The 72,089-nt window shown below is 41.5% G+C and overlaps 3 protein-coding genes across 3 annotated transcripts in view; 1 reads left to right on the top strand and 2 right to left on the bottom strand.

Annotated features, from left to right (window-relative positions):
• Positions 1-50,365: 50,365 nt before the first annotated feature.
• On the top strand, positions 50,366-53,722 carry cdkn2a/b (cyclin-dependent kinase inhibitor 2A/B (p15, inhibits CDK4)). The gene is made up of 2 exons (XM_084004852.1): positions 50,366-50,776; positions 51,923-53,722. The coding sequence occupies exons 1-2, from the start codon at positions 50,654-50,656 to the stop codon at positions 52,172-52,174; spliced, it is 375 nt and encodes a 124-aa protein (XP_083860978.1). The 5' UTR covers positions 50,366-50,653; the 3' UTR covers positions 52,175-53,722.
• Positions 53,723-54,215: 493 nt separating this feature from the next.
• Positions 54,216-70,223, bottom strand: LOC311011549 (uncharacterized protein). The gene is made up of 11 exons (XM_084006583.1): positions 70,071-70,223; positions 66,677-69,066; positions 65,423-65,474; positions 65,048-65,083; positions 62,678-62,764; positions 62,475-62,533; positions 62,092-62,259; positions 58,715-58,817; positions 58,015-58,254; positions 55,323-55,445; positions 54,216-54,720 (listed from the first exon to the last, which is right to left on the bottom strand). Exons 2-11 carry the CDS (start codon positions 69,061-69,063, stop codon positions 54,682-54,684), a joined length of 3,294 nt encoding a protein of 1,097 aa, XP_083862709.1. The 5' UTR covers positions 69,064-69,066; positions 70,071-70,223; the 3' UTR covers positions 54,216-54,681.
• Positions 70,224-71,126: 903 nt separating this feature from the next.
• The window catches only part of ndufb6 (NADH:ubiquinone oxidoreductase subunit B), a 1,838-nt gene continuing 875 nt past the window's right edge, over positions 71,127-72,089 (bottom strand). The window contains exons 2-4 of the mRNA XM_084005293.1: positions 71,944-72,036; positions 71,420-71,464; positions 71,127-71,258 (exon numbers count right to left, since the gene is read on the bottom strand). Of these exons, the coding sequence (XP_083861419.1) occupies positions 71,193-71,258; positions 71,420-71,464; positions 71,944-72,036 (204 nt within the window). The 3' untranslated portion in view covers positions 71,127-71,192. The remainder of the gene's footprint in view (positions 71,259-71,419; positions 71,465-71,943; positions 72,037-72,089) is intronic.

Genomic DNA, 72,089 nt, shown 5'->3' with positions numbered 1-72,089 from the left:
TTATTACCATACTGAGATGTGACCAGAACCCCCCCGTCAGCACCACCACTTCCCACCACCACCAACCCCCCCCCCACCCATGAAGCACACGTATAGACTTTCACACATCCCCACATGTACACAGTCTCACATTCACACTCGCATCGCCCTGATGAGCAAATAATCATGTCATTAGCCAATGTGCGTTCAAGGCAGCGGCTCATTTGCCAGCATCCAAGCTGTTACCTTTGCTCATGATTGGCCAGGAGATTAGCTGGAAATCATTTTTGTTTCCAGCGTTACTGCTTGATTAAGTCACCATTTCTCAACCGATAAAAACAGTCAACAGATACGACGATGGACGGTGGAGTGGAATAGCAATGAATTTATAATAATGTCATAATAAAGTAACTTTTTTTGGGGGGTACTTTTAGTCCTCTTCAAAATGCTTTGCCATTAGATGTCTGAGTGGCGCTGTGGTGTCACACAGCCAGTGCAGGGCATGTGAAATGTGACCCCAGAGAGGGTAACGTGAACCCGGGTCCACACAGACCGCACTCTCACTCTGCGCCGGTCACACTGAGGATTGTGTGCGTCACCCACCACCTCCTCCATGGCGCATTTCATTCAATTTCTTTCAGCAGGTGGGGTGACAGGAAGGTTGGTTTTTTTTCCACTGCACCGTCATCCAGGCAGATTGTCTCATGGCACTTATCTTGGTTTCCTGGGTGCATTTATTTACTTTTATTCACAGCTGCTGATGACCAGTAAATTAATTGGATAATATGGTGGCTGGCACGTATACTGGTTTGCAGCACCACCTCCACATAGAAACTACATGTTGCTATGTGGCCAACCTGTGCATACCACCTCAAGACCTGTAATTGTAAATGTCTCTTTTGGGTCAATGTAATTAATGTAATTTCAAAAATGGTAGAGTATGGCGGTGATATGTACACTACAGTATTATTTCTACACGGTCTGTCAAATTGACAGGGAGTCAATGGGTAGCATTAAGTTGCAGACCATAACTACGAAATCTAATAAAAGCAAAGTGCATTGACTAAATGCATTGAGAAATGGTGTGATGAAATAAAAAATAAAAAATACAAATACAAGAGTAATCTTGGTTTAATTGAGTTCGACAAGTGGGAGACACATTAGGTTAAGGCTATTAAATTATAGATTAGAAACACAAACATCCTCCAGCAAAATGTAAATACTCGTAACTTTAAAATTCAAGTGAGCTTGTATGTGTGCTGTAAATGGCCTTACCCTCTTTATCACTCAAAATCAAAATGGTCTTTCTGCTTTTGACTGACTGAGCGGTGAGATTTCTACGCTGCTGCACATTACTTCAGATAGGGGCTGCTGCAGGGGGGTGGGTGGGGGTAGGGAGGGATTTCTAGTACAAACAGTACAGAGATGGGGGGGTGTTTCATGTGAGCACAAGAAGCTGCAGCAAGGGCCAGCTTTCATAGTTCACGAGCAAGGCTTATACAGCAAGGCCCCCAAAGACCAGCACGGCAAAGATGAACATTTTGCCCTCCACACTGACGGCACCAAAAGCTCTGGGTACCAAAAGACCCGGTGAGAAGGGAAAGTCTTAATTGACAAAAAAAAACAAGAAGGCAATCTTACACAACACTGAAACCGCATTTCAAATACAAAATATTCTGGCATTTAAAGTCATGTCTTTACATATTTTTTTTTTTTTTTATGATAGTGATAGAGGCAGTCGTCATGGTTTAAAAAGAACATGTTGTATTATAAACCCTCCAATGAATCACCACCTTAATGTGGTGGAGGGATTTGTGTGCTCCAAGGACCCTGGGAGCTGTGTTGTGTGGTAGGGTCTGCCTGACCTAAACCTGAGTGGTGTTTTGCTGGACGCATAGGGAGGTTCATAAGTGTACTTGGTACCAGAACACTCTAGGCTAAAGATCGATCATTGACTTTGCACTGTTATCAGATCTGCAGCTGTATGTCTTGTAAAGAGAGGTACAGAGCTGTCAACTGTTCAACACCTGGTGCTGAGGTGGATCAGATAGCAGGGAGGCGGACACCAGCGCCGGAGGAGGTGGTCTTTCAGGCTTGGTTGGTCCAGGGGTCTGCCAAAACGGCACACAGGTACTGTTTGGTCAGAAGGGCTGCAGTAAAAACCTGGGTGTGAAGGTGTTCGGGAGATTATGAAGACGGATTATCAGATTGCCTCAAGGAACTTGGTAACCCTTTAGATGACTGGCTGAGGAGAACTGCGGACCTGCATTGGGGATTTTGAGTAAGGTCAAAAATGTGTCCAGTCGTCTTTTTTCCTGAAAAATCATCAATGCTTACTGGAATATGCTGAACACATTGGGAAAGATTAGAAAAAAATACAACGTTGAAATGTTAAAATGTCTCTGAAAATATATCTGGAAACGGCCAAAACTGCAAACACATCAAATACTGTATCACAAAAGTTCAAGGAGATGATGTAGGCCGTGCAGGACTTCTGATTGGTCGCAGTTGAAGTGGAAATGTATTTAAAGCAAATTGACGACCCTCCACTACCAGGCAATCAACACGCAGCTGGACATTTATTGTGCTCCAGTTTTTATTGGACCATAAGAAGAGAACACCAGGGCAAATGAGCAAATGCGCTGGGTTTAACAGATGTATGGTGCACGCAGGTCTCGATCTTTGAGCCGTCCCGTCTTTTAAAGATGATTTGCAGAGCTAGATTGCACAGCCAACTTCTCTCCCGTTACTTAAAGCAAAAGGCTCCTTCCTCAACCTGTCAACAGGTGTTGCTTCAGTGTTCAGGCTGTCCAGGGATGTTGTGGGAATATATGAGGCCTCATAGTGAGTGGGTGTGTGGACACAAAGGCACACTTGCAAAACAGTGTGGTGGGCTCTGCATAGTGTATGGGCTTCCGAAATGTAATCAATCATTTTCATCTAACCATTGGGAGAATTAGTCGAAGACATGATTCATTCTGTACAATAGGTAATTCAAAGAGATGCAGAATGTTTGAAAGTTTGTATGTCTTGTTTTTGGGCACCAAAATGTATTTTCCAACACACAGAACAACTTCTTTCAAAGTCCTTAATAGGTTTACATTTTGTAGTACAAAAGCAGTCAAAATTGTTTGATATTTTTTGAAGTAAATTTCATTATAGCTTTGTCAAAACGATTGCCAAAGGGCAATATGCCAGTACAATCGTTGTGTGCAGCCACCGTAAACACAAATAAATTAAAAGTATCATGCAAAGGCAATATCTAACTGGTAAAATAGGAAATTGCAAGAAGTCCTTACTCCTTCATGCATTTCAAATGTCTACTTTATCAAAAGTGGTGTCCATTATAGAGCAGCACCAAGTTTCTGGTTAAAATACTTTTCTTAATTTTATTAAATCAAAACCTTCACTGAAAAAGGTTACGTGGCCAGTGGCCCATAAACATGCAGGGATACTATCAATTGTATTCAAAGTAATCCATAATTCATCTTGAAAAGTAGTGTACAACCGATGGCCACTAACCAAGCATTATATACCATCATGCTTTGTGCTGAAAGAAAAGAAAAGGACAGATGGCTGAGGGTAGAGAGTGCAATTGAGACAAATCCATGACAAATCCATCCGTCATGGCGCGAAAATAATATTTTTAATGTGAGTAGAGCAGCGCATCATAACACAGATGATCACAGTGTACTTTTTATTTATTTATTAATTTGGGAAAATATGCTTATTAGCCCCCACATTGACAACAGCAGCGTATATCGCTCCTTTTGTTCATACTTTCTCTCGCCCTAAATATATATGTAGTGTCACTACTTACCAGGGGGAATTCAATTACAACAAATAAGCATACAATATGCATTTATTATATTTAGAAATAAAGCCGCCGTTCATCTGTTAACTGCGCGCCAGCAGTGACGTAATTAACGGCACAGAGAAAATGACCACAGTAGTGCCCTAAAGTGTTAACTTGGCCGCACCCCTTCATTTATTATTTTGAGCTCACTATATATATTCCTATAAATAGTCGTGAATGAGTGAATTATCATGCAACCAAAATTGGTTTAGCATATTAACATTTTCATAAGCACAGCAGAGGCTGATGGGAAAATCATTAATTTTGAAAGTACCGGATTGTGGTGCAACAGGAAGTCAAGGGATCTCTATTATAGTCCGTCCAGAATGTCTGTACCAAACGTCATGGCAATAAATCCCATGTAACTCCCCACAAAACCAAATTCAACCTGTTAATCAATTAGCTTTAGCGGTGCTGGTAGGCATATTTTTGAGTTTCCCCCTGCTTCGATTTAACCTAAGCTAAATGCCTTCTGGTTCTAAGTCCATACTCAACACACACTGTAGATGAAAATGTTAAGAATGTACCATCCACTCTCAGCAGCAGAGCTTATAAGTGTGAAAATCAAAATGTTGAAATATTTCTTTGAAGAAAAAAAAACATGCAGATTATAAACCACAAAATGAACCGCAGTTTTACTTTAAAGTCCCTGTAAAACCAAAGTTAGAGCGTATTTAGCTTCTCTACTGTGAGTATTCAGTGAAACAATAGTTGAGCATTGTACATAGGGTATTTAAATCAAATCCTTAGCATTTGATTGGACAGAAAAGTGGGCGGGACTAGAACGTAGCACAATACACCAACGACTGTGGCTGCACACTCCCTCGTTGCTAACAGTTACAGATTTAATGATGGATCGATGTCATATCATTGTTGAAATTGGTTGGTTCTACCTTACTTAACACGGTTTGTTTGTAAGAAAAGATTATTGGACTTTTTGTAAAATGTTTTGCTTATATTGTGTATTAGGTACACAATGTGACTGGGGATGTGATCTAAAAGAGTTCAATTTAATTTAACAAGAGGATATTTGCCGTTATGAAGAAAAACACGTACAGTGACATCACTGGCCATGTTTTAAAATTTGAACTCAAAGAGAGAAGTGCACATTATACCCTATATGATGATCAGAATATCCATGCCTTAGATCAAAAAGTGGTACAGTCGGTCACTTGAAATAGCAAACTGAGACACTGTGGCCGTGGTATGTCGTGGCAGACTGCGGGTTAATTTCATTGGCACCAGCTGAAAATCCTCATTAACATGATGGATCCCAAAGAGAAATGCCATCTTCAAACGAAAACAAAAAAAAACTGAAATATGGAATTCTTTTTTTACTCTTTTGTTTTCTTAGAGGACGGCTTTCTTCATGCATGGCTTCCGTTTGCTGCACTGTGTAAAACGTTGTTACCAGGCAACAGGCATAACAATGACACAGGTGCTCTTACTCTCTCTCTCTCTCTCTCTCTATTTTTTTCTCCGTCTCTCTCCCTCTCTCATCCAGTGTTCATGGGTTTTGCATCCCCTCCTCAATAATGTTAAATGCCACTTGTTTTGAGCAGCATTCATTTGTTACACTTACAAGGTTACACCTTGAACATTTACAACGTCTCGATACGTTGTCTCTTTTTCATATTTAGCTATGGGTTTGTGCGTGTGTCCCTATTTACAATAAAAAAATCTGTATGTAAAAAAATTCAAAGTAAACAAAATAGATAAATGCAGATCGCTGCACCGAAATGGAAAATTACACGTTATTCAAGAAACTTCTTGAAACGTTTATTTGGACTGAAAACTGTGAAATGAAATCATTGCACTTGCAGATTTTTTTTTTCACTTCAGAAAATAAGACTTGTGCCTAAATAAAAGACAGAAATACACTGACGAAATGTGAGAGGGAATAAGTGCATAATCAACAAGTTCTACAGCCACGGTGGTTTTACAGAAACCTAGAAGCCTACTGTATTTCTGAAAAGCAGATTTTCAAAGTTTCTTTCAATAGGCCGGGCGTAATCCGGGCTCACATTTTTCTAAACACCAAATCACAAACAAAGAGGCAGGAGAGGAAGAAAAGCAAGGGCAGAACTAACAGGCTGTTAACACAAGCCTGAGCCTGGCCCGATCTCCTCCATGTCTGTCTCCTTTCTTGCTTTTCAGAGAAGGCAGAGGCTTTGAGCTTCGTTAAATTGTCCCTCCTGCCCCTCCCCCACCTCTCCTTCTCCGTCACCTTTCTCTCGTTCCCTCTTTCTCCTCTCCCCGTCTCTCTCCCGTTCTCACTCACACTGTTCTCTGCATCTCTCCTCCTCCACCCCCACCTCCTAAGACGGCAGTCTTTTGCCCTTAATCAGAAGGCTGCGGCTCCCGACGCTCCTCTACCTCCTCCATCCTCCTCATCACCCCATCCCCCCTCCTTTCACCACCAGCCACCACTTCCCTCCCAGCACTCTCTCGCCTTTTCTCTGTCTTTACATTTTTTTCCTCTCTCCTCCCACCTCCCCCCCCCCCCCCCCCCCCCACGCCGCCTTTTACACCCCTGCAGTTAGCGTCTGCCAAAGGCCGCTTCTGTTCATCACTCACCCGTGCACTTAGCAACAAAAGATGTGTGGTAATTTCCCTGCGTGTGCGGCAGACCGCCGGCCTGGTCACACCCGGAGGGGAGGGGTGGGTGGGGGGGGTGAAAGGGTGCAGGTTGCGCTCGGCTCTTTGCGACGCCGCTGACCCTCATGTCACGCATGATCGACGTGGGGGAAGAGAGGTGAGCTGCGGCTGCGTGACTGGCAGGCCATGGAGACGAAGGTGGTGGAGCGGGGGTGGGTGAGAGCACTGTCAAAGTGATGGCGGATGTGTGAGTGTTAGGGTGTGTGTGTGTGTGTGGGGGGGGGGTGTAGGATCTGGCGGGGAAAAGAGCAGTGCTGATGGTTTCCAACGGCCACGGTTTGTTTGTTAAAATGACTTCCTCGTGCTCTCCTACTCCCCCAGCCTCCACAGCTTCATACCCCCCTTTATCTCTCTCTCTCTCTCTCTCACTATCAACCACAGTGCTCCCCGTTCACTTTCCAAAAACAACGCTTTGCAAATGACCGTAAAACTCTCAGTTCAGACAGACTCCAACGTAGCCGCACACTTTACGGTGGAAAAAGTGGCACCAAGAATCAAAACAACAGAAGGCATTTATGAACAAAGCCAAAGAGGTGAAACACACATTTGCACATGCCAAAATACAAACACGCATACAAATATGAGCCACACAGGGGAGAGGAATATTACTGTAATTCTCATAGTGCAAAGCCTTTTCCCAGCACTGAAAGAGTAAGGCAGCATGTGTGTGTGTGTGTGTGTGTGTGTGTGTGTGTGTGTGTGTGTGTGTGTGTGTGTGTGTGTGTTGGGGGGGGGGGGGAGGACACCTCCATCCAATCTGATCAATGGTGATATTAATCTGAGCACGAGTCAGCCCCGCCGCCCCGGCATTTGATTAAAACAGGGAAGAAATATGACGTAACCAATAAATCTGTTTGTCAAAATGGCACGTGGCTCGAGAGGGAAGGAAATACTGGCACCGATAAGGCGCTGGGGAGGAGGAGAGGAGAGGAGGTTGAATGACAGGGAGCGATGGAGGGGGAGTAGGGGGGGTGGAGTGGCTGGTGACTGACCTCCTCAGCATTTCCGCTGCAAGAGCGAAGCACTCAGGCTGAACCAAATCTTCACCTGCTTGCCTCCCACTGCCCTTCCACCAAACTACCATTCCCTCCCCTCCGACCCTCTCTTTCTGCTTCTTTCTCTCACCGTCTCCATCTCTCATCCTCTCCCACCAGCACCCATGGATAACAGAATAATCCTCCTATCCTGTACTGGGAGCTTGAACGTGTGTGTGTGTGTGTGTGTGTGTGTGTGTGTGTGTGTGTGTGTGTGTGTGTATGTGTGATTTTGGGGCCTCTGCAACACAGCGATGGAAATAGCTACAGAGAACAGAGAGCTGGCTGAAATATACATACTGTACAAACATGCAGACCTGCCAACACTGTGAAGAACATTTCACGCATCAACACATGGATACAGAATTATATTCAGACCACAAAAAGTTTCTTTTTTAAAAGCTGTATGTTAAATTTCACTGTAGAACATGGTATGGGATATGTTTCTGCTATTATGGGCAGCTGGCTAGCAGCTGATCCATCAATAGGATATCTGATGAAGCATTTCATTCATGAAAAAACTACAAATCCCACGAACATTTACAAACGGTGACAATGCTGGTAGTGAACTTTGTTTCTTCCATATCTATAACGTTTCCCAAAGCTCCTTTCTTAAGGAGTCAGGAACATGAAGGTCTTATGGGAAACGCTGTTCGTTAAAAACAACACACACAAAAATATATTTATCAACCTATATTAGATTGTTTTTCAAAAGCATCTAACAAAACATAAACTATTTAAACTGATTATTTGCGCAAGAACACACAATTGAAAGTATTTAGTAATAAATGACTATTTGTATTCAAAATGTTTAAATTAATCTTATTGTTAATTCTAATCTAAATCTTGATGATACATTATAAACTGCTTCAACTTAATATTAGTGTTGAGCAGTTAACAGGTCATAGAATAACATCTGAAAACATCATTATAGCATTATAGGTGACCTTCGCCCAATACTCATTTTTACTGAACAGAACTTGAACACATCGTGATGAATGCAATCCCTCCGTTAACGTTAGTGGTGTAGCGGATTATTTTGGATTTGTAGTTGTGGTGAATTGCAAGCTTTAGGCCTACGTCTTCTTCACGTGCGCTGTTCAACATCCAGACCGAGGACGTGTTGTGTGTGAGACTGTGGCGTTACTGTCTGTGCTGCTGTGTGCCGACCTTAACTATCAAGGTTTTGATCGGCTGCCAATCGATGGTCCATCTCTTTTTAACTATGGTAAAATGTGCATGCGAGTGTCGCAGTGAAGCTTTATATTTGTTTCTGGAAGCAAGAAAGAGAAGAAAAAAAAACAGCCGTGTGAGTAATGGAAAGTGAGTCCATTCATTAAATTCTTCCCTGCCCACTTTTGATGCAGTGGCATCTTAGCCCAGGGGTCAGATTTAGCTGCCACACCCTCCCTACTCTCTATGCAGAAAATATGGATTTAGTGAGATTTATTAAATCTGATTTGCCTATAAAGTCCCATGAAACTTTTCCATTTACACTTCTGTTGCTCTCCTACATTTTCCCTCCGAATGTTTTGCACTGACAGACCGGTTCAGCCTGCAGTACCAACACGAGTAGAAGCTTCCCTTGTGCTCCTTCTCGTGCTCTACCCAAGCCTATAGACAATAAGAGCTAAAATGCTATTGTTCTTTACAAATGCGTTTTCTCATTTAAGCAATTTTGAGGGTTTGCAGGTATGGAATGATTAATTTACACAACGTAACAAAAGCAGACAGCAGATACTCCACAAGATTTGCTTTCAGAGAGAGCAAAATGAGTGAGGGTAGTAAAAGCATCCGTGATTGTAAATGTTGTCTTTAAAGTCAAACTGAGATGGCTGCGTGAAAGCAACAACCGCCAATTACAGCCCTTTTATCATTTGAGGATTAACAGCTCCAATTTTGTTTCGGCCTGCCAAGAAATACACAAGGTAGCTCCGTAGTATGAATACTGTAAATGTAAAACTAGAAAGCACAGGAACAAATTGGATGAAAAAAAATCTTTGGGAGTGTCACTTTGTGTTTTGCACAAAAGAGTTGGAACATTATTAAGCACATATCATCTGATTTTCTCTCTCTCTAATATGAAAACAAGGTAATTACTTGGATTATTGTCTTGCATGTGGTTTGTAATCTTATTTTGGGGGGGAATTCGTCTTGAGGAAGAACATCTGTTGTTCCATAAAAAATACTACTGCATAACATCACTACACCGCTGCTTTTACTATTGATGCATCGGAAAAATATTACCCAGGTTTTTAAAACCGTTTTCTCTTGTCGGTGTTTCAAGTTCCCTGAAAACTCTAATAATCACACATTGCTTGTTACTTTGTTTGTTCAAACAAATCCAAATCATCACACGTTGCATATTTTGTATTTAACATGTGTCGCAAATAAAAACAAAAACAATAGCCTTACAGTTTGGAGGGATTTGCTAACAATCCAAAGGCCAATGCTCTGCCTTGATGATAGCACACACATCTCTACAAAGTCCCAACTTCAGTTGGCACACCCTTCAACGGCAAACAATTAGACGACTCCATCACGTTGGAACTACCAGGAGTCACATTTCTCCAGACCACTTCCTCACACCTCCAGCCCCCGTGTCAAGCCAAACCCGGACTAGTCTCCTTCCTGAACAGTAACCGAGCATTATTGGGAGAAGCACCTGCAATGCAATTATCCAATTTCAAATTGCAATCCCTTAAAACTTCTCCTGTACCAAGTTATGCGTAACCGTCCAACGCAATCCGTCATACATTATGCTGTTTTAATGCGATATCTAGAGCACATTTTGGACTAACGGTAGAGAAAAAATGTTGTTGTCTCGGTGAAATTGTTAATTAAGTTGAAGGTGGGATGACTCATATGCAATCCCCCTCTAAATGTCACTCCTTCAGTCCTGGCTTTGTGTTGTCACTGTGGACTCCGTCTGGACTGATGAAAGCAGCGAGAAGCAAACTTATTTTTATGCTTATTTATCATTTGTGTTGGTCCTAATGAATGTTGTAAAGCATATAATTAAAACATGTGAATGAATTGACATTTAAAAAGACCTGCCAGCTTTAACAAAAACAAGTTGTCCTTTGAAGATCTTTCGTGTCAAATGGCTGCAGTCACACAGCAGCGTTCATCACCACGTTGGGAGGCCGAATAAAGCTTTGTTTGCTTCCCTGACGAGCCATGGAGCCCCACCATCTGTGTGCACCCCTGCCATCAGCGGTCCCCTTCACCCGGATGGGAAGAGGAAGAGGGATGAAGGGATTAAGAAGGATGGAGAAGGATGACGGAGAGGTGGAAGAGATGAAGAGTGAAGCCACGCCGGATGGTGGGGGTGGCGGAGGAGCGCCGACCGAGTTGTCACGTGACCCCTACTTCAACTCACTGCAGGGGGAGCCGGGCGGACAAAAGAACCTGTCAGCGTGCACGTGAAAGAGCGTGCACGCACGCACGCACACAACACCACAACACTGCAGCCAGATAAAGCTGAGTGACAGAGGGTACGGATGAGGGAATGGATTTTTTATTTTTTTTTTAGGTCAAGCTAAACCTTCAAACATCAAGGTGCCTGGTATAAATAACGCATCTACCAAGAGGGATATCTGGCCAGCACTGAGGGGGGCGGTCAGGTCTTGACATCTACCTTCATCAATATCATACTGCTATGTGGTCAGGTGAGGAAGAGGGAAAGAAAAGTTGAGACATTCAGTGTGCACAAAAAAAAAATTACAAGAATATACAATTAGTTCTTCATTGCTCTGTCTTTGCTAAACAATCATGGCTAACTGCCGAGGCTAATTTAAAAACTAGTCTTCTGTTAATATCAGGTAGATTACTTTTGTTACATGATTTCTTCCTGCATAAAGTGAATTTCATCATGATAACATTCTAGTTTTTGTAAAATCCTGTTTCATAATGTTATAAAAGACATTGTAATGTTTCGCATATCATGAGCTTTTAAACTCATCACAACCTTTGGCTCAAACTGGACTTCCTGGAAGTAATTTAATCTTTCTGCTGGCATCAACACAATTAACCCATTAACGCACTTCTTCCTACATTTGCACTGAACTTTGACATTAGACATGAATCATCAAATATGAACAAAACTCCAAGGAACACAGTGACGGGGGCCGGTGTACAGTGGGAAGTCCAGATGTCATATCTGCACTTTGCCTCTCTGTGTGCCGTCTACAGTTGTGCGTCTATCATCTTCATGGCCTGTCTCTTAGCATGCAGGTTCAGTTCCAGTGCAGTGATGGGTGAGGAGACGAGAGCCATATCTGGGCCCTCTTGCTAATTGAGCACAGCAATGGACCCAAAGGTCTGCCTCGCTGACGCTTTCTTAATCCATGGCTGTTTAACGCTGGCTGTGCTTGAGTAATTAAGCAGATAATCTTCAATTAAACCAAGCTCGACCCCACAACCCCCTACCCCCATCCCGAGACAGATGGGCCTCAGAGCACACAGTGCCTCTTCCCCAAGATAAATGGTCCACTCCCCTGCCATGCAACCCGGGTGCTGCCATGCTTTATGGCAAGTGTGTGTGCCATTATCATTTTTTTTTACCACTGGATTTGAAAATTGCCACTGTAACACATATTTGACCTTGCTTGTTGTGTTTACTGTACGGCTGGAAATTATAGTAATCTCTTTGCAAATTTGCTGTGTGCATGTTTTCAAGATTGTGTTCATTTCTAAATGTTCCTAATGAACGTAGATCATGATTTTTTTTATTTGTGTATAAAATAAACGTTTTTTGGTCGGCGGCAGATACATTTGAATAATTTATTTATCTTTTTTTCAATTAGAAATCAATTAAGACATCTACAGTACTCCGAATATGTCAGTTTAATTGTGTATTTAAACATGTGTAAATAATATAGTACTTATGACAAAACCTGAAATTGCTTTGTGATCAGAATCCATATTTAATATCTGATCACTTTTGTGCTTCCAACTTAAGCCTGTAATGGGGCCATATTCTAAAGTCTTATCAGGGAGCGTATCTTGGGGCTTGACCCTCGTTCAAGGCAAATCATGCGATGCTCATTAAAAAGGTTCAACACATGCATGCAGATTTACACATCTGGGTGCCATTTTACTGTGTTGGTCTGTGAAGGGATATCTAAGTGTGTTTTTTATTTTCAATTATGCCCTTTCAGGTTACTACTAAAACACGTTAAAATGCATTGTGGCTGTGCTGCCATTCATTTGGAAGTCCACACAAAGGACGTTTCCAGTTGCACAGCAGAAAAAAGCATCTTCTCAACATGGCGACTACGTGCTCAGCATTGTTTGAGGTTGTGCCATAGCACCTGGGCAGATATTATGCAAATGTGTTACTTGGTGACATCACCACTTTGCAGAAGAAAAGGCGAGATTTCAATTGAGGCAATTCAAGAAGTTCAAGAGCAGTGAACACACAAAAGGGAAAAGCATAATAGGTCCTCTATAAAAGAGTCATTTTCTACTGTACAACAGGTATGAATTGTGGTTTTTCAGGAAATGTTACTCAAACGGTAGTAAATATCGCATATATTGGGAACTATTTTCAGTTGTGGATTTATATGTATTTGGTAGTATTTACAGAAGCAGTTTATGCGACCTCACGTAATCTACAGTGCACATGTTCATTATAAAAAAGCAACATGACATTCTATGTAACAGTTTGGCTTGATCATGTATTGTTAAGAGTATTTGGGCAACAATGGAGGTCTCTGGCAGAGAAATAACCCTTATTAGACAATAATGGTGTTAGTACCCTTGTGAGATTTTCTGACAATGAGAAAAATAAAGAAATCTATACATTCTTACCCAATGCTGAAATACAGAAAACCATTGAAATGACAGGCAGCAGGGTATCATTATAATATGATCACAAACCACACCACATACGTCCTTATTCAATGAGCCTAAATAGCCTAAGCCTCAAAATTCCCCTCAGCCAAAGCGCATACATTTAAGTTGCCCTATGGGACCTCGGTGCCATTTTAGTCACATGCTAACGGTCCTCACAAGGCTTATCAGCGCTGCTAACACTTGCACATAACCCTCTCTCCCTCTCTCTCTCTCTCTCTCGCCACTCCCGTTTCCACAGCGGTAATTAAGCCATCAAAGCGTGCAACCATGCCCATCCTCCGTCTCTAAGGTGAGAATATGGGCCCACATGTCAAGTGGAGCGCAGCCACCCGTGTGTCTCTTTAAAGGGGAAAGGCACACGGGACAGGCGAAGAGAGAGAGGTGGGGGTGAGTGTGTTGGGGAGGGGGGGCTATCACCACAGCAGCTGCAACGGCCTGGTAGACAACACAGTGTGACGTAGTGTGGATGTCTAGTACCTGCTGCCATACTGTGCTGGAGATCCACAGAGAACGGTTCGTATTCAGCTTGGTTTCTTTGACAAATTCTTTTGTTTTTTCTTAATAAGAGAAGATAAATTCACACACACACACACACACACCCCAATACACACACACACACACACACACACACACACACACGCACACGCCCCAATGTGCTCTTTCTGGCTCTTTCATTAAATTCCACCCACACATACTCTTGCACTACTGTGTATAATAAATCAGTGATGTTCAGTGCATCCCAGCAGTTATTTTATGTTTATTTCCTTGTTCCAAGAACCTTCCTCATCTATGTCTATTTTAGTAAATAATATCCTACATTTCCCAGAATGCCCTTGACATCCCCCCTGATGCCGTGCTGTTGGATTTAGTTTAAAAAAGTAAATTATGTCTATCTTTGGCCAGTTACCCTCATGCTTATACTGATGAGAGGAGCTAACCATGGTCACCATCTTACTTTGGTTGGGGACGGAGTTAGCTCTTAATCCATCCAAGTGAAACATTGGAGTCTCCCAAATATTGTAACAAGTGTTTATGTTGAGGTCAGCAGTTTATCACAATTTAGTTTCCGAGATATCGTGTCACTTCCTCCAGCTTCAAACAGATATATGCTTTAGAGAAACCCCAGTCTAAACTGCAGCTTCCACCAGAGGACCCCTACATGCAAGGCACAAATGCTGTCATCTTTCGGTCAGAAAAATAACACTAAATTAACATCCCTTTCTCACATACCAGACCTAAGCCACGGCCGTAGCTGCCAGTAGTTCAGGACACCGATTGGTCTGGACACAAACACATTACTCGAATCCTGACCAGATGGATTTTTGTGTAATCTCATGATCCCGCGATATCACCAAAGCATCCAGCTGACATGCAAGGTGACTGATCTCGACCTTTCGCCCGCAATTGGCAACACACGTTACACAATTTAAGCTCTTTGGTGAGACCTCCCCATCCAAAATGCCCCCTGAGAGTTGCAATTAGCGTCTTTACGTGCAGACTTGTATCTTTGACATTTTAAATAAAGAAGCAGGTAGCTTCTTACACCATACAAACTAATTAACCGGGAGTGTGATGTCCATCCAAGCGCTCTAACTGTGACTCACGTAACACTGTCTATGAATGAATGGAACATTTACTTCACCAGGAGTGGCTGGGACTCAATTAGCACTTAGCATTAAGTACAGCTAACGCTGATGGGAGTGTTATCAAGTTAAGTATTGTGCAAATTGAAATTTTGACTGGATAAAAAGTCAGGTGTGAACAGTCAGTAGGCCTCACCCACCAGAGACACATAACGACCATTCAAAATGGTGAGATATTTCAGCCTGGACCAAAGTGGTGAACCGACTGACGGACACTTGACCTAGTAAAATGACCTCAGCAAACAGTGAAGCGTACATTCTGCTCCATTTCTATCGTAACAACATAGTGTGATGGACATATTGACCAAGGACTCATTCTCTCCTCACTCACTCAGCACTATGTATTTGATATAAAGTTGGGGACTTGTTGTACAGCAGCAGTGCTTCCTGAAGGTTAGTAGAAGGTCTGTTTGATGATCAATAAATAAGGTGATTGTATTGTTTCCACTAACATAAAAATAGCAAGGTATATTGATTAGTAAAAGTCCAATGTTCCATCATAAAAGACCAATTTGTGGGGACTATATCCCAGGATGCATTCACAGTCTGGCAAAGAGTAGTCTCCTGTTTGAAAAATATTTACCCGTTTTAGGTTTCTTATTTTGACATACAGCACTGAGCCGCTGCCAAGTGTGCTAGCTCCCTCTGACATGGTTTTGTCTGTGGATTCGGTGAACAGGTGTGGATCGGTGCGGGTAGAAGCAGACCTAGAAGCTCTTGGCTCGTTGTCAAGTTTGGTAAACTTCACCCCATCCCAGCTGTGACAGAACATCAGAGGGGACAAAGCTCCACAGACCTCATCCAGTCAACTACAGGCCAGACACATGGGGACCACCTGCAGACAGACATGCCACGGACACTGACCTCCGTACCAGACAAGCATGCATTCTGAAGTAGTAACAGTACAAACTGCTATACAAATTACTCGTCGCGTCGCCCACACAAATTCAGATTATTATCTATCCGTTTTTCTTATATTAAAATGCAATTGCTTTATTACAGCCATATATCACAGTGAAATATGTTTCTGTTTCTATGGGGGCAGTGTTGAATTTCATGCAGACTGATATACTATTTTTTATCGATTTTTTTTATTTTACAGCTATTTTATCAAGTTCAAAGGTGCTAAATTAAAAATTCATAGTGTTTTGAGTACCCCCATACTGCTGTCAACAATTTAACGGCTGAGCTGGCAGTTAGCAGCTAACAGTGCTAATACTGCTGTGCACGCAGTGGAGCAAGCTCTCATGCAACAACGTGCACAAGGAAGCACTACAAGACACGGCTATTTAAGCGAAGCACAGATAAACTCGGGAAACAACAAACATTCTCTGCTCAGGGCGACATTACTCAACTATATCTTTACATATAGCAAATAGTTATATCATTGCATTATCATATAAAAAACACTTAACTTCATTATCCAAAAAGGAAATTTACTTGAGTGAGTTTGTAAATATAAATACAGAAAATCAAACCAAGCTTTAGAGGATACAGGATTAGACATGAATCTCTTTGGTGCTAATGGAGAAAATTATCTTCAAGCTCAAACCTCGATGAACAGGACCAAAAAGGTATAAACCTCGAGTCACGAGCACGTCTACGGGACTACATTAATGAAAGGTTTAATATTCCAAAATCAAACATCTCTGCACATGGCAGATAACGTGTCAGCAGGATTTTTCCCACAGCATTGAATTAAACAAAAAAAGTCAGTCAGTTCAGGTCAAAGCCACTTGCACAGTACACACAACACACACACACACACAATGTCTGAGGTGGATTGCAGTGGCACTGTTCTTCAGCAGCTGGTTGCGTCCCCTCGTGTTTCTGACGGCTCCTAATGGCGGTAGGTAGAAGACCTTGCGTAATTAGGACACCGGACGCATGCTCCCCCCACACACACGCATCATCACTCCTCCACCTCTTTTTCTCTTCACTGCCCCCTGAATGGCTGCCGTCTGCTCTCCCTGGCGCAGTGCCCCCGGTGGCAGCGCGTACGTGGTGTATCCCTGTGTACTAGTACCTGGGGGAGGTAATTATCGAGATGAGCAGCATGAGAGAGGAGGGCCTTGTGCATTTCTGTGTGTGTGTGTGTGTGTGTGTATTTGGAAGGGAGGTATCACGGCAGTGTAGTGTACCTGCTGGGTGCACAAACTTAGACATGGCCCATCAGCGGCGTCCCACACTAAGCAGGGGGAGATTTATGTTAATATTTCTTTCTTTAGTCATTTCAGCCTCTTTCGGACAGTCTTCGCTGTATTGTTTTTTTTCTTTTGTCCTTCTTTCCCTCCACTTTTGTCTCCTGCTCTGCAACCCTCTCTTCATCTGCTTAGTCTCTTAATCCTTATGTCCTTCATTCATTTATTTTTATTCTCATTTTATGGGTCCTCACAGTCAGGGTCGTGCGTTCATGATGCTTCATGAGTGAAGAGGTAAGAGATGAGAAGCGTTTGTTTAATTACACACATTTCCGGGTCAACATGTCAACAAAGGACGCAAACACTTAGACACCTGAGGAACACGGGCAAACTACCAACGTTAATGAGCGCATCCAGACAGTTCAGGTCAGCGTGTCTAAATAAGACCTATCACCACGTTATCACTTGTCTCCAGATTGAATAAATATACATGAAATAAATGTTTCAAAAAAAATTTAAGTCATTGGTGTGATTAATTTTTCTCCGCGGGGGGCTGATGATATGGCTATAATGAAGCAGGTTTGTGGTCTTCGGTCAGCGGCCAGCGGTCCTGAAGGAGAGAGATATAACCTTTGTCTCAGGGACGGCAGATATACGAGCCAAGCGAGCGCCAAGGATTATACACCGAGGTCCTCGCCGGGAGATGGAGAGGAGGGAAAAAAGCTTGTGACCGTAGAATAATTTCAGCCGCTCTCCCTCCCTCGAGACCACACACTGTCTGAGCCCACCATCACCACCCCTCCACCCCCACTCCGCCTCCTCTTCCTGCCCCCCCGCCTCCCGCCATCCCCCTAACTGCCTGCTGATGCCGGATGTCTCTTCTTCTCCTCCTCAACGTAGTGGGGGAGAGAGGCGGGGAGGCGGTGGCGGGGGGTTGTAGGTAGTGGAGGGGAGAGAGACAGAAACTAGAGTCAGGTTCCTGTGCTGCTGCAGCTAAGTGCTGCAGCAAATCATCCCCGCATTAGGAATATGGGCAATTAGCACTGTGGCACATCCCTCTAGACACACTTGCACCTACTCGCCCCCACACACATGCACACTCACAAAAATATGACTCTCACATCAGCATTCAGATGTAAAGAAAATATCTATATGTATCGGTCGTTATGCTGATTTGTGACCACCTATGATGAATCATTTGCATTTGTTATGTTGTTATGATATTTTTAGCTTCTACGTAATTAAATGGCAAAATTTGTCACTGGATTTTCAGTTTTCAGTAATATTTTACTACAGCATTCACATCAAATACACCACTACCTCTGTAAAAACCCTTTAAATGAGGCCATTCAAACAGAGAGCATGCACACCACTTTAAAAAAAAAAATCCCCAAACAATAAATCCATCTACAGCATCCAGGGGTACGGAAGGGGGAAATGTAGAGCGGAGTTACCGTTCCACCTTAAGAAAGGTACCTTAAAAGATTATCTCGGTTATTTCACCGCCACTGAGCCGGCACTAATAGTCCAAGGCAGATATTGAAGAGCAGCGCAGGGCCGCAGAGATCTATTAGAAATTCCCATCTACGCGCCTCATACATATTGATTTCTGACACCAAGCAGCAATGAAAGGCCCAGGGGAATAATATATTTAGCAGGGTTTGCAGTGAGGAGGTCACAGAGTGCATAAAGATTAGCTGCACAGACCCCTGACAGGACGATGTGCGAGCCCAAATTGTAGACAGCCACGCACACATGCACGCAGCCAGACACATAAACATGCACACACACACACACACACACGCATATATGCATATGTGTATATATATATACAGACTGTATATACTCACAGATTCCAAGCTTCTTCATGATGTTGGAACAGAGCAAACTGGGGCTGCTTTTTTAAGTCATTCCCCCTCCTGGATGAAAAAAAAATACAAGAAAAACATGCTCAGAGTCAAACCTCCACAGCTGGAAATATTATAACCTAATATAACCTTTTGTCTATTTGTGATAAAGAATCTGCAGCTAATTGATTCGGCCAATATTCAGCACTGTTTCTGGAAAGATCTCATCTGATCAACAACAAGGACTTCCAGTTGGGCTTGTTTCCCACTGTGTCTGCTGAAATGCATGCGGTCGGGTTAGTGGAGGGCAAAACCTACATATACAGGGGGTGGACACAAAAACAGAAACACCTGTACAGTCTAAGGTCATCCGATACAACGGACCTGCAATGTGAAGCTTTTAAAGGGTCTGGTTATGAGTTATGAGAACACTGGGCCACATGTGCTGTCCTACAATCAAACAGGTCAAAATGTTGCCATATTGGCTGCAACTTTATCTAGAGGTCAAATCAGAGATTATGAATGTATGTATCTTGCTTTAAAAAAAACAGGAGGAGATCTAACTGTCTGCAAGTAATATTTTGCCAGTAGAATCAATATTTTACAAGATACTTAGTATATGAGTATTTGTGGTCATACTGTCAGTCTCAAGCATAGTTTAATCAGGTCATATTAAATGACACTTTAGGAACAAATATTACTTGGACCACTGCAGAAAGTATATATATATATATATATATATATATATATATATATATATATATATATATATATATATATATATAATGGATATAGAAGACGGGTAGTTTGAGTGTCAATTTTCCTGTTTGCCTGAACAGATCTGACTAACCTCTGGGTATGATTGTGTGAGTGCTTGTTGCTACCTGTAGGTGCTGCGTTCTAGGATCTTAAAAAATTGCTGTGGTGAGTGCAATTTCATCACAACTGATGGAATCGATAGGCAGAGCTACAAAAACAGTTGTAACAAAATGTAGTATTCCTTTAATGTATCTTTTTTAATGGTTCAACTCTGTGGTGATTTTTCGAGGCTAGTTTATGGTGGTGTTGCACCATTTTTTTTTTTTATTTTGTGCCCAACTTTGTCTACTTGTCTCCTCTTCCCTCCGGCATTTTGCAGTCTTGGTTGGAGTCCAGCGTTGTTTGAGTGGAGATGGTGCGGTGGGGGTGACCGGAGCGATTCTGTGATGAGCTTGTCCAGGTAAAAGGGTAATTGCTTCAAAGGGGATCAGACCGCCGAGAGCGAGGCTGCGACCAGCGAGAGGGAGGGCTCGACTCCTCCAAGAGAGCACTTAACACTGCCTCCCCAGCCATCCATCCTCCAGACCGCTCCCTGCTCTCACCTAGCTTCTAGCTTCTGCATGCCCAATGCCATTGCCATCAGTGCCTCTTTTTTTCCCCCAGACTTGCTCTGCCCTCCTTCCTCCCCCTCCCTCCAAAGCACCACTCGGCAGCCTCTTCAGAAATTACAATCGCTCAGGGTTTAGGCAATTTGACCAAATGCGGGGCCTGCATGTAAGGATTGGGAAGGGTAGGAGGGGGCGGTTAGGACTGCAGGGTGAGCCTTGGGGGGGATTGGAATGAAATTACCAATTCAATGGCTGAAGCACCGCACGACAGTGGCAAACCGAGGACATAAAACGAGGATTATCCGATTTTAGGAGGGGGCGAAAGTGCCTCAAAGAGTCTCAAGTCCACCAGAGCTAACGCCCCCAAGTTTGCTTTGATAATTGTCTAAACCAAAATATAATTTTTTGCCAAAACCACTCATTGTTTCCGTGAAAAACAGCGATTTGTGACAAAAAAAAAAGATCTTTTTAGCATCTTATTCATTTTCACACATCACACTTTAACACTGTTATTGAATTGTTATGGCGAGGTGAGTAGGCAGGAAAAATATCCACGTCTTGCTGGCTGATTACATTTGATAATGTCAGGAAGAAAAAGATGGAGCTGATTTCATAAGCTGATTTATACACGGCATCCCTTACGTTACCAAGACTATTCCACGATTCAAAAACGATGGTAATAACAGACGAGGGTAAGATGACTTTGAATTCTAAGATAAAATGCCGATTTTGCAGTGTTAAAAAACACTGGAAAGCCATTCCACACAAAGAGACATAATATACAGAACCATGGGTCATAAATGCCTAGAGGAAAACTCCTCCCCTGTGCCATTTGAAACACTGGAGAAGGTATTCAGTGAGCACTGCCTGCTCTAAGGAAAATACCTGATTTCCCACTCTATCATGGGCTGAATGGTAGGCTTTGGGCTGACAGTCCATTTCTGAGTTTTCTATCTCACTTTAGTAAAATATGAGACCAGAAAGGAAAAAATACTTGAATCAAATATTTTTCTGCTGATTATTAGAGGAAGAAGATCACAGCGATTCTTTCAAATTGTGCCTCCGATTTAATGCCCTTTACATTCTCATCGTCCCCGACTTAAACGGGCTCTTGTCGACCCCAGATTTATCGGAAAGCACCAAGCAAAACCTAAATACATTTTTGTCACTTGTCAAGGTAAAGTGTGACAGTCCGTTTGTCACGCCCTGATGACATGCCTCACAGCTCGGCTGACGTGGAAAAACAAGCATAAGCTAATCCTAATGCAAACCAGGAGGTCTGATGAATCACAATCATTCTCCGCACGGTGATGAATGGCGATGATGCTAACTACAACCATTCATCAACCCACCATCAGTTATCCTAAGGTGGCTTAATGTTTCATCCACTCAGACCTCAGAGGGAGCGGACAGCCATCCCTCATCACAGCCGACTGGGAGAGCTCCACACACATTTCAATCTTGTCTTGTCATCTCCCCCCTCAGGCGCAGACACTCTCCTTCAAAATCATCATTTTTATCAGCCCCAGTAAACCTTGGACCCTGGACAGCACTGAAGATGCAGATTTATATGGACTAGTGAAAAATAAAAAAATAAAAAATCAGTCCTGCTGAGGGAGCCTGGCCTATTTGTTTATGTGCGCGTGTTTTTCTGTGCATTTTTTTTTTTTTGGTGAGAGCAGAAATGGGGACAGCCAAGATGGGGCTGAAGGGGGAGCTGCAATGACAGGAGGTCTTTCAGCGCGTTGGTTACAGTAAATTAGCATTCGAGCTGCGCTGCACGTTTAGCACTTTGCGATTGGGTTCAGCAGAGGCCTCGCCCAGACTGTCCCTGGGGGAAACGACGGCAGCAGTACAGCGGCACGATGGGCGGGACCGGGCTGTCAAAATTAGATAATAAAGCACCACGGTGCTGGCGGATAAATGCGTGTGAGAGGGCATCCATCTTGCAGGCGTGTTGCTGAAGAGGATGCTGCTAAATGACAGTGAGATGCGGTGTGTTTGTGTGTGTGTGTCTGCGTGCGTGTGTGCGTGCATGAAATGACTGTGGGGAACCAATGGAAAACCAACTTTTCTTTGCAGCTCAGCTTAGCCTTCTATAAATTCTCACATAAGGAATTATGATCCAAGTGTTTATGTAGAAAGGAAGGGTGACAAGAAAGAGAAACAAGGAGGAAAAATGTAGAATTGGGGAGGACCATAGAGGTAGAAGAGAAGAAAAAGAAAGGCGAAGAGGAAGGAAATTAAATGTCGACCGGGCACTTAACCTTTCCCTAATAATGTGTGGCCTGCTGAACCAGCAGAGTCCCTGATGTTTTATCAATACTCCTAATTAATGTGCAGCTGCCATAATTTTGACAGTATTTATACAATATGGCAGAGTATTGCAATCGATAATATCCACATTCATATTCTATATCCCTCTCCCTTTAAAATGTGCATGCGCTTCACCATTTCAGCAGTTGTGGAAAAGTAAGAGGATGCAGGAATTTCGAGAAAAAAAAAAAAAAAAAATGTATAGAGTGATACGAAAATAATCATCTCACTCGTCCCTTATGGTCCACTTGAAGTGTTTGGTGGTGTCTGGACCTACAGCGACCTTGCCCTCTTGCCTGCATTCTCTCTTTTCTTTGTATGTTGTTGTATTCGGGGCATTTCTGAAAATAACTTTTTATTTATTTTAGTCGATGCTTTCTTCTCTCAATTATTTACAATTTTTAAATGCTTCAACTCCAGTGAATAAATTCACAGTCGCACCATGTATTCGCCTCTTTGCATTGACTTTGTATGCAACAGCACTGTGCGAAAATTCACCCCACATTTGGTGTGTATGGTATGTAGTTTTCATTTTTCACTCATTCCTCTGTACTCTGAATGTACATTGTTGCTCAAAAACTGTAGAAAACAGATAAGCTACACCGTTCCACTGGGTGCAGATACCCAAAAGGATCACTTTTTGGGTTACCGGCCAAGGTGGTTGGTGGATGAAAATAAATGACCGGCCAGAAATAACAGATTGTTTTACAGTTTTTACCATTACGATTTGCTATTATTACTACCATATCGTCTCTGTCTTGCATGCAAAATTCAATCAATATTATGGTAATGTCCATTACAATAACACTAACTGTATGCAGACAAATTAATTCAACTGTTTCTGTCAAAATGTATTACGTCTGAATTGATTAGTTCAGTGGTTCACCTTGAAGTGCAAGAAGGATTATTTATTGAGTTGGAGAATATATCAATTATGGAATTATTACTGAATACTGAGTGAAGTTTAGGAAGAAAGAAGAACACAGACATTGATTCTGTCCTCCCTGTGAATCACCTGCTGGTACCTCTGTGGTCCAAAACGAGCTGCTTTGTCACTGCCAGCAGGTATATTTACAAGAATTTGCCAAATTTAAGATACATGGCAAACTAAGCACCACAGATAGACGACATACAGACAGCTTTTGTGCGAGCTTGTTTGAAAGAATTTGCTATTAGTCGAGCAAGCGCCCTGTGCTTGTGTAAACAAATGCATATTTACTTCTGTTTGATGAATATTTGCTTAAAAATACCTTTCCCAGTTGCATTTGGAAGCGATTTTTTTCTTTTTGGAGAAAAAAACAACTATATGACCAGTTTTTAATGCAGCCTAAACAATAAAAAAATAGGCCACAGTGGGATTGAGTGCCACAGTCGGGTAGGGAATTCCTAAAGTGTTGAGGTTTCAGTCTTTGCATGGGATTTGTTTATAAGAATAATAGCCTCATCTTTTAAATGGGCAATGAGTGGATGAAATGTTGTATTTCTAGACATGAGAAGACATCTTCAGCAAAAAAAACAAAAAAACAACTTTCATTTTTACTTTCAGCTTTTTTTTTCTTGACAGTTCCTATATCCTGATAAATGCTTTGGCGAAAAAAAGATTTGAGTCCATTGTTCCAAATCTCAGCCAGTTCTAGGACTCCTCTTCAGATTTCTTTCTCTGTCTAAATAGAATCGGTCTTTCTAGCGCTTCGCAGAGAGACACTTTACAAATAGCGATATCTTTCATTTAATCATCCGTCGTTCAGTCCCCTTGGTGTACGTTGCGCATGCCATTGTGAGCGTCAGCGCTGCTTCTTGATTAATGGCTTTTTCAGATAGGTGGTGCTAATGGCTCTTTAATTGCTCCGACTTCCTGGTTCCAGGATTTCTACTCCTGCTGCTTAGGCTGCAGGAAATAGGCAGTTTGTATGGCATGTGGGGGTAATCACTTTCTATGATGCTTCTCTCAGCCAGGTAAGGTGTGTTCAGGTGTTAATAACTAGTGAAGAGGCTTGTAAGGGACAAAGGGCGTCTTATATATGAGCTTTTAGGTGAGGGCCAAATTGTAGTTGATTCACACAAACGTCCACTACATTCACAGGAGAAGCATTTATATATTAAAAGTGTGCAAACTCACATTTCCACTAAGCCGGGGTACAAAAACAAAAGAGAAATTTACACACAGACACACACTGAATTGATTTTGTGAAAGCCCCGCCTTTAGCCAGGAGGAACCCTGCATCTGTGTCCATGTTTAGGGGGGATATGCAGCTAGCGCTCTGTTGTGTTTTTCACTGCAAAGTTTATCTTATCTGCAGGTCCATTGCTGTCATAAAGCAGAGAGCAGGGAGAAGCATTGCAGGGCATGGCGGTCATCTATCACCAGCACACAGGCTCAAACTGTGGCTTCCACCTCCAAAGAAGTAAACGCAACGGTAGAACCAGCTATTACACATATTTACTGGTATGACAATAGCCACGCAACCCAGCCTGCTTCACGCAGACAACCACAAGGGTAATAATCGACCACAAATTAAATTATAAGAAACATCAAGTATCAGGGTCATGTGACATGCTAATCTTCAGGTTTTGCAGCAGCATGATTGGTCCTCCTCTTCTGGTAATGATTGTCATGTAGAGAATTATTGGAAATCATCTACATTGATGTTTGTGGCATCAGGTGTATATACAATTTAAGCAAACAAGTTCAGTGAGAGACATATGAGAAACATTAATAATGCTCTATATTCCAAGTTGACAGAGAACATTACATACATTTGACATTTCGGATTTCTGGTGTATTTATCCTGCACATTTAGTGTTATTAACATAAATATAGTGTTTTTGCTTCTCTATTCCACTTTTACATTCATTCACAGAAAACTGATAATGTGCTTGACTGTATGCCAGGAAGAAAGAGGAGAAATTCATCTAAATAATCCAAAAGTGTATGTGTCCACATATACATGTCTGGAAACACACAAAGGAACACAGCTCCAAAAACTTCGCCTTAAATTCCCAAATGGGCGTTATTTGGAAAATCACATATTGGAAATCTATCTCGTTAATTTCTCACCTGAAGAAGAATCAAAGCTTAAACACAGCTTTTAAAAGTACAGTATGATGAAGTGTCCTAGTTGAGGCAATGATTATGTGTCAATAGGTGAATCATCACATTGATTAGGAAGATGTCACGTTAAACACCAAGTTAAAAAAAGCACTGCCCCTTCATTAATTTCTAGGGGCGGCTGTAGCTCAGAGATCGAGCCATCCTACAATCAGTGGTTTAAATCCCGGCTCCGACTGTCCACATGCCCAAGTGTCCTTGAGCAAGATACTGAACCCCAAATTTCCCCCGAAGGCGTGTGAATGAGTTAGATTAGATTAGCTCCTGATGTGCATGTGGCTCCTCTGCCATCCGTGTATGAATGTGTGAATGGGTAAATGTAGGCTGTAAAAGGACATCGGGAAGTCGAAAAGACTAGAAATCACATGGCAAAATACTTTTGTTTGACAAAATTATGGTGGAAAGTTATAGATCAAAATATTGCCTTCGGCTTGTAGAAATTTTACACAAGTAACATACAATCATTTTTACTTATGCGTTTCAAAAGAATTTTCAAGAAATTTGTTTTAATGATGCGTTTTCAAGCTGTCTTGATTATATGTATAGAAAAGACAACAAACCAGCACTTTTTGTGCCACCACAAAATAAAGGGATCGGGCAATATATCCTCTATTTTCCAGTGGCTACAATGCCGGTGGTCGTTCATTTCTCCATTTCCATCTTTTTTTTTGGTTCGGGTGGGCATATCGTTAATAACAGAATAGTGATTCATCATTTAATTATGATTTGACAAATGCTCGCGCCTTCCCCATTCTCGGCATCCTCCTCCCTTTCAATTCTCCGCTCTGCCAAACTGTCACGCACTCCCCCCGTGGGATTAATTCGAGCTGTCTGTCTTTGTGAGGCTGCCGGCGCTCTCGGGGCGGCGGGTGCACGACACTGTCAATGAACAGAGAGCCTGACACTTCCAGGGAGCCGCACACAGACGCACGCTCCCCGCTCCCCTTGTTATTGTTTTCACCTTAACCCCTTCCTGCCTGCCTGCCTGCCTGCCTGCCTGAATGTATGTGTGTGCACCTTCCTCCCCTCCCATCTCCTCTACTCCGTCTCCTGCTTTCTCCCCTGGCTTTCTTTGCCCCTGTCTCCCTCTTTTCTGTCTGTCTGTCTTCTCTTTCCTGTCTATCGCTCCCCATCCTCCCTCCCACTCACCCACCTTCCTTCTCCGTCTCTCAACCCTACAGAGACGGACAGCAGCATTGGGAGGAAATATCACACAAAGGAAAACGGTGGTGGAGCTCCAATGAGAAGGCAGTGTGAAGGGAGGGGGGGGGGGGGGGGGGGGGGGGTCAATCAATCAATTAAAATGTATCTGCATCCAAAGATAAATTTAGAGATTAAATCCATTTTAAGACGTGGTAACCAGCCACAGCTTGTGCAGGATGGAAACTAAAAACCCAACAGACCCATTGAAAACCATGTCAAGCCTCCTGGTGGCACGTGATCCTAATGGGTGGCCATTAAAACAAGGCATGTTTGAGTTGAACTGGAGCGCCTGTGTAGCCAAATCCAGCAGGCCTTAGCCCCAGCTGGAGAGATAAGGTTTAATACCAGGCACAGGGCCCAGCCTTATCTCCCCTACTGATAGAGGGAGCACAGAGAGGAGAGCGGAGGAGAGGAGAGGGGAGGAAAGGGGAGGAGAGGGGGGGCAGGCGAGGAGAGAAAACAAGAGGGACAAAAACAAGTGTTTTGCAGGGACCCTGGCTGGCTGGCTGGCTGGCTGGCTGGCTGGCTGGCTGGCTGGTTGGCTGGCTGGCTGGCTGGCTGCGTGAGTGCGTCCTCCCGCCGTTGGCATAGAAACTAATCCACGATAACATTTAGCACCTGACTCGTTTTTTTTTTCTCCCACCTCTCTGTCTCTCTCCAAGACCGCGGTGCAGCGGGAGTTGGGGGAGGAGAAGGTATCCGCAAGCTTTCTCCCTCTCATAATGAGGTCCGTAGGAGGGAGGGGGGAGGAATAGGAGGACGGTGAAGGAGGGTAGGGTGAGCTGGCTGGCTGGCTGGTTGACTGGCTGACACCCTAGGCCTGGAGGATCCAGCTGTGTCTCTCTATAGGACACAAATATGTGCTCACTGCCGCTGTTCCACATCCTCTCATTACACCACACCTGGAGGACTGCAGACGGTATTGGAGACCATATTGATTGACCGGGCTAAACACACACACACACAAGCTGCTGGGAATCATGAATCGGTTCTGGCTAATGTTGGATTTTTTTCCCCAGCGGTTTGTAAATTCCCGCCATCTCTCGCAATCATTACAACCCATACGGTCTAAGCATGACACACTTTAGTCTCACTTCTCTTCTCGTGCACACTAAGTACACAGTTTTATTGTGAACAAGCAGATCATGGTAATGGTTCAGTTGAAGTGTTCAGTGTGAAAAGTAACTTGATTTCTCCAGGAACCTGAGTTCTGGTACGTCTTATTGGTGCCATGAAGAAACGCTAACGGGGTTTGAACAACTCTTTTGTGTTAGAGTTGCGTTTTTCATCTTGATTTTAATTAAAAAGCAGCTTAATACAACTCCTTTTACTTGTGTTGGTAGGAACTTGAAAGCCGTTTTACCTTTACACTAAGCCAACTAGTAATGCCGCTCATCTTTTCAAACACAAAACTTGGCACCTTGTTCACTTCCTCATCTTTGTGATGCAATCAGGCAGAGAATCAACTTACTAACGTAGGCATCCGCTTGAAAAGATTGATGTGTAATTTAGAGGGCTCATTTATAAAAGCATATTTAGAACTGCCATCATTACCCACAATGCAACTCAACCACCAACAGTGTGGGGCAGGAGGAAAGGTACAATCATGCAGATAAGCCAACTATAGAGATACCATGTGGGGAACAGAATTGAACACGAAAATTATGCTTTTGTTAGTCTCCAACAATTTTTCAAAGCGAGTGGAAATTGTGAAGTGAAGTCAACATGAAGCAAGTTTCCAGAAAAGGCTCACTAAGTGTCTCCTGTTTAGTAACGCACATCTAACAAAGCCATCGCCACGGTGCACTTTCTGCCGTCCGCAATCACTGTTCTCTTGTATATCAACAATTAAGGAGTTGATGGCCAACTGGTTTTTCCTCTGGTGATATTGTGGATTCCTTAAAGACTAAAAATAATCTCTAGAATCCGTGCCTGTTGTACATTAAGAGATCTAGATGGAGCAGCATGTCCGCCTGCTGAGTCCCGTTAATCAGTGCGATTGATGAGTACATTTTAAACCCATTAAAGGAGGTAAGTAAACCTCAAAACCACGTTTTCAGCCGAATGTATAAGAGTATTTAGAAGTGTAGTTGATGGATTCAGGTCCAAATCTGTGCTCTGATATTTCACTTACGGGCTGTGTTTTGTTTTGGGGTTTTTTTTAAGCTGAGCTAAATGGAGAACAGCTGGTCCACCTTAAAGGTACAGCCCACCTTAACTGCGCCTGAGCTAGAGTTGTCGCTAGCTTTGTGGCTAATCCCTTTCACAGTGTGTAAAAAATCGTACACACTGCGCTGCTGCGTTGTGTTTTCTGCAGGAAAACACAAAGTTAAATGTGGAAAAAAAGGAAAAGAAACTGCATCTCTTTTATCAGCATCCGTCGCCCTTTACTTAGTCGGTCAGTCAGTAAGAGAAACAGATTTCATCGAGATACACGGCAGCTGGAACAAGTTTTTTTTTTCCCCTCTTGCAGCAGGGAGCATCCTGCTGCAGCCATCAGGCTTGAGCTCCGGTGAGCCTGTGCATTAAAATGGCAGTTCTAAGGGAGACGACCACATCTCATGCTGTTGAACTTTCTTCAAACTTGCAGCCATTATTGACTAATATTGCACTTTACTTTTCTATTATTGTCTAAGGATGAATACCAAAATTACAATTCAAGGATCTGCCTTTTAATTGAAATGAAAACGGCTACAAATGGGCAATGATCATCCTAAATGAATTACAGTATTGGCCCATAAAATTAGGTTTTGTAGACCTACAAAAAAATGTACTAAATACATAAAGTGTAGATAATGCAAAGACATAGGCCTAAAATTAAATACCAGGGTTTCTTGAGACTTTCTGTCTATCAATCTCTGCTGTGTTTCAGAAAACCTGCATATAGTCACACATATACCTCGACACAGAACAACCAGCGCTCGCTGTCTAAGAATAACTCGTTATAAGTAAAGGATAACATGCAGCGAGCCGGTCATTAGTTGCGAAATGAACTCCCGACAGAATGAGCAGGACCCCGACGCAAAGCATTAAAAAAAACAAAAAAACAATACATTCGAATACTAATTTGGATGTCAATTACCATGGCAACGGTCTAAACATCTAAGCATTTGCGTCAGCCATATTTCCAGGTGATCTTGTTAAGTTGCAACATTGGTGTAAAGATGCCAACTTGACAACAACAGAATGTGAGACTTCCAGAAACTGACCGGCTTCATGTTGTGCATATCAAACTGCAAACATGCACTCCTAAAACACATAGCCTCAGCCTGATGGGCTTACTAAGGTGTTTATTTTCTTCCCTTGACGTGGGTTGCACTCTCACGTCACTCTGGGTTTTTTTTTTGCTCCCTCCAATAGTGCAGCTCCCCCTTTTCTGTCTCTCCCTGTGACATCAGTCAATGAGCTGGAAGAAGGAAGCGACAAAAAGAGGCTGCTGGAGCGCCATCTCGCTTCTATCCCCTACTCCACCCCACATCTCTTTCATTTGTATGTATGTATGTGTGTGTGTGTGTGTGTGTGTGTGTGTGTGTGTGTGTGTGTGTGTGTGTGTGTGTGTGTGTGTGTGTGTGTGTGTGTGTGTGTGTGTGTGTGTGTGCGCGCGCGCGTTTGTGTGTGTGTGTGCGTGCTCGTACACTCACACAATAGTCTCTTAAGGCTTTTGGAGGATGCTGTATGAGAGGAGTGTGAGGTGCTTTGCCGTGGCTGTCCTTCAACTCCCCACTTACCTCTCAGAAGAGCTCCATGCTTCTGCGCTGCCCATGTCACAGCCATTGTCCCTAATAAGGGATTCAGAACCCAAGCTCAATCAATTAATGCGCAGCCACAATGCACTACAGATTCACCCCACTCTTCACCCTTTCACCCCCTTCCCGGTAGCCCTAAAAAGCCCTCTCCAACCCCTTTCTGCAGTAGCAGCAGCAGCAATGGGGCCGAGTAAAAAAGGACATTCGTCAGGGCTCCAGACTAACTTTTTACATTGGTCGCACTGGTGCGCCTAACTTCTTCTTTAGGTGCACCAGCACATAATTTAGGTGCACACAAAAAAAAATCACTATCATACAATAATACACACTTTGCACCTTTTTCTTTACAGTTCCCATATACACTGGTAATTTAACAAACAGGAATAATTGATTGAATGATTTAAAAAAATAAAATTAAATCTCAACACAAACAATAAATCACAATAATAACCTCAATTGTTTAAAAATTAACTTAAAATGTGCTTCTTTGGTGTTATTATTATTTCTGACTCCTCACTGCTTCGGTTTGTGTCTGCCTGATGCTGAGACGCTGGGGGGACTTGTCCTGGTACAAGTTGCGTTTCTGCTTTTTTAACGACGATGCTCCGTCAGTAAAAGCAGCGTTCCCAGCCAGGCTCTGCTCGTACTCTTCTGCAGTAAATGCATAATATCAGCCCGCCCGTGGTGAACCGGAACCTGGTCTCTTCCGGCGAAGAAGAGACCAGGGTCAGAGCCAATCAGAGACGAAGGCCCGCCCCTACTCGTCCTCTGATTGGCTCAGACCGTAAAAACATTACGCTACAGACATAAACAGACCAGCTAGATGTTAGGAGCACCGGTGCGACCAAAGAACATGTTTAGTTGCACTTCACTCGCAGGTGCGCCCAAAACAATGCCACAACAAACTACAACTACACAAAAGCTAGTTTGGCAACAATCTGCTATTTACATTTACATTTAGGTCATTTAGCAGACGCTTTTGTCCAAAGCGACTTACAATAAGTACATTTGTCAAAAGAAGGAAACAAAGAAACCACAACGTATTATTGCTGATAAAGTAAGAGCTAAAAATAGAACAAGTGTTAGGTCCTCATCTGAGTAAAGTAGTACTTCAAGAGCAACAGTGCTATGATCAGAGTGCTATAGGTAAGGGTTTTTTTTTGGGGGGGGGGGGGGGGGGGGGGTTAGGGGTTTTGGTGTTAGTGGGTCATGCTATGTAGAGTCGAGGTGAAGTCTGAACAGGTGAGTCTTCAGCCTTTTTCGGAAGATGGCAAATGACTCTGCTGTCCTGACATTAGTCAGGAGTTCGTTCCACCACTGAGGCGCCAGAACAGAGAAGAGTCTGGACTTTGCTGAGCGACATTTGTTTGATTTCAGCGATGGTGGTACCAGCCGGCCAGCTGAAGTAGAGGAGCGAAAGTCACAAAGTGGTGGTCGGACACGGTGAGCGGGGTAACAGAGAGTGCCGAGATGCCACAGGATCTTGTGAAGACAAGGTCAAGTTGGTTCCCGGCCCGGGGAGTTGGCGGAGAGTGTAAGGTCAAATGTGGAAAAGAAGTCAATGAATTCAGATGAATGCAGCTTTCCCGGATGGATGTTGAAGTCACCGAGGACGACGAGTGGTGTGCCATCATCAGGGGAGCAGCTCAGGAGGGCATCCATCTCATCCAAAAAGTCACCGAGAGGACCGGGTGGGCGATAGATCACGATGATGTTGAGTTTGAAAGGAAGGGTGACAGAGACGGCGTGGAATTCAAGTGTAGATCGGGGTAGGTGGTCCAGGTGCTATTGCATAAAAAAAAAAATTACTTGCGACAGAGGGGTTAAACCTTTACAGTAAAATCATTGCAAAATATGCTTCTCTACCTGAACTGCAGGAGGATAATGACATTTTCGAATTCCTCATGGTGCATGACTTAATGAAGAGGTCTCATGTATGCAGCCATACTGTATTTGCATAAGGGCAACTGGAGCCATGACACGGTGGTAGTGCAAAAGCTTAGAGACAAATGGGCTCGAAACCATTATGTCACCATCTTAAGTACCTGGACTGGTTGGGAAAATCTGGATAGGGGCGATGACAATGAGAAAGTGAAGTGCAAATACAGTCCCAGCATTCCGCCTTCCAGCAAGGCACTTAACCCCCTGAGCTTCTCGATGGCCGACAGACTGCAGCCCTACTGAGCAGCTCACTGTGATGTCTCATTTCGGCTCTTACATTATGAAGACAGATAAATCTGGGTGTTAATAACCAAACTTTTAACCATAAACCGACAATAATATATTGAACAATTAATGCCATAAGTTAAACATTTAAAACAAATATTATGAAAAAAAAGTCAGAAGAGTGGTCCACCTTAAATGTCAGCCCACCTTAAGTGAGCTTGCGCTGTTGTTGTTGCTAGCTTCAGGGCTTAACTCCTTCACTTAAATGAGCAGGAAGCAAGCAGGACATGGGTACGAGGAGTTGGGAGGATTTATTCACCGACAAACTGTACACATACACTGCACTGCAACATTACCAAGGCAGGATTTTACGTGCATCGAGATGAAAAACAATCACAAGAATGGATCGTGGTGATAATTGTAAATATTGTTAGAAGTTACTTTAAAGAGACGTCTAGCTCATTACAATGGTAGAAGTGAAAAACAGAACCCGATTTAAAAAAATACAGGATAAAAAAAAATGTAAAATATTTATTTATTTATCCTTTCTTGATGCATGGAGAAAAGTTGTGTGTCGCTGCAATGCATTGGTGGAGACACTGACAGTGTGCCAGGCAGACACAACGCTGACAACTCACAGACCACATCAATTAGTTTCCCAGAAACTCGCCAGCATGTGTCCACGACAAAGCACACATCATAGCTGCGAACAATCCCAGATGGGTGAACCGGGACTGTTTTGCACTTACACTGCAGCTGGCATTGGTTATCGTTGCAGCTGGGTGGCTTAGCACTTCAACCACAGCACCTCGGCATGCAAAGCACTAATCTTGTCAGTTAACTTTTAATGATCAGTTAAAGAAGGTCCGCTATCAGTCAGGAAAAATAATTATCTACATTAGCATCCCTGAAATAAACTAGCAGTCCAAAGATTTATTAAACTGTAAGTTTGAACTCCTGCTCTTATTTATATCTTAGTGAAGTAAATGTCAATTTGTGACTAAAATCAAACATTTTCTCAGACAATTTACAATCAATAAAGATAAGAAATAACTCAAGACATAAGAGGACCCAGGCCTAAGATCCATAATTTAACTTTAATTTAATTTAACGGTCACAATGGGAATTTCTTTTCTGAACTAGTTTGTATAATATGCTAGGGGCAGGAATCTTTGGATGTCTCACGATTCGATTCTGATTGTTGAGTTCACGATTTGATTTTCTATTCAAAACTCATCAAAATTGATTTTTGAATTAGTACATGCTTCAGGATCCACTCCAGTTCTCTGGCAAATTATGTTATGAGCATGAGATTATATAATTTAAATGTTTTTTAAAGTTAAACTGATTATAATAATGTGAATTCACAAAGGCAAATCTAAGACCAAAGATCACATTAATTCATGCTTAACTTGCACAATCTTTTAGTATTTCTCAATTCTCAGTCAGAGGTTTTAATTCTCAGTTGCTCTTAGGAAGCTGCGTTTCGGTGTGATGGAGAACAGCGTTTGTAAAAGTCGATTTTTGGAATTTAAGAATTGATTCATAATGTTAGAAAATAAGAATCGATTTTATGAATCCACCCCTGAAATACACAGCTCAATCTTGCAATATTTCTTGCATTTCACCTGATCCCAACAGTCCAGTCCGGTTCTAATGCACTGCCAGAGAACGTTCTACAGATACTACAGAAAAGAGAGATGGCATGACATTTTACATAATGCATTTATTGCTCATTGCTCCTTTCAAATGGCCGAGCTCCGACAGCATACAGCCACTGTCTGCGAGCTCAGCCGCAGCAGCTCAGCCTGGCTGTGGTGGTTGAGGCAGTAGATGCTGGAAATGGTCATTGCTCGGACTGCCTGCATTTGTGGTTGTATCCATGATTCTATGGATTGGGCTTTGTAAGCTATATGGAGGTTACTCTTTACTGCTCCTATTAACTTTAGCCAAGAAAGCACTGTTGAGCGACACAGGATTTGGACTTGCAGCGTTTCTAAGCACTCAGCCAAGTCAACTCACTGCACACATACGATCGCTACATGTAGTTAGTGCTACATCCATTATAAACTAATGTGTTGCATATCATACATAGCATTACATTCCTATACCAAAGCACAGCCATGTTTGCAGCCACATGTAACCACCGTAACCACCAAATGATCTCACCACATGGCTGCAGTCGTGCTCACGGCTACAGCCTGCCTCAGTCAGCCACGGCAGCAGCTCACACAGCGTTTGCACTGTAATGCGTTTCAAGAAGAAAAAAAGAAATCGGACCCATCTGATGTATTTAGGGGCGTTTGGTGTTCATGCTGCAGCAGCCTGCTGATTTTGCAGGGACTTAGCCGTTTAATCAAGTTAAACACAGTGGGGGGGTTGTGCATAATACCACTGCGCTCTGGCGAGGCACTTCTCAGATCAGAGGCTGCAGATGTGCCAACATATCTGTCCAGCTTTCAGATGTCTGCCGGGATTTAATGAACTTAAGGTGAAGCCTTTCATAGTCTACATCAACTGTGGACAAAATACACTGTATCTCATATGATGGTTATGTATTGATAAATGCAGACTGCCTTACTGTTAATTAAATGTTAATGTTTGTATAACATTTTCTATTGAGAAAATCACCAGATTGGCAGCCAATGCTGAGCGTGTTAGCATGGGCCTTTCCCATGGTAGTTGGGAAAGGCCTTTATCGGTAGTTGTCTTCTTTGCTTGATGCAGGCCAATAATCCGATCTTCTTCCACGACCACAGGATATGTCTTCAGACATGGTTGTTTAAGAAATGAGAAGCTATAATCGCTGCACTAATTATCCAATGGATGACTCTTTACCTATTTGCTTAGTTAAATCCAGGTGGTGACCTTTTCTTTGACCAGGCAATGTATGAAACCAATTAAATGAAAAACTATCTCTAATTGTCATAGCTAAAACAAAAGCAGAATCCTTTAGAAAGAGAAACAGAGAAGTGATTCCTCTTTCAGGACAAACAGAAATTCAACAGGTCCAACAGGCACAGAGTTAGAAAGAGAAGACAGTGGAAGAGTTCAAATAAATGGTACATTAAAAGGTGTGTAACACATACAGTAAGTGTAATAAAGGGAGTAAAGACTAGATCATACTTATTCTGACATTTAATTATGTAACACTATAAATCCAAAGGACAGAGGGCAGATGAATTCCCTGTGGATCTGGCCAAACATAAACAGTAGTAGAATCACATACTGTACAACAGTTACACACTGAAATGTGTGGCCACGGCCTCTCAGAGTCCATGAAGACACATCCGACCGAATGATGCTTATCTATCCTTCTGTGTCAAATGATTCAATTACATGCACTCACCCAGACAGGAAATTAGGGATTTTATGTATGAAGTATTTTGCAGGGGTAGGAGGCGTGAACAGGCTTCTTAATGAAGCAAGCCTGCCTCCGTTTATAATGAAGATATCTGAGGAATGGATGAATTACTGCCTGACCTGCAGACCTTTAAGAGACATTTACCAAAGAATGAACTCTCAATGGGGCAAAGGTAGGCGAACTTCTCAGATGTTGATATTCAGACAATAACAAAAATACTATTTTTAGTCAATGTACATTTACGTCATAGAAGAGACTAGTGTCACTCCCCCACCCCCTATTTAGTTGTCCATTCATCTTAACTGATCAACCTCTTTATTTTAGGCGCATGTTTTTCTCTGGGTATATCAGAAAAGGGCATCGTGATGGAAACACGATCCAGGATGCATACCAACGACCCACAAAATCACCAGTTTGTGTCCAACAGAAGACCTTTGTTACATCACTCTCCTCTCTCCGCACATTTCCTGTCAGGGGGGGGGGGGGGGGGGGGACATATTCAGGAACTGTTGCATCCTTTATAAGATCAAAAAGTACAGACCTTGTAGAAAATAAATATTTATTGACATCAGTCTAAAAATGGAAATCTAAGTTAGATCTTGTGACATTTATTTTTAGAGATTTGCCTTTTCTGAGATTTGCCTTTCTAAATCCACTTCTAAATAGTCAGTAAAAAAAATTGCAAAGCTTCACAATGTATTATACAATTTGATATCAAGTTACGTTAACATTTGGAAGCCGAGTTGAAACAGGAACTGGAACTGTGTTAAAAAAAAAAAAAAAAACAAGACTAGGTGAAACCTTGTATATGGCTGCTGAACCATATGGATGTGTGGTCAATGTGCTTAATTGCAGATCACATGATATGGGTAAGCTACATTTCTTACAATGACGCAAATGACACTCATTATATGGTAGTTATATCAGCTGAAATCATTTCTTGTTTCTTCATTGGAGCATGTGTGTTAAAAGATTACATATTATTGATGTGTAACAATATACATAGTAGGATGTTTCTTTTGTAAAAAGCTTCTTAATCTCAACGATTATTTTGTTAAACACCACACAAAATAAAATCCATCTCTCTCGACTCAAACTCAGGCAACACTGTTGTTGATGACGCAGGGGAATTGCGTTATTTCCTTCCGTTTTGTTATTGTGGCATTAGCAGCACCGCTGCGTTAGCGCCGCTGCACGACATACTGCACGATATACTACTATATAACACTTTTAATAGTGTTATATAGCCAGTGGTTGAGAGTTGGCTAATGCTAGTCACATTAACATGTCGATGAAGTTTGCGATGTTTCACTTTCTATTAGGGCTTAAGTAAGATTGTTGGCTGCAGGGGTGCTAACGCTAGTTACGGCTGCTGTGGGGAATTTAGCTTGAACTCATGAGCATTTAGATCCACCGTATTCTGTGTTGACTTCTCCAGCTTTGCATTTCACATTACAAACACTGAGTGATGTCAATGTGTCCGTGTCGAGTCTTGAATGCGGCCGTTTCTGCTCACTCTGATTCCCTCCAACCACTGGTCGTGCAGCTTCATGAGCAACGCCCCTAAGTGAAGTAGTAGGTCCAGGTCACTCGACTGACCATGGGGCAACTTGATCAGTTCACTTTCTCAGCCACTTATATGGCCCTCTATGGTCCCGCCAAAAGCCAAAAAAAAAACATAATGACCTATGCTTAAATAAAATATAAAAGTAAGTTGTCAAAACTTTGCACCGCACGTTATGTTCGAACCATATGTTTAAAAAAATAGCAAAGCAGCAAAGGGAATATGGCTCAACATACAGTCTCCTGCCTACAATTATTGCAGCTGGTGTCATTATATTCTTCAGCTGTTTATTTTTTTTTTCTATTTTCTCCACAACTAGTGAAGGGCAAGATCTTCATTCTAAGTGGAATATGTTTATCCTTCACAAATGTCAAACTGTTGTTGTCACAGTGCCGTTGCTACAACAGCCATGGCGTGTGGCAAGCAATTGCCCCATGGGCATATCACACAAATACGTAAGCAGCCACGCATGCTCACACACATACAAACACACCTGTAAACATATACCGCGCCCTGGTATGTCACAAACTGTCTCCTCCTCTCCTCACATCGATATACACATCTCCTCCTCCTCCTCTGCTCGCCAACCCCACCCTCCAATCCACGCACAGAGCCTCCCCCGATGTTGTGGCTTTGCCCGTGACAGTAATTGAGGGAAGCTGGCCGGAACAGTGTGAAGATGGGGTAGAAAAAAGGGAAGGATGGGAGGAGGGAGAGATGAGAAGAGGAAGGGAGGGGGAAACCATTCATCTGAGACCCATGGATGTGGAATGGCATATTACAGGTCTAATGTGTAATTAGATAGATAGGGAATAAGGTCAGTGTGCTCTGAGAGGGGGAAATTGCTGTCAACACAGTGCCATCTAGTGGTAGAGTGTTGTATTCATGAAGCCTCATCAGGTGGACAGTTGTGGAATGTATACAGGCATCAAGTTAAAATGAAATATGTGCACAGGGTTGCTGTCACAGTTCATCATCACCATGTGATTGTTGAAGCTGATTTAAATAATTTGAACCCTTTTAATTTAAACAAACTAGATCCTGGTATATTGTTTGGATAAGCTGAAAGAAAATGGCAAACACTTATTTTTACAACAGTTTATGAGGCAGACGGAGGCATATGAAGACGACAGACAGGTAGACGGTGTCTTTGAAGTGTATGTCCATCCGCCTGTGTTTATGCATGTGTTTACATGCACATGGAGTCTCTCCTGCCTAATGAGAGATCCAGGCCTCCACACCCTGTTTCCTGACGACAGGTGTTTGGTCCAGACCTCTTGGAGACAGTCGGATCACATGACAGGAAGCTGCTAAAGCTGCTGGGCAACTTGTAAACACTGATAAACTACCATCCTGGGGGCAGGGAAATATTCTCATTCTACATTTACAAGCCCTATGGGAGGAATTTACGTCTGTGCCGCTATAAGCAGTCTGTCTGCACAATTATGTGTTTTCACAAAACAAAAAACATCATGGTGTCCTGAAATTAGTTTTTTTTACTCTGTGTATATAGAAATAATTTTGGTGTGTACCATACAGGCATACTTTTTTCACGTGCAACATTTATGTAAATGAAAGAAATGCTTGTCCTTGATAGCATGTATCCATTCAAATCAATGTCAAAATTAGCTTAGATGCTAATTCGCAATGGCTACCGATTTTTCTTATGTGATGGCTATATGCTGAATTATACAAAAAATATTCCAACTAAAAGCCATACACTCTACTCTGTGAACATACTCTATCTTGACTATATAGTTTGTCTTTGGTGGTGATCTTTAAAATGCCAACAATTCTGAAAACTGATTAATCACTGAAGTCATTCGTCAAGCAAAATGGAGAAGGACCAGCTTCTTAAATGTGAGGATAAGCTCTTTTTTGTCTCGTTTATATAATTACACATCGAATATATTTAGGGGTTTTGGACTGTTGGTTGACAAAACCATTCTGAAGATGTCACCTTGGGCTGTGGGAGAGATGATTTACAAATGTTTCCAGTCTAAATTAGAAGAAAATGAGAAATCAAGTGACAAAAAATAAGAAGTCATTAGTTGTAATCCCCTCGTACTTCAACATTGCTTTTATCAATTTTGTTTAATTTACAATTGTCGTGAAGCACTTTATACTCTATGTCTTATTTAATTAGAACTAAAATAACCCCTATTGTGAGAACTAAGGGAAAGAATACAATTACTGCTAAAATGAACGCCAGACTGCCGGTTACTCTGCTGTCTAAACACTCCTAAATCAAACCGCCTGGCATATTCACATGCAACTTAAGTGTGCGTGTGCGTGTGTGTGTGTGTGTGTGTGTGCACATCCGTGCCAGCACACTCCTCTATCGTTCTATTACATGGGCCAGTGGCTGCGCCGTCTCTCCAGTTTCACCCCTCTGCTCTCCCAGACGTCTCATATTGCCCGGAGGGATGGTGTTGATGTGGGAGGCAGAGGGACGGGGGAAGAGGGTGGGTGACTACACACATTATCTCTCTGAGAGCAGCTCAAACCGCACGGTCGCAGCCTCCTTCTCCTCTCTGGTGATTCCGACATCTTACCATTTGGTCCAAATAATCATATATTTCCTTTGTCCACTGGTCTCTGGTAATTTTGATAGGCAATTTATTCAATCAGACCAAATGACTGAAGAGATGCTGAGATACAAATGTGAGAAGTATCTCAGCAGCTTACAGTCAGATTGTCGTGTTCAATTGCCTTTGGACGTAATATTGCACTTTGTGACAAACCTTATGCTCCAGGTGCAGTTTGTAGATTTTACTTGGCTCAGATATATATTCAACTGCAAATTGTTTCATGATAAAAATTGCTCTCTCCTTCTATTTAGCACATAATAATTAGTCTCGTACCTTTTATTATTATACAACTGTGAGTATATCTGCACAGGTGGGAAAAAAACAACATTTCAGTACAAATCAACAAGATGGCCTTGGTTTTATTTAGTCATTTCTGCCCCCTGGTGGCGACATGATAAATAATCCACAAATTCAACTACAGTAAAACGGTGCATATTTACAAAAGGTGAGCTGAGGCCAAATGAGTAAATGTGAAAGGGATGGTAAAATGATAATCATGCGGACATGTCATTTCAAATGTAATGATTGTTAGATAAGGACATTTAATACTAATCAAAGTCTTATCACAAAGCAAAGGTCTGTCATGAAAGATATGCCTTTGCATAATAGCATGGAACGTATGAGTCATAACTTCATTGGCATCATTGGACTGAATATTGGCTTATCATGTGATGTTATTCGGTTCAGACTGGTAGGTTTCTCTTTCTTTTCATCTTGAAGGCCAAAAAATAAATGGAAAACAATATTACTACAACCACTACTACTACTACTACTACTACTACTACTACTACTACTACGACTATATTTAAATACAAATAGGTTTTAAAGTGTGACACAAAACTTATTAACTCGAAAATTCTTTCTTCCTGAGCTTTTGATCTCATTGCTTATTGTTACTCAAATGTTCCAAGTAATATTTGGGCAAATGGAAAATGCATTACTTACAGCATTTGTAAATCTCTTGTCCTAGCTTCCTCTACATCTATAATGGTTTTTAGGGGGTGACAGGTCTGTCAGGAGGTGACACCATACTGCAACTCCTCTGAGTGGAGGAAAATCATTGAATAAATGCCCTCGCAACCACAGGAAGTCAGCATGCAGCAGTGTGAGCAGAGCTGGATTCCTCAGAGGCGAATGCTTTTATGTGGACATGATATACAGAATGGAGAGAAATGGAAACTTCACCTACTTCACAGTGTAGAGTAAGCATACATTTTCCATTTCAAAATTCCATACTTGTCCAGGCTCAAATTTCCAGACTCTTCTGTAGATTTCTCAGACTGCAACACAGAGACTTGGTGACTCTGGGTGAAGGAGGATGCTGTGACAAGACTACTAGTAATCATTTTGGCCGAATGCTCCAAAAGCCATGAAACACATTCTGCTTGTGTGATCAATTTATTTTTGAATATTTTAAAAAAACAGAATAGAGGCCAATAGGCTACTCATTTTCACACACTTTTCCCCCACTAGGAAATTACACAAAAACTATACTTTTCCTTGCAGTGAAACTAATAAAGGATGATCTTATCTTATAATTTTACACACCTTGTAGGAACCCTGACAAGCCACCTGTGTAAGAACAGAGTGCCTTCTGATGGCAAGAAAAACAACATTGCAGAGACGACCTACCACACCCTCAGCACAGAGCAAACACCTCTGCTGAAGCTCACCTTTAATCAGGGCTGCATGTCATCTCTCCATGCTCTGTTCTGTACATACTAAAAAACTCTCTAGTACAACGTGGGGGTATAAATGCTGTCAGAATACACCAGTAACAGAGTATTCTGATGATATTCTTCCCCAATCATGGACTTGCATTTCCTTATTAATCGTCCCGTGATATGGCATTTTATAATCAGGCCGATTTTCAACCAAGCATGAAGGCATTTTGGCCGCCCACACGCCTCTGAGGTGACTAACTTTGTCCGGAACTCATTGAGCGGAAGTGCTGATCTGATACAATAAAAAACATTCCAGATGTAAAACTTAAAATGCGTGAGACTGTAGAGGGAAATTTGCTTACTACTGCAAATCACATCGCAGCTGCTTAGTGTGGATAACTACTGATAATGATTAGGAGAGACTTGTTATCAACTTTACTGCATTGAATACACAGGTTAAAAAATAAAAAAAGCCCGTCAGCATTATATTATGAGCGTGATATCAAGATGCCGTGGTAATAAAGTGAAACTAATGACATGTTGAGTCACCAACGGTGACCATGGTGATGTTCTGCTTAACAACTTGATTGCATTAAACTAAACTGACCGAAAGCAAGAACATAACATGGTCTAAGTCTACACCCTCCAAGAGTCATCATCACAAATACAAATACAAAAGAAGTTTTGTATGCATTTCTATGAACAATATTAAAATGACTCAAGAAATAAAAGTGCTCCCATTGGGTCATAAACGTGCCAAAAAGCCACTGGTTTTGTTCATGTAAGCATATCTCAAGGTGCTGCCTGTAATCACTGTCATAATAAGGAGGCATGATGTCACCTCCTTGTTAATCATTATCCAATCTTGGAAGTACTCCAACGTGCCTTTATTACCCAGCTGAGTGCGTTTTCGTCCTGACCAGATCCTTGAAAAATAAATAGCCGTAAACTGACCATACAGTGTGTTTTAATATCTCCAGGCAGCATAAAGCAACTCAAATCTGCTCAATATTAACATGAAACTTTGACCTCAGGCAGACACTTCTTGTCAATGCACAATAGACTCTTTGTTACAGCAAACTGAGTCAGCCGTTTTAAGAATATACAGGAGTTGTTTGCGTTTTGATGGCTAATTCTGGCCCCTTTTGCTGTCTCGCTGTTTCCATGCGTGTATCTATTTGAGCATTGAGGTGGCCCAGTGGCTCGAGACAGTCACACACACGTATGACACGTATGTGGGCGGTGGCTGCTCAGAGTGCATGTGACTGGCACAACAAGAAAATCAGCAGCGGAAGAAAAGGCTGGGCACTCTCAGCTACCTCCCTCCCTCCACGCTCTGCTCTCCATCTGAAGCCCAAGTCCTAGAGAGTCTTTGGCCTTATGTGCTTCTGACAGCCTCACAAACAGCTCACTGATGTCGTGTGTGGGATGAGATGAGACCAAGCGTGGCGCACACATTACTACCACTAGCTGCTCTCCACGGTGTCACCAGACGAAATTGGAAACGCCAGCAAACATGATACTGTGGTATAAACATACCATGTTTGATTAGCAAGACATCAGATATATGGCTGTCACTATACATTAATATGTGCATGAAACTGTAATTTTATATTGAAGAGAACAAGACCAGAAGCCATTTCAAAAAGCACCACTAAAAGCTAGCTTTCAGCTGTCGTGAACACGATAATGACAGGCTTATAGTCGTTACAAGTGAAAACACATTTCCAGCGACATTAGGAAGTAACGTGTCACGCCATCGTCTTACACCAAATTATGTTCGCAGGAACGTCAAGCTACTTCAGTTACCATGAGAATATAATTCAGCATTAATTAAGAGGGCAGATAACCTTTCCATTGACATTTGGTGCCTAATGTTTTTTAAATCGTTTAACCAGATAAAACCCGGTTGAGATAAGAAATACAAAACACATTTTCAATGATCTGGCCAAGAACGCAACAAGTTACACCTCAGCTACATATGATATAATAAATCACAAAACATGTCTTCGTTGCAGTTCCAATATGATGCTTTAAACCAACCAAATGCCCAGATAATTAGCTCATTTCAACAAATTCAATACCATCACTATCAAAGAGTGTTGATAGGCAGTAAAGGAACTTTATTACTAGGTGCAAATAGTGTCGTCTTAGTTTTGTAATTTAAAGCAGTTAAAGCAGTTTCGAGTCAATGAGATGCTGCAATGACTTGACGTCAGACTGCAAATGAACCCCTCAATAGAAGGAGGAAAACGTATGTAATATAGAACAATAACCTCAAGTGGATATTAAATGTCACTGTCACTTACACTCAGCATACATTCATCTTTCAAGTATGGAAAGAGTGGTATGAATCTCCTATTGAAAGTGAAACAGCCTAAATTAAATGTAATGTGTCACAAACACAAAACAGCACACAGCGGGTATATAACCAGATTCATATTTAGAAGTATTTTCACAAAACGAGCCCACTTTGGTTAGAGACTGATTTGGCAGGAGCACTCATCTCATACATCTAACCAAATACACGCTGTGGTGCGACCGTTAAATATAAGGAGATCACTTCTGTATGTAAATTGGCTTTTACATAAAGTTGCATTTCATATGAGGCCTCACTGTTCGGTATCTGGCACAAATGTCTCAATTTTGCCAAACAAGAGGGAACCAAACAGACACTGGTCGAGTTTCACGAAGCCACAAAAGTGAAACAAAGGCTTCACTGATCTGCATGTATGAGGTCACTTCCTCTTAGATGAATGGATTTCATCCTAGCACAACTATTAGGTGACTGAGAATTGCAACACGGCTCTGCAAATATGAATTGTAAAGGAAAATATTCAATAAACACGTCATCATAGCCGCTGTATTTTGGAAAAAGGGGCGAGATGAGTAAAGAAGGAGGAATTTACGACAACTGCATATCATGACTGAGTGAATGGAGCACAAGTACAAAACAAACCCCCCCCTTTGTCGTTTCGCTATTTTCCCTCCACTCATGGAAAGTGTTCCGACTTCAAAGTAAAAAACACCAACATAACAAAGATTTTTATCAGCAATACAGTCTACTGAATTGTGTGTGCTTAACCTCAGTCAGCGTTTGTGATGTGCCTTTGATGTAATGGGCAGTCTGCAAACAGTGGAGGGAGGGCTCGACCGGTATGAAGGTCTTATCGGGACACAGGTCTAATTGAACCACAACGGAGAACTTTGTTGAAATGTTGTGCAGTTTAACCTCGGCGTGAAGATCACGGATGCACCACAGGTCTCAAAACCGTTTGTATCGCTTCTCTGGGAAGTGTTCAGACAAAAATAACATCAGGCAGCTGGAATAAAAAAAGAAACTACAACAATGTGAAAGGCATGTGTGTAAGTAGGACAGAGCCTCGACCCATCACAGCATTGTGAAATACCACATATCATGTAGAATTGCTTACCGGCAACGGGAGACCATCAACAGAAGTGTGTCTCTACATGGCTTATTGAAAGCTAGCCACTGCTGATACCATCATGTACAAAGCATGACAGTGGCATACTTCACATATGTTTACATAACGCCGATCTGAAGAGGCAGAAATATAGCAATCCACATATACTATATACTATTTGACATGAATTAATAAATGTGCTTTACAAAAATGTCCTTTTTTCCTGTAAACACAAGGCAAGCCCACTCTTGAGAGTAAAGGGAACTAGAAAAATAACACAGGAAGGTGGACGTGTCCCGTTGTTACAAATAGGGCATTTTAAACTGTTGTAGATTTTGTGTCAGTACATCTAAGTACCATAATAATTGTAAAACTGTGATGAGCCAAGCATTACACTCACACTGACACAGTCAGCATTTAGGGCATTGAAAGTGAAGACAATAAAACCATTTAAAACAAGTAATAAAAGGGGGATTTCAAATGAACAGTCAGCACCAGATTATTTTGTTCACAGGAAAATCAGAGCAAAGGTATTCCCCTTCCTCGGCTGTAGAGGACAGCGGTGCGGTTTGGTTTGGATTTGGATTGTGCAGCAGTGTGTGTATGCAAAGCACAGTTTGGTAGAGTCAAGTGTGAATGATGATAAGTAAATAAAATAAATAGAACAGAACAACCAAATCGGGGGGAACAATTTTCATTCATTCACTCTCAGAGGCCACACGCTGTCGCATCAAATTTCCAAGCAGCCGACTTCTAAACTGTGTACCTCCGAGTAGGTTCTCCAAATCACACTGTGGAGCTCTGACAGCTTACAGTGATGCCCACATCACTATTGAACACCCTCCAGACTAAGTTGCTAAATTTAGCGATGAAGAGCAGTACTTTCTTCCTCGAGCATTTTTCCTTTGACCAAAAGAACGTTCCAAATGCGCTGATGTCATGAAGTCGAGCCCTACAAAGAAAAACCACCGTGTAAGTCACGTTTGATGATGGCCTCGGTTGTTATTAAAAGAGAGCTTTGATTGTCCCCTCAAAGTCTCTCTATTTTTTTCACTGCATAAAACTGGTGATCTGTTTATTCTTCCATACTTTAAACTGAACATAAAAGGCATAAGCCATAACGTCTGTAATCATTCACAGTGCCCTTTTATTTCACACATAACACACACACACACACACACGCAAACACGCACACATGCGCGCGCACCCAGGGGACTTCCAGGCCAACACACCTCCGCCCACACTTAACCTCCATCGTTTCAGACTATGAACCCCCGAGAGACGGACTCACATTCCACACAGGTCTGCTCACATTTACACAGACAAACAGAGAATTAAGGTTATTGACACACACGCTACCGCAGTCTATTGCTACCCACTTCAACACACTGTATTGTCCAAACACTGCTAGCGCTGCAGCTACATCAGAATATTAGTGGTGCAACAAGCCGACACGTAGCTGATGAGCTAGGAAGTCATGTGATGATCATTTGCCTCATTTCATTGCTCAAACACAAACACGTACTTCCATTTTACATATCTTTATACTGGCATTTCAAAGGATCTGCATACTTTTCACCCCATTATATTTATTTGATGGCTACAATAATAAAAAAAACACAATCATAATAAAAAATTATAATTTGGTATATAGTATGAACTTCCCAGCATATACATTGTTAAAATGAGCTCCATCTTGACCAGCTATAACATCAACATATAATAATAATAATCCAATAAAATAACACAAGAACTCAATTAAATAGAAAAATATATTTAAAAAATAAGATATTACTTTTTTTTACTTATTTCTACATTGTGGTATGACTACTACTACAATTTCAAATTCATGATTTAGTTTCCTGATTACATGGAGTAATTAAGGGTTTGCATTGTGTCCGATTACTTGCTTAGGTGCCTAGATATAACTGGTTGCCGTTTCGCATCAACCTTAATGCAGCACGGTTCGACACTATTCAAACAGAAAATGAAATCAGGAACTACACAGCTGCCCACAACCCAGCTGAACAATCTGATTAATTTTAAAACAGCACAGTAATCACACAGCTTATCATAAGACGGGGATTGTTCTGCTTCTTTGTCCTCAGTGCACTTCGTAATGAAACAGAAGAAGCCTGACAGCAGACAGACACAACACTCACACTGCTCACACTTGAGTGCGCACCGGCTAGCTGAATTCAAGTCGGGGCAGGTTTCAATAAACTAGGGACATGTCTCAAATTAATACTGAACCATCTTTTAATTCCTGCATTTCAAGATTAAATTCTCAGCCTATAAGCACAGTGTCGCCCCTCATTCAATCTGATGACAACCGTGGTGTATTTTATTTTGATAGAGAGGCATAGCTGGCAACCATTATCCCATCTGTGACAAACAATCAGTCCATCCATGCTCACCTCACCCAACACACATTTCATTTACCGATCAATTATCGGTCACATTCCTCACAGAGACCTAGCACACAGTGTGTTGTGTGGTCGATTCTCCTCCAGCATGGCCACGTGCAGTTACACATTCAATAGAAAAGTCAAAATTCATAGCAGAGGTTGAGCAGGTTAAACAGAATGACATTATGGTTTCACCACGACCTTGTCAACAGTTTCAGTAATTACGCCACAAATACTAGTTTTCTCTATATGTTTCTTAGTCATTAACAATATAGAAACTGCTGTTTTACACACAATAGCTGCTGTCTCTCTTCCACCGTGGAGACAGACAGGCATTCCAATCATTTTGTGAAAGGCCTCTGTTGAGTTGATGGACTTGGCCCCATGTGTTTACGCAAAATAAGGTTATGACAGCTGCATGAACAACAGTTTAAGAATATAATTTAAGTCTGCTCAGCAAAAAAGTTTGTGAAATATGACTCCGGATGAGATTTTTCACGTTCTCTTTCTGTTTTGTATATTTCAGGTATTTCAGGACAGCAACAGAAAGCAGAAACCACCATTTCTACTAAAGTTAGACGAAGAAAACTACTTAATACATTGGAATATATCTTGTATTTATCAATATCACCAGCAGATCATGAGCACAGGCCTAACAATAAGGCAGCAATTGGCAGACAGGCGTCTGTGAAAAGCTTTCATGGTAAGTTAAAAATAAAGAAAGAAACATCAGACTGCTGAGATGCACCAAAAACAACAACAACCAGACCTTAAAAAAAATACATAATGCAAAAATCTCAAGGGTCATTCGGTGAGCACATAAAAGCAGCGTTTGATCTTACCATGTGAGGCTTGTGGGGTTAGACGCTGCCAGTTTACATCACAAGGCGCAGGCAGCGAGGCTCGCAGCTGAATATGGAGATGACGTCGCCGTATATTGTTTAGAGATGTTCAAAGATGGCCTTTTTTTCTGTAGGAAACAGTCCCTCCACATATTGCAAGAGGTCACTGGCAATGACCTTTCGGAGTGAGTGGATATTCAGGATTCATCTTGGGGGCAACTGTCAAGTACATCCACAATGGAAGAACCGGTGTTTTTTTAAAACACCTGGCAGTAAAGCCGAGTTTGCCCGAGTTGTAGCTGCCATGACGGTGGCGGTTTCCTTCGCCCGTTTAGCTTCACTTTAAGCTAGGCTAGTTAGCAAACCCTCCTCGGCCTGTTTCACGTCCGTCCGTCTTCCTCCGCAAACCGCAGTTTTTTATGAATGCCTTGCTTTAGGTAGTTGCGTTGACGTGTTAATTACACAACCGAGAGGCTCCTATTTGTTTTTTTCTGATTTCATGAATATTTTTAAAACCTACCGTGTGGCACGACGCTCTCAAAGGTTTCACGCGCAATGGTTAAAGGTCAGCCCCACCCACTCGTATATCCCGGCTACGTCATAATGTCAACTAATGGCAGAAATAAACAAAACGAAAAGATGCCCTTATTTGTCCTTCTCCATCTACTGTATGGTATATGCTGTGTCTGTGCCTGGTTAAAATATAAAATTTGCAATGTATTTGTTTCATGTTTGTTTTTTAGTTTTTCTATGCTTTTGTATTATTCTATGCATCCTGCTGTTTGTGACCCCCTCACCCCTTTTGCTCCCACTATTTCTGGTGTCACATTATCTCGTAATTTTTGCAATCAAAGTAAGGCCCGATCCCCTGACTGTTGGCATTTAATCGACTTTACAAACAAATCAGTTACTGTTGACAAAACAACAACTCTCTCACCTCCGTCTGACAGACAGGACTCTGGACTCTATTTTCATAATAATAGGGATTGTTTATTCTTGTATAGTTTATTATTGTTTATTGTATATGTTTGCACTGTATTTATACACTGTTTATATCTTGTTTTTATATGTGTTATAGTTGTACAGTGTTTTTTGCTGACCCACTGCTGGCAAAATAATTTCCCAGTCTGGGATTAATAAAGTAATTCTACTCTATTCGATTCTATTCTATTCTATTAATCACACACCACTGTCACGTCACATGATCCTCATCAGCAGGGAGGGCTGGTCAGAATAGATCCGGAGACGCTTAAACCTGCATGTTTCAAGATCACTTTCATGGTGTTGCGTTCAAGTTTTATGAATAAAAAAAGAGCAATTCAACTTATAGTCACGCAATATGATCGAATCAGAACGGAGATTCTTGAGTCTGTTTCCAGGAACAAGATTTCACTTTAAGACTCAAAATGAGTTGCAACTAAGTGTGATTCTGTCGCGAAGTGCGTCGTTTGTCGGGAGAAGTCGGTCGTCGAGGAGGAGCGGAGCCGCTAAATGCGCTGCTTCTTGCTGTCAAACTCATATGCGACAGCGCGCATGCGCGAGATCGCGCCACTGCACCAACAGGCAATGACGTCACCCATTCAAAACACCAAGGCAAGCCCAGACACACACCAACCGACCGATCGCTGGACAGGCGATGCACCGTCACTGTACTCATCCGACCCAGACGAGCCGCGGACTGGGGACCGGTTGAAGACGAGCCGCCACTCATCGTCCTAATTTACTTCGCTCTCTGACTCGGGTTGCTTTTTGTTTTGTTTTTTTGTTTTTTTTAGCCGATCTTGTTCCTCAATTTTTCATCATCAGACTACCTGTCAACAAACCGACCAAAGTGACAGATTCACGGACGTCACGCTGCAGTTTTTGGTGACATGAGTCTGGAGGATCAGCTGTCAACAGCCGCAGCGACGGGGAGAACGGCAGATGTGGAGGGTCTCCTGCGGGCAGGAGCTCAAGTTAACGGGCTCAACTGTTTCGGACGAACCGCGCTGCAGGTCAGTGACACCAGATGCGCTTCGCCCCACGACTCTTACGCAGTTTGCACTTAATCAAATGGGAATAGTTAACATCATTAAGCTCTTTTACCCATAGAGGAGAAATGTTCAACCGTGCTAAGATATGTTTCTTTATACTGCGGGGGGGAAACAACGCACCTCATGACGCGCAGTCGCGTGAATCTCTGGGTTTACTGACCAAACTTTGGCTTACTTTTATTGAAGTAGCTTTATCTAGTTGTAGATAATATGATATATGGTAATATCAAGCTGAATTAAACTAAACTTTAGGTCCACAACAAACATTGAATGCTGTTCCTATCTAGGCCTATATTATTAATGTCCCCTCTGTTGTTTTTCCATCCGGCTATCTACATTTAACTGGCCAAGTTACCTGATTACAAGCTTAGTATAGTATTCATAATCTCATCATTACGCCTCATACAAGTATCATAAATTAAGACTACAGTTGGGTTAGGTGTATTTTCTAAAATAGTCCATTACAGCAACACATGAACTTGAAAATGAAATAGTATTTAATGGCTGAAGCCTCTCGACACGCAGACAAAGTGCCTCTGTATCGTCGGTGAGGACGGGTTGGCATCACGGAGACTGACAAAACAGGACACTCCTGTCATCTCAGTTTCATAGTCAACATAATTTCTCTTTAAGAATAAAGAAAACGAAACTCCATTTGAAAGGAGCTTCTAGAAGTCTGTTGCTCAACTCGTTACAGACAGGATTTCTTCCCTGCGTTGCGTTGTTTTGGTGCATTTAATGTGCTGCAGTGGCTCAGATCAGTGTGTTCAGATCAATTAAATTACAGTCCAGTCACAAAGCTCTTACTGGCGATGTCCCGGTAATATGATCTATATGATAAATGCCTTTTTCTAAATGCTGATCAAATATATTTAGGAAGAAAGGCGTGTCATGTTTGAAATACAGGTCAAACTCCATATTATTATTATGTGTCATGTTGTGTGTTCTATTTTGTAAGCTGCTACTGGATGCTTGGATTTCCCTCGGGATCAATAAAGTATATATCTATCTATCTAATATATCTCTCTATTATGATACAAATTATTTGTTTCTGGTTTTATAGTCAAATGAAATCCGATCCTCACTCTCGGTTCTATTGTTGTGAAGGTGATGATGATGGGGAGCACGCCGGTGGCTCAGGTGTTACTGGATCACGGAGCGGATCCCAACTTGACGGACAGAAGTACCGGGACCACCCCGCTGCATGACGCGGCCAGGGCGGGCTTTCTGGACACCGTGCGGCTGCTGGTGCAATTCCTGGCTGACCCGCTGGCCAAGGACAACGCAAACTGGCGGCCGGTGGATTTGGCCCGAGAGAACGGTCACACGGACGTGGTCGCGTTCCTGCAGTCTCTGTAAACAAAATGCATGGCAATGTTGGGATATTCACGTTGTGGACGGGGACTCTGAGAAACGGGGCCTGCAGAGGCCTGCAACCTAAATTATGCACGGACTGTTTTGCTGCAAGACGTTTTTTTTATTTATTTGTGAGTTGGTGTTTTTTTTGCTGACAGGCAGTTATTTTATTTTATTTAAAATATTAACGAAAACGCGTGTACTCAAGGTGTAGGGTCGCTGTTATGACAAATAATAAGTCATATTTGTATAGTGATCAGCTATTCGAGATATTCAGTTTACTGCAACATGACAATTTGTTGCAGATTTGGCTGTATAATTGTAAGGCTGGCAGGCTGTGTAATTTAAACTTCCCCATTAGCCTATACGAATCTCACTGTATATAGTGTACAGTTTTACTATATTTGTCCAGTAAATTGTGTTTTTAAAATGAGGAAATCGTTTCGTTAGAAACCGTATGAGATTATAGTAGGCTTATTCGAATACCTTTCCGTGTCAAATATTTAATCAAAGCCATTCAAACATGTTTTTTTGCACATTAGTGTCTAACCGCTGCATGTTCTGCAAGCATTACATTTATTCTGTAGACCCGGAGTCCCGTTTCCTGTTTGTGCAAATAATATCCACAACATGCTTCTTATGCACTTAAATAAAATATTTATTATTAGGGGTTTTAAAATGTGTCATTAGGAATATGCTTTACATACCGTCTGAAGACTAATCAGGCGATTACTTTAAATAAAGTCACATTATCATCGCTTGTTTTTTGTTTTTAATTATTTATTTTAAATAGCCTATATTTGACAGAAGTTGGTAGACTTAAAGCACCGGTAACGTTTGTCTAAATGACGGTAGAAATGAGTTCTCTATATAAAAGGACGTCAGGTTACAGGGTCGCTATTATGAGTCATTACCGTCAGTACAGTTTCTGCCAGTAATAACAGGAAAGGGAGAAAAAATAAATTTAAAATACACAAACACGAATCGTAAAATAGGCTAGGTTCCTTTACGTATCGTTTTACGTGAGTTCAACATTAGCTTGTTTTAGATTAAGTCTCGCGATAATTATGGCTCAATTCAACCAAAGGGAGGTTTGACAACACGCAGAAAAAGCGTGACGATCATACAACACATTCGTTTTGTCCCCTTAAATTTAATGTGCATATACACACATATGTGTGTGTGTGTGTGTACACAGATATATATTACCATAGCAAACTTGTCAAATACTGTCAAACAGGAGGTCGTTTTTAGATTTTTTTTTTAATTATTAAATTAAATTTGCAATTTTCTTCAAGACAAGAAATTATAATATGCACTCTAATTCAGAGGGCTTTAAATGCCACAACTTTATTCTTTACATTAATAACTTTCTTTATTGTACTTTTAAACTCCAAAGAGCATTCTGTCCTGCATTTCACTGCATAATGTATGAACTGCCAATTAAAATAACTTTGAATCTGAACTGCAAATGATTCAATTACATTTGAGCCAGTTCAAAGTGCTTTGAGCACTGTAATGTCTTACTAACAACTTTAAAGCACGACTTCAAATCTCTGTAGTTTTAACTGAGACGATATATGCTCCATGATGCACTCATAGAGACGAGCCAACAGAGGGGAAATACACGGTGCCAAAATACTGTGCAGGGAGATGACGTTCGGGTACAGCAGATAAGAAAAAGGAAACGACAAACATGAGTGGTAACAGAAGGCCCAGCACTCCAACAAAAATGGCCAATTTAATTATGTTGATGAATCTTATAGTATTTCAAAGATTAAGTGTGCAAATATCTGCAGTTAATGTCAATAAATGCAGTCAGTTTATAAAGAACTCCAAATCATGGGGGGGAAAATTAATAGTATTAAAATAAAATTTAAATGTCCAAAAAAAAACAATTAATAAGACAAAACTTTACTCATGTGTATGCGGGTATATTCAAGTTTTTACTCGAGTACATCTGCTACTCTCAAGACATCAGATTCAACTTTAAAAAAATATTATATTAGTTGTAACTAAAGGGAGTAACAAAAGTATTCATGTCCTGAACTCGTGAAGCATTTTTATTGTATCCTGCATTAACAGCAATAAAGACACCAACGGTTTACAGGCAAATATATACAATTGAAACGTTTACAGACCACAAAAAAATATAAATCCACAAAAAATAATATTTTGTATAATCTTTAGAAGACTTAAAATCTTTGTTGATCTTTTGAGAGGTTTCTTACTGAAACGTGGCGCTGACAGAAAAGTCGATACTGATGAGTGTTCCCGTGAAAAAGAGTAACCTGTGATTGAGTATGAAGTGGGGGGGGGGAGGGGGTAGTTTGAGTAGAGGAACACTGAACTTCAGCTGAAGACAGAGCACATGCATTATTTATGTGAGGCACTTTCTTGTGATTCACTGATGAAAAACCCCACAGGCAGGGTTGAGTCTGTTTTGTCCGTGTCGGCGGAGGTGCGGGCGGTGTCTGGGATCCGTTTCTACTTCATTGTTTTCTGCACGCTCAGTGTTTTGGTAACATTACCGACGATTGTGCCATCCACTGAAACAGAAGGAACAAAATGGCTTTTTTGGCTCACAGAACTAAAGCAACAACTTTTAGATGTGTTTCAGGGTAGTGAGAGGCAAAAAGTTAATAACCTTAGAAACTTGAAAAGAAAAAACAAGGGGGGCAGAATTAAAAAGTAAAAAAAAGTTGCAGTTCCAAAAAGCTTTTTTAAAGTGGAAGTGTTTCTGATAGACACTTTTTGACTACTTACCTTCCTGGTAACGGATGTACCCAGTGTAAAACATTAACGTGGTTTTCTGAGGTACAACTGTTTATTAAACATGTGCACTCTTATTACACATTCAATATCTTTATTACCACACATCGGTCGGTCTCGCAGCATTGCTCACCCAGGCACTTGGGCCTCATAGTAATAATTACCTTCATGAGCAGGTTGCTTTTGACAGACGTAATGCTCCAGATGGTTTGATTATTCTTTTGAATAACTGTTTAAGAGGTGGCTCAGTGAGACGGGAGGCAGTATAAATGAGATCTCAGTCTAAGATAGCCCGCTAAAAGATAAATAGAGCCTCTGTCATGACCTCTCCAAAGACTTAGTGAATGGAAATGAATCATCATGAAAGTTGACAACTTACTTTCAAGGTCTTTATTGTCTGAGACCAGTCCATCTGACTAATCTGAGGTATTGCAGTCAGCAGGATAGTGCTGGCTTTGTTTGCGTTCTCCTTCATCGTCTTCATTACGTTGTCAACACAGACCTAGGGCAGGGGAAGAAAAACAATCGCCGTGTGATAAGAATAATTTACTCAAATGCAAATTTCACATCCGTAGGGTTTCTTTAAAAACCAATATGAATCTATTTTAACGTAAGATCATATGGGAATTGCCACAAACGTATGAACTTTTGAGCAGTGAACCAGATTATAAAGAACTTTACGTTGAGGTCTTAAACGGCACTGCTGTAATATCAGTTGAACATACTTAAAATTAGGGCAGGGAAATACATTTGCTGAATCCTGGATGATATTGAGTTCATCTTGCACACAAACAAAACAACATGAAATAAACACTTGGAAAAAAACATGTTTAATGCAAAGGCCTATTTTACATTTAGATTCAAGAAAGAGCACATTTTACTGCACTGATGTCAAGGTTCCAGCTCTCTGAAATGTGACATTTAGTTTGATCTCGAGTATAATCAAATCACGAGGAGGACCTGCGTGGACAATTCACATCGCTGCAGACTGTGAGAAGAGTATATTGTTTGTCAAGCAGCCAGCTGTGTCCTGCACTCCAATGACTTTATGTGATATTAATGAGGCACTTGAGTCATTTCACCTGCTGCGTCTATGACACTGGAACTCATCACATTATTAACCTGAACAACATTGCTACTAGAGGGTCAATAAAAATCTAAATAGTTCCAGAAGAATTCTTATTTATCTGCTGTAATCCCAGAAAGAAACAGGGGACTCAAATATTTAGGTATATCTGCATGAATGATGTGATCATTTTCCCACTTCAGAGTACAGTAAGTTACAACATGATTTCCGTGCTCGTGTTTTGTCCTGTATCCTTAATTAACCCCTCTCTATGAGTGCTTTGTTTCATGTCACATTCAATGATAGGTTCATGTTTTTGTGGTGTTTGCCAGGATGAAGACAGTGAAGCTGATGACTCAGTGTGACTCAACCTCCTCTGGCAGTGCTTCCACCGGAGGCTGGCAGGCAAGCTGACTGGAGGGAGGGAGGGAGGGAGGGAGGGGGGGGCAGGAGGTAGCATGAGGCTGGGAGGGAGTGGAGAGGGAGGGGGCACGGAAGGATGTGGTGAGCGTTTCTGCAACAGGAGGGGGAAGAGGTCAGCTGCAGGAACTCGGAAGTGGAGTTGTGAGTTTGGCTGGATCGGTGACAAATGAGCCAAAACTCGCCCACACACAGTATATCAACTGCATTATCCAGAGTGTGTGACAGAGGGAAGGTCACTCGGAAGCCAAAAGAAGCCACAAATACTCTAGACTGCATACGGAGAACAGATGGTGAAAACCTTTGTTGAGAGTCCATAATAGTGATAAAATGGAACCCAACATGGTTTAGAAATATTGTTTTCTAAAAAACGCGATCTGCTAACTTTAAACACTGCAGAAAAGGCTCAACATTGCTTTTGGACCAATTGAAACACTTCCGCAAATCAGCTTCAAGAGGAACACAGGAAAGTTAAACTTGTGAGTCATTAAGTTAATACCAAACAAGTTTACGTTTCCTTGTCGAATATCCTGGGAAAGAATATGTTTTGTTATCTTTAATGAAGCTATCAAAAGGTAATTCCCAATTTGTGAGACACATTAAATGTGTACCTCAGTGGCAAAAGTGCTCAGTGGCAAAAACTGAGGAGGACCACCTTGTGTTTCCTGCTACATGAAGACGGTTATAACTGTGGTTTACAGTAAACAAGGCTCTTATTTATTTTAAGCACAAGCACAGAAAATCTTCACAGAAAGTGAGGAGAAAAACAAGCTAGTGATTATTAGTTTTGCATCAAAGCACCAAAATTCCTCAATGTAAGTTAAACCAAACAAATGTTTAAAACTGAATAAATTCAACAATAAATGACTTGGCTGATAAAATAAAATTTTAAATAATGAGTCCTGCTACAGCATCAAAAGATGTGAACGTTTCGTTTTGCTCATAATAAATAGAATTTCAGTCTGGCACATCTTTTTATAGATGTGACCGTCTGGCCGTCACCGTGAACATTTTTCTCTGTGAGAGCAATGATTACTACCTTTATGATGTGTCGCAACCGTACTTCTGGCTCAGAGACAACGTGGGAGGACTGGATATAACACTGCAATAATTGTTTTATTGTGCAAATTTCACAAGTGGTGCACACCTGTGTAAATCAAACGATTCAACACAATTTCATCGGAAGAAGAAATTATTTTTACAGAGCCAATCGTTATGAGTCATAGACCCTCAGGTTCCTGGATTTTTTGGAATGTCTGAATAAATGCTGTTCAAACCTTTTAGAAAAATCAGCTGTCTGGTTCGAAGGAATGGGATGAATAATGAGGGGGAAATCCCAGAGACAATTTGTAAGCAGTAAAGGAATGGTGAGAACTCAACTGGGGGAAAGGCATCATGTTCATACAGACAACAGAAGGCTAGGAAAAGCTTTCCCTTTATCCAAGTTTCTCCCCAAGAAGTGAATGGCAGCTGTTGCCATCGTTAGAGAGAGACATGATAGTCCACCCAAGGTGCCGACACACAAGGCACAAACAAGGACAGAAGAGACCGCAAAACAACAACAAACGTCTAGTCTGCCACTCACCGCCTCCTCATGCTCCTTCCAACAGTCATAGTCTGTTGCCATGGCGATGCTGGCATAGCACAAGCCAGCCTCTTTGGCGAGGACCACCTCTGGCACAGTGGTCATATTGATCACGTCAGCGCCCCACTGGCGGAACATCAGGCTCTCGGACCGCGAGGAAAAGCGCGGCCCCTCGATACTCAGCATAGTCCCTCGCATGTGACACTTGACCCCCAGGCTCCGCGCCACCTCCAGCAGAACCTGAGCCAGGATAGAGAGTTAGTAACGGTCTCCATAAAGCTGAAGAGGTGCTGACAAGGTTTTAGTAGTTGTTTATCTTGATCTTTAAAAACTGCACTGTTGAAGAAATAAAATAACAAAAAAAAAGTATATCACCATTTATATATTTTGTTTATGGGTGTCTTACATCATAGTTGCAAATGGGTTTTTTTACCTCTATTTTGGTTGGGGCAACTTCTATCAATGTTGCAGAATATATTTCGATAATGTTGTTCTACAAATGTAATAGTACACAAAATGTCTTAAAAAGGGGTAATAGAGAATTTGAAAGGACATTCTAAATTAGAGAGTTAAATAAAAGATAATTTCTGAATAATAGTCATTTTTTAAATAATTTTTAGAAAAACTTGCATGAATGCTCAGTGAGTACAGGAAGTGACATGTATGACATGGCATTATGTAAAGATACTTGAGGACTCACCGCTCTGGTTCTGTTGCAGAAAGGCTCAGCCATAGGGATATGGCTAACTCCTGGAGGACTGGTGGGCTGCCCGTCATACAGAGTCTGAGCTCTCTTAGTAGTCCTGACAAAAAGAAGCACACAGGAAGTACCAACACTTAGTATCCAAAGTAAGTTAGGATGCCATTGTTAGGTTAAATTAACCAAATTCCTACAAAATTATGATGTAGTCTGATTTGTGTTGTATATCTTAAAATATATGCAAAATGTATAAATAATAGCCAATGGCATGTTTTTAATTTGAACTTTAAATTGAATTGGCGAATAACTTTTTTTATTACAAAAATGAAATATGTTTCGTGACCAAGTGGGGAAAACAACAATTCTAAGAAACACAATCAACATGAACACTAGGATACCAAGAACCAGCAAATTAAAAGTGAATTGGTCACAATCATAACCTTAATAACAATTAGCCTGCTGGAAATCTTCTAAATCAGTGACCGTTTTACTGATAAACCACAACTTTGTCAAAGTGAATGAATAGTTTCCGCAACCTATCCAGGACTATAAAAGCATTAACAGGGAACAGCAGCAGCCTGGTGTCTTATACCCCGCCAGCAACGGTTGTCCAAATTCCAGCTCTGCTAAGTCAGTGGGGTTCCACCAGGCACAACGCCAGCCTGCCAGCCTTCGGCTCTTTATGGAGCCGGGTCGCGGGTATATAAGAGACTGACTCACTTAGCCTAGTGACCCTCAATCCCCTCAGCTTGTTTAGTATGTACTAAATTCTATTTAATAGTTTGGTTATATCGTATAAACATCACTGTGTAATGAGGTCATGAAAAAGTTGTGCTGATTCATGGTATAATTTGTTTTTTCTTCCGTTTTCCATTGCCGAGTCTTACCACAATTATCTCAGCCATCCAAAATATGTCCGTCAACAGTAATCTTTTTAAGTTGATGCCCAACCCTATCTCTTACAAATAACTCACGTCATTGCTTAAATAGTTTGAGCCAGCTGCAGCTCCACCCTGCTGAATATAAGTGGACTATGAGCACCCAGTACAGTGCGTGTTTATGCTACAGAAATAGAGTTACCTTGGCATAGCATTTCATGAGCAATGTCATTTGAGAATGGTTGTTGCAAAGAATGGCTCACATAGCATATACTTAAATATTTTAAACATTCCTAAAATGCAATGATAAAGCTTTGAGAAACCATAGCACTATTCAGATTTTATTCCCAAAGATATAAGCCCAGTCTTAGTTTGTAAAAAACAAACAGTATTGGGTATTATCCATGCACCCATGTTGGATTGAATCTGTGTCTTGAGTTATCCGTTTTTAAATATTGATGCTTCTGAAAATGAAACAATATCCGTTATTGTCAACCCAGGACACAGTTCTGTAAAGTATTCCTCGAAATTTGTGGAGCCACTGGCGCTCGTGTCTATATTAGGCTTTTAAAAACGGTCTCGTCCGTTTGTTTTTTGTTTCTTGTTGTATGTGTTGTTTGTATTATGGACCTCCCAGGGGGTGAGTCTGGAATAAAGCTTTCAACAATATTCATTATATTGTTTCAGCCTTTAAATCCGACACATTTTCAGATAAAGGAGGCGACGTGAAAATCACATCAGCTTAATGGCAAAGTGAACAAAACAACACAAGATAATCTAAATCAAGGATCAAACCAGGAGGATTGCGGAGGAAGTGCAAAAAGCAGGTGAGACAGTTATGCTAGGAATCAGCAACGCTAACCTATAACAACCAAGTGTTTGCTTTAGTTTGCGTTCGTTTGCCAGAGAAAACAAGTAAGATGACATAACATTTGTGGATTCAAAGTGAAACTTGCCGTCACATGCTGCAGGACAAGTCTGAACAAGTCCAAACAAGCAACTCCCTCAATTCTGATAAATAGATCCTCCTCTGTGCTTGATGCTGGTGGTAAAGCCACTTACGAACAGGGGCAAGCAAAGCCACGGGCAACATGCGGGCGTACAGGGAAACACACTGACATGACTGTGAGAAAGCAGTATATCCATTCAGCTAGCTGCCAGGGTCATCAACATATAAATGATATGTCTGGAGATCAGGACTGCTGAGAGAGTATGCTTCCCCATTTCAGAGAAACAGAAAGATATTCTCAGGTTTACCAGCAGGAGTGTTTAACTCTTTATTCTTTATTTCAAGGATAGCCCCTTGAGATGTACCATCTCATTTTCGAGGGGGGTGCTTACAACTCGAAGGGAGAATCAGTTTGGATTTCAAATTATTTAAAACCAAAAATACATTATTATTGGACTAGGACAAATAAATATGGGTATTTATCACAGATCGAAATAAACAGGAATCAGACAACCCATTTCATTTGTAGTCGACGCACACCAAAAACATACAAGCACTGCCAATTGAGGTCAATAGAAACTCTTATTCAAGAAATTCAAATTAACTTGAAAATGAGGGAAGGAAAGTGCATCGTCACGTCAACAAGCTTTCTTCACGACAGCCAACAAAACATTATAGTAGGAATCTGTCGCTCAGTGAAATGAAGGAGAACTGAAGGCTGAAATTCCCACAACTCAGTGAAACAAAGTGATACATCAAAATGAATGAAACACGAGACAGACAGGAAGGAGCCCAAAAAAATATCTGTTAATAATCGTAGTGGTTGTCAACCGAGGAACGTCACTGTGACAACATTTTGAATTCTCACCGACGCCCTGAGCTAAATGCGACACTTGAGTCACATTTAGCAAAGCATCAGGCAGAGATTTAACAATTCTTCCCACAGAACATGATTGTAAGCAAATGTTGCCGTTGTCAAATGTGTGAGGCAAGTCAAGCTTTCTCACTGAGGTATCTGAACTTTGTCACACAGTAACATGAATCCTGAGAAGCGTGAGAAAATATAACACACCGCCTGTACAGTCATTACAGGATGGAACGACAACCTTCAAAAACCGACAAAAAGTCAAACTATTTTTAAAAAAACACACTACTACAGCTTTATGAGCGGCGTTGATAAAACTGAAACTGTTGTATAACAATGGCAGTCATGTGGTGGTGATCAGATAGGTGCTTGAAATAAACTTTCCCGAACCGTACCGCTCTACCAGCAGTGATGGTATGCTTACAGGGAACAAACAAGAGCAGTGGGACAGAAATTGCTCATATTTGTGCATTAAGATTGTCTGCTATTCTTCACACACCGGGGGGGGAAGCTACTTGCGTGCTTCTTGTAAACACAATGAATGATTTATTTTTGTAGCCTGTATGTGAGGTAGTTTGTACCTCTTTATACAATAACTTTAATTCAATATGATAACTGGCTTTTCAAAATCAATGTTATTTATATCCTGAACCATAATCTGCTGCTTTGATCACATCCCACTCACCTATCAATGAACTGATCGATAATGACAATGTCTCCTGGCTGGATCTCCTCTCGCAGTGAGCCACAGGCCGTGGTAGCCAACAGATGTGTGCAGCCCTCTTCTCTCAGTGCCCAGATGTTGGCCTGGTAGTTCACGTTGGACGGCATTATGGTGTGTTGTCTCCCATGCCTAACAATAGGGGTCATTCAAGGTACACATAGTTTATTCAGGTTCATTGATTTTTGTCGTGGTGAAGGTCTGAAACACGCAAATTTCCACTTGGTACCTCATTGTGTTATGGAGTGAAATATTGGAAGGATGGAGTATAAATGAATGTCCACTAGGTGGTGGTAATAGAACATGTTTTGATCATTTGCATTTTAAAGTAGAACACCCTTTCCTACCTTGCAAGGAGCACACAGTCCACGTTTTTTATCTTCCCCAGTATCAGAGCATCAGATGGCTTTTCACGAAGAGCAGAATAATTCAATTATACATAAAACATACTACTGTAAGGAATCATTCACAATCAAAACAGGACAGAATGTCAGAGGAGCTTAATGTTTACACTGCTCTATTTGTCGAGAAACATCTTTGGACTACAAACCTTTCCATATGGTGTGTCAACATAACGCTCTGTTCTTCCCTCCAAGATATCGGGATCATCAAGGCCTGAACCACCAATGATTCCAATCTAATCAAAATAAAAGACACACACAAGCAGAATGCCAATTTAACCAAACCCTATCCAATTGTAAACCAATTAAAAAAGACAGAACAATCAAACTCTTCAAAAAAAATGGTGCTTAAAATGATATGAGCAAACATTCATATCAGTTACTAACTAGTCATTTAGAAGATGCTGCTATTCCTGCCCTTAGAGAGAAAGTTAGCTATGTTTGTTAACATTTAGTGTTGACACTCCGTTAACCACAACGCTACAGGGTTTGTATATTTACTAGGGGTGTGACGAGAGCCCAGAGATAAGACAAAACTCCCGAAGCATTGATACACTTGACAGCTGCGATGTCAGAGATGCTGAAGATGCTGTAGTTGCAGCACGTTGTTCATGACATACTTGGTCAGGCTCCGTTTGCACTATTTGCACTCTGTATTGACAAAGTAGAACTTTGATTTGGTTTTGCACATATTTACACTTGGGGAAAAGAAATATTTTATTTTATTTGAACTTTTATAAATGTTTGTTTCAGTTTAAATTAGTGAAAGAAGAAGTTTATTAAAGAGTTATAATAAAATATTTCAAAATGCATGTGCAACTCTGTTAAATTAAAGTCTGTTAGTCCAGTCATGTATTTTGTCGTTGTAGTTTTCTTAAAGGAGTCATAACCTGGTTTTATACGTATCCAGCCCCCCTTGGATCGCTTTGGATCAATTCGTAAAACTTATTAGAAAAAAAAAAAAAAAATTTAATCAAACATTGAGCTTGTTCTGACCCTTTTTCGTACCGCGATTTTATCACGCGAGATTACGCGCGAGGTTTTGACTGGTCCGGATGTGCATTGTATAATATGTAATGAGGCGCGCGTTGATTCGCCGCAGGAAGGACAGAGCCGGGGGGGCTTGCCTGCATGCAGACTCCAAAACATAAACAGCCCCCTGTCATGGCGCACACACTAAATGACGAACCTTACGGAATTCAGGCATTTATGTACGAACCAGAGTCGGAACCCGAACCGGAGAGTGAAGAGCCAGAGACGGTTGAAGAGACACGTTTACAGCAGGACGTCAGGTAGCGGACGGGGGGGGGTTGGGTGGTGAAAGAGGGGTGGGCTTATGCAAGTAGCCTCCACGGTGACGTCACCGAAGGCGCAGAATCAAAATCTCGTGCTTTAGGAATGCACACCCTTGTGTGCTATTCCTGTTCGGAAAAAGAGCAGAAGCGAAAAAACGGCGCCACTTTCAAACTCCAGCCTTTCAGGCAAGTTTCAACTGAGGTCAAACACAGATATGCATGTTTTAACAAGAGAAATTGCGATTTCCTGGTGATGACTCCTTTAAAATCTCGTCTCGTCTCGTTCTCGTGAACCCAATATCGTGTCTCGTCTCGTGAGCAGTGTATCGTCACACCCCTAATATTTACCCAAGCACTTTACATATACTTCACTAGATCCCACAAGCAAATTTTTTAAAACTCGAGTAATTTGGAAAAATGGACAAAAGTCATGCATTCAAAGATTTCACTTAAGTAAAATTATGCAAATACAATTAAGAAAATGTCCTTGTATAAAAGGTATAAAGAGAAGTAGAAAATGTAAAACTATTATATCATTACAGTCTAATTATCTATGCATTCGTGCAAAAGCAGGATTGTATTGTTGTTGTTTAAGTGGAACTGTTTAATACGATATAACCATTTGGTCTGCTGCTACTAATGATGATGGTTCCAGCTGTGCTTGTACACAGATCCTATTGTACCTATCCTGTGTTAGGTAGGCGTGTTTAATCTGTAAAGTAACTAAAAGCTGTCAAATGAGTGCAGTGAACCACAGAGTTAAATGTTTCCCTCTGAAATGATGGAGGATTAAAGTAGAATGAAAAGAAAATACTTGAGTAAATGTTACAATTCACTCCTGCTACACTACCTGCTGACATATGTCACACATCTGACTTCCGGCAACGAGCCAAATCAACGATACACCTGAGATGGTTCACCTCTATCGTTAGCTTGTTTCCAGTCCCACATGGAGCAACGTTGCCGTTAGCGTGCAACTGTTAGCTTGTGCTATTTAGCCATCGCAGTTGACTTCAGCCTGTAGGTAGCTTTGCTAATACAGTGCGGTGCTAACGGCTAGTTACGAGCCTTTTCCCCCGCCACTTCCAGGTTTGTGACGGTAGCATATCTGGTGGGAAACTACGTTACCTAGCCATGTTCATTGATTTCAGCCCGGCGCTGATTCAAACGTGCGAGGTTCAGTTAGTGACGCTCTCAACGTGACATTAAATGTTAGGTTATTACCTTAATGGGCCATGAGGTGGAAGCCATGACGAGTTTCTAGCCTGTAAATGGGAAGATTTGTGAAGAAGTTGCGAGAGAGGAGAGTCTTTATAACCACAGCCGTTAAGAACATGCGTCACCACAACGGACATCAGTGAAGTCTCTTCCGTTTGAGTTGTTTGCCTTCAAAATAAAGGCACGGCAATAAATCAACATTTTAAATGGGACACGCAGCTATTGGCTATTTATGTAGTCCTTTTGACTTTTCAAAGCTAATAATATGTTGGTCTTCCTACCTATCCGTTGGTTTCCATGAATTTTAGTTGTTTGTAATTTTGTAGTTAGACAATGTAGTAAATACTTTATTATTTAGCATTATTGAGCACACCACCATACTTTCAGAACTGTAACTGCATTAATACCTGTTTCTACCAAGTTGATATGCAAACTGATTTTCATTATAATTAAAAGAAAATGCATACTCGAAAGTAGAAAAAGGCCCATTAAAATCAAAATACAAGAACATGCTTTTGAAATTGTCTGCAGCCCTGTGAAATATATTGTATGTGATTAATAGTATATATATATATATATATATATATATATATATATATATATATATATATATATAGAAAGTAAATTATGATATTTAGGAAACTTTCATTCCTGTTTGCTCATATATATGGACACTGGTAGGACTCCAAAGACCAACCTCACACACACCAACACACACCACAAAAAAGTATTGGACTGTAAGGATTTTCTAGCTCTATAATCAAGAAACAAAACATTTTGCATTCAACCCTTCTGCACAAAAGAGTGCTATTAGCACTGCACTTTGCATATCTGTATTCTGGAAGGTTTATGAAAGTAAGAGAGCAAAAGCTATATGGCATGAAATAGAAAGTTAACTCTAGAGCTAAGCTGTATGTTTAGTTTAGGAGGTACAGGAACCAGATAAGAGGTTTGAGTTTGGTGGATTTGAATGCAGAATTACGACTACTCCTCATTTATGAGGCTAGAAATTGATGCAAAGCAATTTCCTTTTTTTAAATGTCCTACGTTAAATAAGCAGAAGACCCACAGCACACACGGTTGCTCTTTACTGTTTATTTTAAATAAAATTCAATTCAAAAGAGCCTGTTCAGATATCAACAAGTATAACTCCATATGCAGCAGTTAGAAATTATTTTGTCTCAAGAATAAAGCTGACTTATGATGAGCAACAAAAAAAAAAAAAATTGTAATCAACATTATCCCTGAGAGCACCTTAGAAATGTAATAAAGAAATCAATGAATGAATTAAAGAAAATGAATTTCCTGAATACAAATGGACACTTTAAGAAGATGTACCACTCCCAATAGTATTTAATTCTGCCTTAGGGTTAGGGTTCGTTCATTGTGACACTTTGCATGTAAAACAGAGGGGCTTCAGGTGTTAACACAGTCATGTAAGCGAGCGTCCAATGAACTGTGTCACAGTCGAAACCACTTGCGGTGGCATTTAACGGAATATGTGTATTCACCATATCCTTCAAGATCTGGTGACCATTGTTTTTGATGTAAAATACTGCTGGCAGGCATAAACTGCTGAGGGTGAATCCATCTGTTCCCACCACACACAGCATGAATCTTGCGCTTCCATAAAACTACCTCGGAGACTCCAGAGGGGTGGGGTCAACTGGGTCATCTGTGGTGCTGTCGATGCGATTGTCCTTTTTGGTGCTGCTGACCTGGGTGACACCGTCATTAGCAAAAGAGTCGCTGTCACTATCAATGGTAATGACAGTGGGCGAGTTCTTCCCTGTGTGTTCATTACTCCTGTGTCTTTTACTTTTCTTCTTGTTTTTCTTCTTTTTCTTATGGTGACGCTTGCTTCGCTCATGAGAGTTTTCGTCATTGATGAGCTCCACGCTGAGGCTCCTGCTAGTCTTTCTTGACTGGTCTTTGGATTTTTTACGATGCTTGTCCTTGCTCTTTTTCTTGTGCTTTGTTGATAATATGGGGGAGTCACCTTCAGCATTTGAGTTGGAAGGTGTATTTTTGGATGTTTCCTCCAAATGTCTTGTTTTGTATTTCCTCTTTCCACCAGGCTTGCTATTGTGAGACTTCTTTTTCGTTGAAGGGGAGCGACTACTGGAATAAGTGCGAGAACGGGAATGCCTCCTGTCCCATCTTGGCGAGTCCCTGCTGGGGCTCCTAGAGTGTCTATCTGAGTACTTGTGGCTACTGTAGTAGTAGGACTGCTTCTTTGTGTAATGAATCCCACTATCACTTCTCTCTTGACTGTAACGCCTATATGACTTAAAGCTGTGATCATCGTCCCTCTTTTTATAATTACCGTCATATTTTGAGAGGTCCCTGCCACTGGAGTAAAAATATCCTCTTTCTCTGGATAGTGTGTTGACACTGCTGTGGGAGATCACCGGGCTCCTACTAGAGTGCCTGCGCTCTGCACTTCTTGACCTCCTCTTTCTCCTATGGTCTCTGTCCTTTGACAAGTCCCTCGATCTATCTTTTCTGTTGGACTTGTGTCTGCTAGATGTTGAAGAGCTACATCTTTCTTTTGAACCCAACTGATGATAGTGGTCAGTTTCTACATTTTCTGACTGTCCAGCACCACTTGGATCACTACTCTGTGAAGCCATTGGACTGAGACTGGCGAAGCGGATGTGTTGAGGTAGAAGAGGCACTGCTTTAATATCTTCACTGGCAGACTCATCAGAGTCAGAGGACAGCTGGACCAGCTCTGGAGTCCTCTCTACTCTTGGCTTCACATAACTCACAATGACGCAATCATCGCTATCATAGGACAGACACTCTTCATGGTTAACTTCACCCCGAGTCTCGTCCGTTTGGTTATGAGGACTAATTTGCTGTGGAGAGGAGCCAAACTCTTGTGTCTCCTCCTCTAAACTGCTGTCTGTGTCTGAGTCAAAGACTGACAGACACTCTGCCCTGCTCTGTTCTGCTGTCGTAGAATACGATGGCCCAGGAGTCTCATCATCCCACATAGAGTGGCTAAGAGTAGAAGTGGAGTCTCCTGGGGGGTCCATCTCCCCCAAGTGGTCCTCATCCTCTGAGATAGCTATTACAGACGAATTGGAACTGCTGGCTTCATTTGAGGAAGGGGCTGGGCAGTCATAGACAGCATGCTGGTCGTACGCCTCCATATTGAAGGGAGACTTTGCGAAGCAGATGAACTCATGCAGAAAGTGCTCTGTGCGCCCCTGGAGGAATGGCCTGAGCTCTTCCTGGATAGCTCCATCCTCCATATCGTAACGTGTAATGCGTGACATGATGATGTGCTGGACTATGTTGACCAAAGAGCCGTGGGCTCCATATAGCACAACAAGTTCTCTTTTCAGCCAGGGGATGAGTCTATGTAGGCAGGCAGGATTTCTTCGGAAGAACTCAGCTGTGGTGTCTCTGGAGCGGCCGCCATCCCGGACATTCCGAACCCTAACCCCTCCTCGGTACAGTTCCCTCCTGAAGTTCACCATTTCTTGCTCTCTGAAATTGTTCACTGCCCTGCCTTCACTCGCAGCTCTCCTCTTGGCTGCCAACTTCATGATCATCCGCCGCATGTATCGGTCCTGTGGCTGTTGAGGAGGGTTTGCCGATGCTTCAAACATTACTCCATTGTCTGGAGGCAGAGCTGTCCTTCCCTGCATCTGTCGATGGACTCCCGTAAGGGTTGTGCGGTATCTAAACCGCATTCCCCCAAAAGTCCCAAAAGAGCCATTATCCACCGGCTTCAGGTCATACTTCTTAAAGTCTTGCTCTGATTTTATACTGTGATAAATGGAGCTAAATGACTGTTTGCATAAAGGGCACTCGGCTTTGTTCTTGGACCACTCGTGAATACAGCGGAAACAGAATTTGTGTAGGCAGAGGTCCAGGTAAGAAATATTGTGAAAAATGTCCAAACAGATTGGACATTTGGAGTCCGGTGACACCTCCGCAGACATTGCTCCAGAGGTTTTCTTTCTGCCCTTCTTCTGGCTCTGCTGCAGGGCAATCTTGATTGCTGCCATGATCTGACATGAAAAGAATAAGAAAATAATTATATTTTTAATTGTCACACTTACCAAACCAGAATGCCCGATGCCTAATTCAATTTTTGTGAATGAGCCATTAGGATTATGAGCTGCTGCCGCCGACAGGTCTGTCCTCACCCAAGTATTCTTCATCATTTGTGTTATACCGAACAATTTCTCATCATGATGAAAATGAGGAAATACCTTTCCACGTTCTAGAAAATACGCTATGGTTAGTAGTTCAATGTCTACTTTCATTATTATGACATATCAGTTCAGTTTGTCATAACAATATTTCCGGGTGCATAGCTACAAAATAGCCTTACATACATTTAAGAACCCTACACGTCCATCTTCCATGTATGAATAAACTATTTGAATTTGTGTTATATCATGAGTGTATCTCATAGTAACGAGATTCAAGATACGAAAAGGCCGCTTTCATATCAGACACGTATTGTAATGAGAAACAGAGCAGAATAAGTAAACGAAACGATTGCTCGACTCAATTAGGCCGTGGATAGTGTTACGATAAGGTTATGACAGTCCCTGAAACATATATAGACTACTTTCACGTTCCTGATGTTACATCGGTTGGGTTTTATTCGTCTATCACTAGCCTTGATAAACACGTCACCACTGAGAAGAACACCGATCCGAATAAAGCTAACGCACAATAAGATCGACACTCGTTTTTTACCATCGATTACGTTGTTGTTTTCGGTTAGCTTCAGATAGCCTAGCGAGGTCAGTTTGTATGGTGTCCGCTCACAGAAGTCACTAGCGTTTGTTACGGTAGCATTAAGCATTTGGAAATATCCATACACATGAACTATTCTGTAGTTGGCACTACCAGTGGTCCAAAGTCTAGCTCACGAACAACTTCATTAGCTAAAGTTAGCATGCTAGCTTCGTAGGCTAGGACGTTATAGCTATGTAGCGTTAGCTAGGCAGGCTAGGACCTCAACGGCGAGTGAGGACGAGGAAAGTTGTACAATATTTACTTCTGGCTTCCTCAGACACGTATGTGGTTGGCAACGGCCTTCTCCGTCTTGTAGATTTCTACATTACTGCCACTCAAAGCAACGCTTAACGATACCAGCAGTCATTGGCTTCATAACACTGCTTCCATCTCCACCCGAAGATTCTCTTTAGTTTTTAAAATTCAAGCTGCAAGCCACTTCCGCCGTTCACAATAAAAGCGTCGTAATTGGGTTTCGAAGAACTACCAAAATAAAAGGAGTCTCTACACACATTATCAATTCATATTTTTAAAAAATGTCCTACATTTTTACTGCTAATAGCTATTACACAGTATACGTTCTAAAACCCATAAGAAGCACACTTCCGGCCGATAGTTAACAGAATAATATTTAGATTTCGGGCATTTTTGTCCACTTTGTCCAAAGTGACTTACAATAAGTACATTTCTCAAAAGAAAGAAACCACAAGATATCATTGTCGATAAAGTAAGAGCGAAAAAATAGAAACAAGTGTTGATACGGGGGGGGGGGGGGGGGGGGGCAGAACAGAGAAGAGTCGGGCCTTTGCTGAGCGTAGTAGTAGAAGTGCTTGCGTCGGGGCGTGTGGTTTGACCAGTGTTTGAAGGTAGATGGCTGCCGTTCCATTGATGGCCTTGATTATAATATTTTATGTACATTAGGCTGCACTTGATATAAATCAAGCATATCTTTAGTGGTTACAATGTGTTTATTTTGCATCCCACATACAACTCTCCACAAATGTTCTCCTTTCAACTGATATCAATTATCAGTTTTTTGGAATTTGAATTCTTTCCCCTTAAATTACATCCCCATCCGATTATCCTGCTTCAAAAGGAGACGCATCAAACAAGTGAAGTCATGTTATCAAAATGCCATTTACAGCTCACTGCTACCCTACTATGGCAAAATTTACATTTCTTTTCTTTAAACCAATGTGATCTGGCACCAAACTGGAAAATACTAGAGGCTCTCACTCGTGGAAGCATCAAAACATTCATTAATAATCTCCACTGCAATCTGTCACTATTTACATTAACTTGCAATGACTCATAAATTACTTTTTAATATTTTATTGGCATATACACAGTTTTTACAACGGAAAAGTATTGAAATATTTCAACTTCAGTGATGGCCATGGGTCTCAGGGAGGTCTGGAACAACTTCACCAGTCTCCAGAATGGTGTCACCCTGAACACAAAAACAGACAAACCAAAGCGGATCTTACTATGGCTGGTAAAAAAAAAAAAGCTAACATGCAACTGTATGTACAAAAAAATACAATTACGGTTGTTGTGATTATAGAAAGAACAAAGGTTCAATGGTAGAATTAATAAATTAGTCGCACTTACAGGGAACAGCTTGGGTTTCAATTCCACAATGCCATACGGTCTTTCCTGTGGGCGACAATGACATTGTTATTATAGTTTGCTGACACATGCATGCATTCAGAATGTGATGCATGTGATGGTTTATGGTACCCTTGTTTGTCAAACGCAAGAGAGGAATATGATAGAAGATGGAATAAAGATGATGCTGCATGTCCTTCATTCTATTTTGCAAGTTACCCTGTTGTATGCTACCTAAAGAATCAAATAACACTTTAGATAGTTAACATGTGTCATTATGTAGGAATGTACATGTACATAGTGGGCATACACAAAATAAATATCAACCAATCTGAGGCTGTTCAGAAATGTCAGCATTCACACAATTGTATGCCTAAATATAGCACATTACAGGATTCATGCATATCTGGTCAAACAATACTGTTCACCAGATATGTACCACATTCGTAACATTTAATGCATCTCTATTCTACTTCATATTTGTTTCCTCATATCACAAATAACGTCAAACATTTGTGTCGACTTACAGCAACATGGTATTTCACACAGTAGTGAACGATCCAAGCCGGTATCAAGAGTCGTGTTAATGTGAAAACTCCACCTCTGTATGCTTTGTAGGTCTGTAAGAAGATACACACATTATTATAGATAGAAGGACATAATAAATCACCGT

Source organism: Eutrigla gurnardus, assembly GCF_963514095.1.
Source record: "Eutrigla gurnardus genome assembly, chromosome: 3".
NCBI classification, from domain to species: Eukaryota; Metazoa; Chordata; class Actinopteri; order Perciformes; family Triglidae; genus Eutrigla; species Eutrigla gurnardus.
The sequence above is the reverse complement of the archived record's forward strand: the minus strand, read 5'-3'. Positions and strand labels throughout refer to the sequence as shown.

What these genes read in the sequence shown, in the direction of transcription:
- LOC311011549 (XM_084006583.1), bottom strand. Translation starts at nt 69,063, where the DNA reads ATGGCAGCAATCAAGATTGCCCTGCAGCAGAGCCAGAAGAAGGGCAGA. An exon ending in CCACCTCATGGCCCATTAAG is followed by an intron (nt 62,765 to 65,047) that starts GTAATAACCTAA and finishes TATTTTGATTAG; the next exon opens with ATTGGAATCATTGGTGGTTC. An exon ending in ATCGATCAGTTCATTGATAG is followed by an intron (nt 58,818 to 62,091) that starts GTGAGTGGGATG and finishes TCTTTTTGTCAG; the next exon opens with GACTACTAAGAGAGCTCAGA.
- cdkn2a/b (XM_084004852.1), top strand. Translation starts at nt 50,654, where the DNA reads ATGAGTCTGGAGGATCAGCTGTCAACAGCCGCAGCGACGGGGAGAACG. An exon ending in TCGGACGAACCGCGCTGCAG is followed by an intron (nt 50,777 to 51,922) that starts GTCAGTGACACC and finishes ATTGTTGTGAAG; the next exon opens with GTGATGATGATGGGGAGCAC.